General features: G+C 34.7%; 4 protein-coding genes and 1 pseudogene across 4 annotated transcripts; 4 read left to right on the forward strand and 1 right to left on the reverse strand.

Annotated features, from left to right (window-relative positions):
• The first annotated feature begins 5,828 nt into the window (after positions 1-5,828).
• LOC145036500 (ARM repeat superfamily protein) lies at positions 5,829-12,411 on the forward strand. The gene is made up of 20 exons (XM_078984960.1): positions 5,829-6,329; positions 6,483-6,596; positions 6,662-6,727; positions 8,442-8,531; positions 8,609-8,728; positions 8,817-8,845; positions 8,938-9,080; positions 9,154-9,248; positions 9,667-9,753; positions 9,849-9,956; positions 10,040-10,131; positions 10,225-10,306; positions 10,414-10,479; positions 10,553-10,668; positions 10,734-10,854; positions 10,928-11,089; positions 11,183-11,311; positions 11,393-11,461; positions 11,563-11,841; positions 11,934-12,411. Exons 1-20 carry the CDS (start codon positions 6,240-6,242, stop codon positions 12,045-12,047), a joined length of 2,172 nt encoding a protein of 723 aa, XP_078841086.1. The 5' UTR covers positions 5,829-6,239; the 3' UTR covers positions 12,048-12,411.
• An 11,015-nt stretch (positions 12,412-23,426) lies between these two features.
• On the forward strand, positions 23,427-24,510 carry LOC145036501 (putative calcium-binding protein CML25). The gene has a single exon (XM_078984961.1). It carries the CDS (start codon positions 23,711-23,713, stop codon positions 24,320-24,322), a length of 612 nt encoding a protein of 203 aa, XP_078841087.1. The 5' UTR covers positions 23,427-23,710; the 3' UTR covers positions 24,323-24,510.
• Positions 24,511-51,523: 27,013 nt separating this feature from the next.
• LOC145035496 (uncharacterized) lies at positions 51,524-53,157 on the reverse strand. The gene is made up of 2 exons (XM_078984030.1): positions 52,329-53,157; positions 51,524-52,167 (listed from the first exon to the last, which is right to left on the reverse strand). Exons 1-2 carry the CDS (start codon positions 53,155-53,157, stop codon positions 51,524-51,526), a joined length of 1,473 nt encoding a protein of 490 aa, XP_078840156.1.
• Positions 53,158-62,943: 9,786 nt separating this feature from the next.
• On the forward strand, positions 62,944-65,051 carry LOC145036502 (ubiquitin-conjugating enzyme E2 variant 1B-like). The gene is made up of 5 exons (XM_078984962.1): positions 62,944-63,098; positions 63,912-64,051; positions 64,153-64,278; positions 64,389-64,515; positions 64,776-65,051. The coding sequence occupies exons 1-5, from the start codon at positions 63,059-63,061 to the stop codon at positions 64,832-64,834; spliced, it is 492 nt and encodes a 163-aa protein (XP_078841088.1). The 5' UTR covers positions 62,944-63,058; the 3' UTR covers positions 64,835-65,051.
• Positions 65,052-70,594: 5,543 nt separating this feature from the next.
• Positions 70,595-70,713, forward strand: LOC145038062 (5S ribosomal RNA; annotated as a pseudogene).
• Positions 70,714-72,089: the final 1,376 nt, after the last annotated feature.

Here is a 72,089-nt window from a genome sequence, read left to right on the forward strand (position 1 = left end):
AAATACACCTGAAAATCAATTGGCCAACACTTGGTCAAAGTCAAATTCCTTAGTCAAAGTCAACCTTCCTGATTGACTCTACTCGCCGAGTCAACCTGCTGACTCGTCGAGTCCCTATACTCAGAAACTCCCAATCCACTACTCAACTCGCCGAGTCACCCCAAGACTCGCCGAGTCCAACAAATTCTGAGTCACTTCCTGCTCAACTCGCCGAGTCGTCCCTCGACTCACCGATTCACAGCTCAACCAAAAAGGTTAGGACTTCACGACCAGACTCGCCGAGTCCAAGAACAGACTCGCTGAGTCCAAGGAAATCTTCAACAGACTCGCCGAGTTGTTCTTCCAACTCGTCAAGTGCCTGCCTATCTTCATCCAACTCGCCAAGTACACCTATGTGACTCGCTGAGTACCTCTAGTTCTTAATCCATACATTGGCTTTCTAAGCCATGCAGGGACTCCTAACCATAGATCTACTCTCCTACAACCCATCCATCACATAAAGTGGCAAACTTTATGTGAATCCAAATAGATCTAAGCATAAAACACTATTGGGCTAGGGTTTGGGACAAGAAGGCTTCACTAACAACTCAAGGACAGGGCTTTATGCACTTCTGGATCATCTCTATTCCAGATCTGAGGTAGCAACCTCAAATCCCACCTCTAACCCGAAATAACTCTAAATAAGCTCCCAAAAACTCCACAATGATAGATCTAGAAGCTCAAAAGCTCCAGGAACTAATTATTACCTCAAAAGGAAGCTCCAAATGAAGAATGAACCAAATCTCTGCAAAGCCCCTTGCTCCAACCTTCTTAATCTTCAAAGATCTCTCCACCAAGCACTTATCAAGGTTCCAAATACTCCCCAATTCTCTCACAAATGGATTTAGGGTTTCTGGACTTCAAAAGGGGGTAAGGGGACTGAGGGGAGGGCATTAAGTCCTTTAAATAGGGTGCAACCCCGAAGATTAGGGTTTTTCTCTCTTCAACACCAACTCGCCAAGTCCAGCAGCTGACTCGCCGAGTTGGCCACTTTACGCACGACCAGAATCATGAATCTACTCGTCGAGTCCACCCATGGACTCGCCGAGTTGAACATCCTTATTTACACTTTGAACCCGGAACTTGCACTCCTGAACTCGGGTGTTACATGTGGATTGCTTTAGGCCTAAGAAAGGGAATTAGGGTTTCCAGTTGAAAACCCTAGTAGCAACTTGACTATATAAGGACCCCTTTGGCTATTGTTTTTGGCCCTATGCTATATAGAAGAACCTTAGCCGGAAATGATAGCCTCCATCCTCTCTCTCTTGTTCATCTTTTGCTAAGTGGTGTTTGTGACTTCATTAGAGGTGTAGCAATTAAGGCACTAAGCTCTTGAAGGTCAAAATCAAGCTATTAACAAGAAAGGTATTCTTTTAACCCTATTTTATTTGTTAAATTCGAAAATTGTATGCTAGATTAGGTTTCTTGCTTTAGATAATTTATTTGCATGTATAATTTGAGAAAAACCTAGATCCAAAGCTATTAGGGTTGCATGTGCACCATAGGAATGTTGTAATACTCAAAACCCATAAGAGGATCCTATATCCCAACAATTTCCTGAGGATCCTACATTGTCAAAGTTCAGGATCTTGGGTTGCAAGATCGAGGGTGTTGCTCATTGGGGTTTATGGATCTCCACTCTCATTCTTTCCATCTCTTTGAGTATAGTCTTGTTTTCCTCCCGATGTTGGTTTATTTGTTTCTTTACCATCTTCACCATGGAGAAGAGTTCGTTGTTACGGAATAGGAGGATCCTGAAATCTCAGGGATCCCGGATTCACATGGTTGATGATCGAAGATGTGTGCTTTTTAGAGATATCTGAAGTTTTCCTTTAACTGGTAGATCCTTTTGGAGGTGGTGGAAGATTTTTTGAGGAAATAGGATGAATAGAGGAAGAAGATAAAGTTGGTTGTGTAGACATAATTTTCGAGAATTAAGAACACCACGGTCCCACGGATGGCGCCAAATTGTTTTGGTCAAAATCAACTATGTAGATATCAACCAAGGTATATGAGAGGTTGTGGTGTTGTGAATAATGTGAGTACTGAATTGAGATAAAAATAATACGAGTAGTTTACAAGGAAAACCATTGATCCTTGCTAGGATCTTCGACATAAAACCTTGGGAGGTGATAATGATCACCTACCTTGTACGATCTTATTGATTTGAATGTAAACTACAGAGATGATGATAAAATCTAATTACAAGTGTTTGCCCAGCTCTAAGTATGTAAGGTGTCAAAAGATTGTGCCTGTTGTGTGTGTTTTACAAGTGCATATATACTCTAGGTTAAGTAACTAAATGTCTGATATTTCCGGGATCCTGCTGAACTGATATTTACAACGTGCTTTGACTTGGTATTCCTGAGTTTTAAGCATGGTTGAAGTGGTTCTTCGTTGTGAACGAGTCTTATGTTGACCATTTCTACACATGTGAGAAATAAACAAGAAATATAGTCGTTAAACTTGTTAGGAAATAATAATGGTGATGTTCAGGATGCTGATGTATGTTCGGGATCATGAGACTCCTTTAAGATCTGGGATCCTGGATAGGTTTAAGGATCCTTAGAAATCTTTGAGATCGGGGATCCTAGATAGGATTGATGATCTTGGCCTTAACACTAGCTAGGTCAACTGAGTCAACCCAACCGAGTCAACTCGACCGAATCAACTCAGTATACGTATAATGGGTGTGCACGCAGCCTCCCATGTTGACCACCATCAGGGTGGTTGACCTCGTACGCAGGGTGTACTCCGAGTACGTTGGGCGTACTCTCAGAAGTCCAACAATCCATTAAGAGCTTAATGGCTAAATCTCTTACATTGATAATTCAGATCCATGGCTAAAATACTCCTAGGAGTCATAAAGTCTCCAACTTTATGACTTAGCATGCCCAATAAGTGCTTAACTCAAGGTCTTATTCCATTAAGACCTTCTAAATGATGCATGGAGCAAAACTAACCATTTTGAACCCAATTTTATGACTTAAGACCCCTTATAGGGTCTGAAAGGACAACTGAATGGTCAAGAACATTCCATGTTCAAGATTTAACATTTTTGGGACCAAAACTCCATAAAGACATCCAAATCTAGATCTATATTCTAGATGGATAAAGTTTCAAGCTTTATACCTTGGAAAGGTTGAAAATAATGTAGAAACTCTAGATCCAAAATGCTTCACTCTTCCAAGATGAGCTTGTCTTCCTTCCTTCCTTCTTCTAAGCACAAAACACACACACACACACACACTTAGGTTGAAAATAGCTTCTCAAGGGGAACTAGGGTTGCAAAACGTCTAAAGAGGGATGGAGGCTGATGAGGTGAGGGGAAATGAAGCCATAAGGGTGTTTAAATATGAGCTAAACCCCAAAAATCAGGGTTTCCAAATATGGAAAGTATGCTCAGCGTATACACGTATGCATGGCGTACTCCCCTGAGACCAAATTGCAAAAATGCCACTAGGGGATCCTTTTGCACACTTTCTTGAACTAAGGGACCAATATACAACATAATTAAGTTATAGGGTTGAAATTAGAAGTACATTATCATCGGGATGTTACATTAACTCATAAGTCCAAATCCCACAACTATGCCCCTTAAGGGTAAAAAGACCATAATGTCCCTTCCATGGTACCAAACCCTAAATCTTGACCAAAAGTCAAAAATCAGCAAAAGCCAATTACCCATCGCCCAACACGTACGATGGGCATACACTCCTCCTATACGCGGTGTACTCGAAGAACCAGGTGGGTCGGAGGTCAGGTCTGGATATGTTGGGCATAGCCAGAAGTACACGGGGCGTACGTCGTTTGATCCCCAAAACCACTCTGAAATGTCTTAATCGTTAAGACATGCAATCCAAACATAGATCTGACCTCCATAAAACGTCTTAATACACAAAGTCCATAACTTTAAGCTTTTGCATGGCTAAAAAGAGCTTAATACATACTCAACACCACCAATCTCTTACATGGCTGGAAAGGGACCATCAAACAACCATTTTTATAACTCTAAGCACTCTAATACATCGAAAAGGACAACCAAAATACTTTAGAGTAACCCATACTCACAAAGGTCCAAGCTTTGGGACAAAAAGCTCATAGAAACCCATTTAAGAGATCTAGAAAGAAACACATCAAGGTATACACTTTATATCTTCAAAAGATGCACACGATGAAGAAGTTTTAGGATCTACAAGCTTGCATGTAACACCACCTTCTTCCTCAACAATAATGCACAAAATCACTAAAAAGACTCCAAGATCCTCACTCTCAAGGCTAGGGTTCGATATATAGGGTTTAGAGGGAAGGGAGGTTGTCTAAAAATGTCAAATGGAGGCATAAGGTGTTTAAATAGGGTTACAACTTGAATTTAGGGTTTTGCCACCTGTATGCGTATGCCCGACGTAGCTACTCGTACGCCCAGCGTACGTCGCCTCCACCCCGATCCTCGCTAAGGCTTACTCCTGACGTACATGGCTAGTACGCCCTGCGTAAGATGAAAATCCTCACTTCTTATTATAAAATCATTTAGAAAAAAATACATAAATAAATTGGTACCTCGGGATTTGGGATGTTACATGTGGTCTCATTAGGGTTAACAGTTACAATTACCTTAATGGTATAAATTGGCTCTCAACAATTCATTTGCATAATCCCTTACTTGAGCATAATGTTCACTTAGTATTCCTTCTATGAGAGTCATTTCCCTCATCCTAGCTCTATAACACTTTCTCCAAGATACTTCACAATGAAATTTATTTTGTATCAATTCATGCATATACTTACATTTCAATGTGGGAGTCCTAATCAAAGATACTTCACAATGAAATTTATTTTGTATCAATTCATGCATATACTTACATTTCAATGTGGGAGTCCTAATCAAGTCTTTCAAACACTACCTTGCAAGCCATGTTGGGTTCATTACGGAAGCATTCTTAAAGTTCCTTACACACTTATGCACATCAATCATTTTTTAAATACAAAAAGACATCTCTGTACTCATCCAAGAGGCCCAAATTCTAAATAGGAAAGGTGTTTTAGTCATTTTTCCTACCACATTGAACCAACATTCTAACACTATAACATTTATGGAATCTCATATGGTACCCATTGTTGATTTCATAGTTAGTTAAACAAACATTGAGTTGTTAAGGAGACTCATACCTTTCTCCATGCATATGTTTCATCTTGTTCCACTTCACGAAAGGACCTCGGGGGGCAAAATTCAACCACAACACCATCTTCATCTTAGATTGATGGCTCATTTCCATTTCCATGGTGTATCTTCAACATCAGATCCACATTCATCCTCATCCTCGTCCTCCAAATCAGGGATGTAAGCATCGTAATCTCCACAGAGGGTGTTCAGAAACACACATCGTTGCATCTAGAAGGTGGTCTGTTTTGAATTTATCTTCCTCTTCAACATCTATATACGTGATCTAATTCCTCATTTTGGTCTTCGTTAATAACATAATAGCCTCCTTCTTGTTGCTTGGTTGATTTCTCTTAGTAAAAACCCTCGATTTAGCTCTCGATGATTGAAACGACTAAAATGTAAAAACTTTAATTTGATGAGTGTTTATGTGGGAAAATGCCAGATTAGATGGGGTAATTGGTTACCTAAGTGGTAATCTGATTTTTACGTTAATAGAACCAATTTTTAAAGACTTCGTTACAAATTTCCCTAAATAATAATATTAAACTATAAAATGAAATAGTACTATTATTAAACTATGAAATTGATGTAGATTTGGGTAGTTTACATAATTATCCTTGGGCTCAAAAGCTGGCAAACTTCTGTGATCAACTCCCAACTTATCACGCGTTGCTCTTCTTATTCATTACAAACCCCAAAACGCCAAAAACACGCCCTTGAGAACTAAGAAACCATCCCTCCGACAGATCTCCGGCGTCTCTTTCCGTTTCCATTCAATCCAATTCACACACTCAAAACTCCGATTTAGATCTACAACACACTCGAACTCATCGAATTTCTCCTTTAAATTCCAAAAATCCGCTCATCGTTTTCTTTATTCTGTAACTTTTAATTTCTCTGTTGTTATTGTTAGTTGTAATCCATGAAGGAGATGTTCCGATTCCAGCAAGAGAAGGTCAGAAAACGACTTTGATTGTTATCCGCCTTGCTCCGACTAGATAAGGATTTAATTATTTTATTATAATTATCGTTTGTTATGGCGGATGCTTTATCTGCCATTCCGGCCGCCGTGCTTCGGAACCTCTCTGATAAGTTATATGAGAAGCGGAAAAATGCGGCGCTTGAGGTTAGTGTGCTTTTTGGTTATTTTAATCAATATTGGAATGTGCTGTATATGTTGTTTTAGTCAATTTTGAACTACTGTGCTGTTTTTGTTCTATTGTTTAAAATCTATTGTTAAGTTTTAGATTTGGTGATGATTTTGTTGTTGTTTCTTTAGGTTGAAGGAATTGTAAAGCAATTGACAGCTGCTGGAGATCATGATAAGATTACTGCTGTGATTAATTTGCTGACACATGAGTATACTTACTCACCTCAAGCAAATCACCGCAAGGTATAGCCAGAATGATTCTGAGATTTTACTTGGCATTGTTGATAATTTGTTATTCATATTTGCAGGGAGGGTTGATTGGCTTGGCTGCAGCTACTGTTGGTTTGAGTGCTGAAGCTGCACAACATCTCGAGGTTTGGATTAATTTCTTTGGCTACTTTTTTTTGTTATGACATAGAACACCTGTATCGGTTGAACCTCTATGATAGACTTGTTAGATTTCTGCAGTCGGTATAAAAATTATGCTATGTGATATAGGTCCTTAGTTTGGTGCAATCGTTATTCATAAATGAGATAAGTTAGGGTGCTGATCAGTTAACTTTCCTTTTCCTCATTTTTATCTCTGTGTGTATCTGTTAATTTGTTATTTTACTCTGTAGTACCATAACAACAAGAAGTCATTAATCTCAAATTAGTTGGGGATGCTCAATAGAAATTATAGAGGTGAACCCTATATGTTTCTATGACATATATAACATCATTTATGCACTCCTGTTTAAGGAATAGCCCTCTAGCATATTCAATGACCTCAAATCTGTATACTGATCACCCATGTCAATCTTGGTTACTAACTGTTGCATTCCAAAGTCTATATTGATGATCACTTGTTTAGGATTATTGATGCATCATGCATTCACAGTTTTTTTAAGATGTGATATAATTTAAATGTCTAAACCATTACAAGAACTCTCCAAATTAATTGAAAGCCTGTTTAGGAGTCATGTTCTTTGACATTTTATGATCTGTAGCTTAATCATCATATCTCAGTTGGGAGCTTTAAGTGATGTTCTCTTACATTTTAGTTTTGTTTGCAAGGTTTATGTTTTTGTTGTTGTTCTTGCAAGTCTGTTCTCTCCTCATACGTAGAGGACTTGCTTGTTTTGATGATAAACTTCATAGATATGATCATGGATGATCTACTTTGAAATTAGGGTTTATTGTTTTAATGAGTGGTTTTTAACACCTTCATAATCATGAACATACAAGAAATTGGTTTAGACTTCAGAACTTTGTTCTATGCACTCACTACTATATATAGTATTCCCATAAAACGTAACAACCTGCTGACATCATAGCCCTACACCTGTCTTTTTTTGTTCTTACGTGATTAAACCTTCCAAGGCCTAGACCCATTGGACTCTATGAACTGATCTCTATCAACTTTGTTGATGGAAAGTCTGAAATCAATTGGTAGATGGTAGGCTACTTGAAAATGTGGTTATTGAACTGTTTCTAGCACTTCTTTTACATATGGAGGCACAAGCTTTTGCTGCAATTTGAGTCATCTTAGAAGTTTTCCTTTAGCCTCACCACTAGATAAAACTTCAGTTTTATTAATGTATTTATATAAAATTATGAGTAGAATTTGTTGATCCCTTTACCATTAAATTGATACACAAGGACTAGTCAATATGTTGAAGAAAGCATAATCAGTAGTTTTATACTTCTACTAGCCTACTGGGCATTAATTCCCTATGTAGGTTCTCATTATATATTTATACACAAGGACTAGTCAATATGCAGTTACTTTTTCTTGATCATGTTTTTCTGAACTTTGCCTAACTATGCCTTTAAATAATAATTTATTGATGACACTTTCTGTAATCACATTTTCTTTTTCTTTATTTTTAGCTATCATGCTATTTGAGAAAATTATTAGTAGGTCAGGAAACTTTTTCGTGAGGGGTTGAATTTAATGTCTCTTTATATTGTCAATTCTTTTGGTATTAGTTTTTATATCTTTAAACTATCTTATTAATAGTTACAAAAAAGTAAGTGGTTGATGTGAAGTTTGACTTACTTTTTAAATTTGATAAGACTTTCTCTTTTTCTGATATGACCTGCCAGCAAATTCTACCACCAGTCATAAACTCTTTCTCTGATCAAGATAGCAGAGTTCGCTACTATGCTTGTGAAGCTTTATACAACATTGCAAAGGTGAGAATGAATCCAAACTTCATCAAACAAGCTTTTTTAATATAAACCATTTTCAACTTACCTTTTGAGTTTTACAGGTTGTGAGAGGAGAATTCATTTTCCACTTCAACAAGATATTCGATGCATTATGTAAGCTTTCAGCAGATTCAGATCCCAATGTACAAAGCGCTGCCCATCTTTTAGATAGACTCGTAAAGGCAAGTGGTCTCATTATATATTTTAGCTCTTACCCATTTTCTATATAATGCTATTTACTGAATTGCCCTTTACTTGTTGGAAAAACAGGACATTGTGACAGAGAGTGATCAATTCAGGTGACTATCTTTGGTTCTACTTTATATTTGTATATAAGGGTAACTAGTCATTTTTCATATTAACTTTTCCTTTTTTTTTTTTTTTTAATCAGCATTGAGGAATTTATACCGTTGTTGAGAGAGCGCATGAATGTGTTGAATCCTTATGTCCGCCAGTTTTTGGTGGGTTGGATCACTGTTTTGGACAGTGTTCCAGACATCGATATGTTGGGATTTCTTCCTGATTTTCTTGATGGTAAAATATATTTTATTTTAAATTTTATAAACTTTTTCTTTATGAAATTAACTTACATGATGATATATCCCAGGTTTATTTAATATGTTAAGTGATTCTAGTCATGAAATCCGCCAGCAAGCTGACTCAGCACTTTCAGAGTTTCTTCAAGAGATTAAGAACTCCCCGGTAACACTTCTACAAGAAATCTGTCATCAGATCTCTCAGTTATATTATTTTCTGACTAATTTACAGTTTGGTCCCTTAAAGGAATTAGCTTGCAATCTTGGTCTATATTTTGATGTTCTCTAACAGTCCTCCTGGTCCCTTAATTGTTAAATCTAACTACTCATCTGTTTTTTTTCAAATGACCATTTTGCCCTTGGACCAAAACTGAAAAAATACTATACCACAGGGACCAAAGTAGTCTTTTTTAAAATAAATTAACAACTGTGTAGTTAGATTTAACCATTCAGGGACCAAAATTGTTATGAATCATTAATATAAGGACCAAAGTTGCAAACTGATTCTTCAGGGACCAAAAATATAGTTTTTTTTTTCATAGTTTATTTGTTAATTTCTGACTCTAGCAGTCCTAATCTTGAAGTCTGTAGATTATGGTCGCATGGCTGAAATACTTGTACAAAGAGCAGCTTCTCCTGATGAATTCACTCGGTGGACTGCAATAACATGGGTAATAATGTCATTTATGAAAATTTTGAACTATTTGGGCAACCTATTTTGTTTAGGCATCACTTGGACAATTATTATCATTTTTTTTTTCTGCAGATAAACGAGTTTGTAAAACTTGGTGGAGACCAGCTTGTACCTTATTATGCTGATATATTGGGAGCTATCTTACCATGCATAGCTGACAAAGAAGAGAAAATACGAGTTGTAAGTTTTTATTTTTTTTATTCATTAATTATATTTTATTTTTCTGTATGTTTTTTTTTTTTTGATATGATAGTTGTTATCAGGTAGCCCGTGAAACAAATGAAGAGCTTCGTGTAATCAAGGCTGCTCCTGCTGAAGGATTTGATGTTGGAGCAATCCTTGATATTGCTAGGAGGTTTGTTTTAAATTTTAACCCTAAAGTTACAATAATTTTATAATTTGTAAAGTATCATAGTAAAATTACCTTTTTATCCTCTCAATCTATCAGGCAGTTATCTAATGAGCATGAGGCTACTCGAATTGAATCACTACATTGGATTTCAACCCTTTTGAATAGGCATCGTCAGGAGGTAACATTGGATTCTCATTACATGAACCTTTTTTTATATTATTTAATTTTATATTCTTTTAGAGATCTTTAAATTTACAAAAATTTCATGTGTTATAACATTAACAGGTCCTCTCTTTTCTGAATGATATTTTTGACACACTTCTCAAGTCATTATCAGACCCCTCTGATCAGGTAATCCACATGATGATGATGATACCTTTATTTATTGAAAGGGTATTTTAGACATTTGGCACAAACTTTGTAGGTAGTGCTCCTGGTGCTGGAGGTACACGCAGCCATTGCAAAAGACCAACATAACTTTCGCCAGCTTGTCATTTTCTTAGTTCAAAAATTTCGGACAGATCATGCCCTCCTCGAAAGGTGATAAATTATTTCTCTTCAATTCTTTTTTTTAAAATATATATTGACTATTTTGCCCTTTTCAGACGTGGTGCTTTGATTATTCGTCGACTTTGTGTGCTTTTAGATGCTGAAAGAGTTTACCGTGAACTCTCCAAGATTCTAGAAGGGGAAGCTGATCTGGATTTTGCATCTACTATGGTTCAGGTTGTTTTAGTAACTCAATAAAAAAATCATGAATATTTTTAAAATATTAAATATTTTTCATTTTGTATTTCAGGCTTTAAATTTGATTCTGCTCACCTCATCTGAGTTATCTGATCTAAGAGATCTTTTAAAGCAATCACTTGTTAACGCTGCTGGAAAAGACTTCTTTCTTTCATTATACGCCTCATGGAGTCATTCATCAATGGCCATAATAAGTCTCTGCTTATTAGCACAGGTAAGGTTATTATATTACCCTATATGAATATATTACATTATTCTTGAAAATTAAATTAATATTATTTACATTTTCATTTTTTTTTTGTTGTAGGCTTACCAACACGCAAGTTCTGTGATTCAATCTTTAACAGAGGAGGATATTAATGTCAGATTCTTGGTTCAGCTCGACAAATTAATACACCTTCTAGAGACTCCTATTTTTGCTTATCTTAGGCTGCAGGTGTGTGTTGATTGCTATTTAATTTAAAAAGTTGAATTTCTATTAAAAGAAAGTTAACTTTTTTATATTATTTATATGCAGCTTCTTGAACCTGGAAGATACATATGGTTGTTAAAATCGCTCTATGGTCTTCTCATGTTACTTCCTCAGGTGAATCTTGTTAATGAAATCTACTCTTCTAGTCCTCTTTCCTAAGTAGATAGATAAAAATGAATTGAAGAAATGTTTATTTTGATTTACTACGAATGCAGCAAAGTGCAGCGTTTAAGATCTTAAGGACTCGTTTGAAGACAGTTCCTTCATATTCCTTCAACAAAGATTCACGAAACCCTTCCACACTCTCACAAGATTTCAATAACATGAACATGAATGAGGAGGAAGATTCTTCTTCTCATAACATGAACATGAGCAATAATGGAATAAACTTTGCATCTTGGCTACAACGATTCCAACAGAAACAACACCAACATCGCTTGCATTCAAAAACACAAGCACGCGCCTTTTCACGCAACATTTCCATTTCCTCAAAGGTATCTTAATAAATTGAACACCTCATAAATCACTAATTATCATTTTTTTTGGAAATGATCGAATTTAATTACAAATGAAAAATGAGTTACAGGAGGTGAAGGAGGCTGAGAAAGCTGAAGAAGTGAGGGGGCCCACACCAGAGTTGAACAGGCCACCTGTTTCAAGATCATCGCGAAAAAGTGGTCCAGGGCAACTACATTTATGATCTATCATTGTCTTGTCTTGTGGGTATAAAGTGTAAATTGTATATCGTTAGTAGTTTCTGTCTCTGGTGAAGAAGTTGTTATTATGAAGATGATGGGTTGTAGGTTTTTTTTTTTTTTTTTTTTTTTCTTTCACCCTTTTTTCTTCCAGAAGAATGAATGCTCTGGGATGATGGAGGAGGTATTTGTTATTACTCCAGTGGATGTTTGCTCTTGTGGCTGTGTTATTTTTATTGGAGACCACAAGGGCCAAAGCCAGAAAAGATAGATATCCCGACTTATTTTAAACCTTAAACTTTATTCACTGATTGTCAATGTCAATGTCAATGTCAACTATAATAATAAATCTACTTGTTTTGTATTCTATGTTTCTTTCTTATCTTAAAGTTTATTTTATGTTTGTTACAATTCAAATTTATGGTATTATAGGTTTTGTTGCTAACTGTTTTATTGGCTATGTTTGATTGTCATTAACCAATTAATCAACTTATTTAATAACAAAATTAAGTTATATATAAACCAATATGTTTACTAAATTATCTACCATTTTGTCTAGAACCTAGGAATGATATTCTACCATTTTGGTCGATAGCAACTCGTGTGGAAGATTAGTTTCTCAACATCCGAGTTGCCATCGAACCAAGAAGTTGATACCGTTTTTTAGATACAAGGGATCTTATATATCACAAGTCTTCTATCAACAAAACTTGTAACTAGAACCAATGTTACTAAATCATTACAACTCAGACTAAATATTCTCTAGAATGTTTGTTTTGACATGAAACTGATCATTACTTTAATTATTTTGATGCCATTTTAAGGCTTCACGCGACTTCTTTATAGTTTGATAACAATTTGGTGGCAGCTCATATGGCTGTAAGCACAATCAGTCTGAAGTTATCAATGTTTACATGCTGCTTAAGGTTACTTCTCGTTGACCCTCTTAATCTAAGTTGTTTCTTAGCATTTATGCAATCTTCCAACTACACGCAGAGTTAATTGTTAATATGCAGTTACACCAACCCTTGAGTGAATGTTAGGACTATATGTTTTGGGTCATGAGGCGGAGACCTACACATGGTCTTTTTCTTGATCATATGATAACTCTTGGTTGGATTGCAACTCAGACGGGAGCAACCTGCATTTTGATCATTACACAATTTATATCAAAAATACATGTGAAATATAGTCTTCTACACCATCTATAGAAGTTTAGGTATTTTTAAATATGAAACTATGGAAACAACGCTAACAAATATACCCAAATACAATTCTACTAGAATATACAAATAAAACATGTCCTTACTTGGTCTAAGAAAAACAAACTTTATATGCATAATACTTTATCTATGTATGCCCCTTTACTTACATAAATTTGTCAAATTATTGGGATACACACTCATCCACTACAAATGGAAGGGGAGGGGGTACATATAGAATTAGCCTATGTAACCGTTATTATCTATTCAATCAGTTTCCCATTAAAATTAGCATAAGAAGTCAAACAATAAAATAACTATAAAACAAAAAAGATATGGAATATTGAGAAAATCCAAAATCACCTACAAGATTTGCATATTGTTGAATCATTTTCTTGGTCATTGTATTAAGGAGTTGTTTGACAAAACTAACTTGTAGTTGTAAAACTGGAAATTGATAGTTGATAGTTAGAAACTATAACTTTTATTTGTGTAGAAGTTTTCGGCAAATTAACTGAAAAATTATAATGGTCATTCTATTAAGGATGTGTTTAACAAAACTAACTGGTAGTTGTAAAGCTGAAAACTGGTAGTTTGTAATTCGAATTTGTAGTTTTTATTTGTGTAAAAGTATTCGGCAAATTAACAGAAAATTATAAAAGTTTAAAACTGGTAGTTGTAAAGCTGAAAACTGGTAGTTTGTAATTCGAATTTGTATTTTTTATTTGTGTAAAAGTATTCGGCAAATTAACAGAAAATTATAAAAGTTTAAAACTGTATAAAAACCAAAAGTTAAAAGTCGTGAAAATCTAAAAGGTCCTGAATCTACTTGAAGTAGCTTTTGGATTGTGAGTTTTTTGGTTAAAATAAAAATTTTAAACTTGAACTTACGATCAAAATTTCTTTTTTTAATTCGAGTTTTTTCTTAAAGCTAAAAAATGTCAAGATTTAAAAAGTTTGTAGTCAAGCATTAAGGGGTGTTTGAAATTGGCTATTTGAAGTGTTTATTGATTTCTTCTGGTTTGATACCAACAATAAGTAGTTTTTAACATTTAGATACAAAGTTTTCATAAACATTTATCGACTTAAATAAGAAGTTTTTGATAAGTTGTTAATTATTACACATAAAATAAAAGCTCAAACACTAAAAATAATTTATCAACTTATTCTGTTTCGACATCAGATAAGCTAATTCAAATTTTTTTTTTATTTAAAAAAACTCTTTTATAACACTGAATAAACTAATAAGCAATTTTACAAATAAACATATAACTGGTTGAGATTTTCTAATATGTATCCTAAAAGCACACATAAGAAACATAAATTATGAAAAATATTATCATAATCAAATATGAAATGCATTAATTATATTAAATATTTCTCATTGAAAAATATAAAATACGTTTATTATGGAGAATATTATGTATAATTAATATATTTCACATTTAATTATGATAATATTTTCCATAATTAATATTATTTATATAGAAAATCTCTAACTTAGTTTTAAATAAAAAAAATCTCAAACACCATTTGAATCATTAAATGGTTTGCAAGGCCAAGCAATCAAACAAATAGATAGCATGTGTGGATTTATAAATATCTTTTATATTTGACATTTAGTTTGTATTTGGAGTTGCCAAGACTTTTAAAAATATTGAATTAATTGGATATGTTGTTGCTCTTATGTATAAAAACACTACTAGATTCAATTGATAAAACCCCACCTCAAATTTAAAAGGTTATTATTCTTAAATTGTCAAATAATCGATTTTAGGCCTCAGTGAGTGATATTATTCTTAATTGGATAAGGTTGTTGCTCTTATTATCCTTAAAATCGATTCAAGTGATCACCAGTCTAGTTGGTTGTGATGCATCCTGGGTTATAGGCCTCAGTGGGTGAGGTCAAGAGTTCTACTATTAGCTGAGCACATTTGGGGGATTTTCCCTGAATTGGCGGGTTTGATTCTTCGTTCCCTTTGGTGGTGAGTGGTGCCCCTCTTGGTGGCCCGCCAGACATTCCTGATCCATCGGGTCGGATTACCTTCTATTTGCCGGTTCAAAAAAAATCTATTTTATGTTTTGAAAGGGTAACCAACTTATGTATTCCATATGGTTACCTACTATTCTAGGTTGAATACGTCACCAGGTTACCTGCTATCTTAGGTTGAATACGTCACCCATCTTTCAAATTTTACACTTTTGACCAAAGTTTTAAAATTTATTACAAATTCGGCCCAAATTCAAAATTTAGTTAGGAATATGCCCTAAATTTATTTTTCTACAACTTTTCTAAGACCTAAATAGTTTAGAAGATTTTTTCTCAACCTTTTTTTTTCCATTTTTTTTAAATTATAATATTTTCTTAATTTTTTTTCCAACTTTTGTATTAACACATATACATTAGCAAACATTTTTTTTCCCTACTTTTGTATTGTCTAATATACATTAGCAAACCAATTTTTTTTCAAAATAATCGTTTAAAATTGTTGTGTTTTATTATTTCATTGCATTTTAAATAATATTTGTTATTTCATCAAATCCAAATGTTGTACAATCAAAGATGAAAATTTGCTAATGTATATGAGACAATATGATTTAAAACCCAAAAAATAATAAAACAAAATTTTTGTAAAAATATTATTTTTTTAAAAAGTTGGTTTGATAATACATATTAGACAATGAAAAAGTAGGGGAAAATTTGGTTTGCTAATGTATACGACGCAATACAAAAGTTGAGAAAAAAAAAAGTTAAGCACAAGTTTTTAAAAATTTTCAGAAAAAATAGAAAAAGAGTTAAGAATTTTTTTTCTAAAATATTATAAAAAAATCTTTAAAATCTTGTGGAAAATAAATTTAAAAGAAAAAAAATAAAATTTAGTAAAATTCATAACAAAATTTTAAATTTTAATTGAATTTGTAATAAAATTTAAAATTTAGGTTAAAAATATAAAATTTAAAAGAATAGATTCAACCTAAGATAGGAGGAAACCTTATCAGAAATATGAATTTGTTACCTTTTTAAAACATAAAATCAATGAGTCGGCAATTTTGACATAATAAAAAGTTAGTTAACAAAAAACAGTGATAATCCCTAATCAAATTAAGAATTATTTTTGCAAATCTAAAAATATAAAATAATGTCACTTGGATTATCTTATATAATGTACTATGCTTAGTAAGTTCTTAATAAAGTTTTACTTATATAACCGGTTTATAATTTTAATTGTAAGTTAATAATATAAAGTATCATTGCAAATTTATTGAAAAATATATTTATTCATGGTTAATTATATAAAAGAACGTTTTATATATATATATATATATATATATATATATATATATATATATATATATATATATATATATATATATATATATATAATTTTGTTTATTTTGAAAAAGCTCTTAAGTTTTGCTATTTTTTTCTACTTGGCTCTTTTAGGAAGTTTAGACACAATCTTCCGGTTTAAAAAATCTTCAACTTTTTTCCTCTCCCCTTTCCCCTCGCAGCACATTTTGCAAACTTTTTTATTATTATTATTATTTTAACTTATAATTCATCTTTTTTTTTTCTTGTTGTTGGAGTTTTTGATAGCTTTTAACAGCAAAATCTAAAGGAGACATTTATAATTTTTTTCAAAACAAAGAGAAAAAATGTCGTCTTCAATTCTTGTTGTTTCAAAATTTATTTTTAGGATGCTAAAAAATTATAGCATATGAAATTTAACAATTAACTACCTCAAGAGGAAGATTTCATTTTCTTTATATTTCATGGAATGAAGTTGATCCATGGTTATGAGGATTTCTATGTTGAAAGAGAACCTAACTTGTAGACCCTGCAACACTCGTGTATGTTAATCATACATAACACTGGATCATATAGACAATCAAATACTTAATTCTACCCTAAGCCCTTCATCAAACAAGAATAGGAAATAAGGCTAAATCAAACATTCTCAGGCTATAACATTTTAGTTATGTACAACTATGATACATACACTAAGCAACTACAGTTATGATGTCAACTCCATATAAGAAATAACCCTAGGCTATCTAGCATCATATAATCAGGAAATTCTATCATGCAATTCCTGAAGATCCCTAGCTTATCAGTAGCATGTTATTCTAACATATCAAAATATCAAATAACATTGTGGTAATTTGGGATCTACTTATTGGCTCCGGCTGATCGTATACATCGCATCCTCTTCGATTATTTTGAAAACAATTTGGAAAAATCATTTTTAAAACCTTTTCCTTAGTTTGAGACTAGATTTACACGAGTGTTCCAATAATTCACTCAAACCAAGGCTCTGATACCAACTTGTAACACTTATAAAAATCACAAGAAATTTAAGCATTTAAAATCAATCCCATTCATAAATTGTTTACAAATCATAGTTTTCAAAACATTTTTCCAAACATCAGAGTCCCCCAAAATCATAAGTCATAAATAAGAGGATGTGTACGGTCATGCCTTCGCCTTCCCGTAGTCATCCGAAGTACCTGAAACATAACCCAAAACTGTAAGCCAATGCTTAGTTAGTTTCCCCCAAAGTACCAACACACAAGCGTATAACATATGCAATAACAACATGTACTGGGTTCACAACTAAAAGACTAGATTACCCCTGAGGTACACATAAGCTTGCCCTCGGGGTCCACAACTTATGTACGGCTTGCTCCCTGATCCAAATTAGTCATCGAACTGAAATACCCTTAAGCCCCTAGTACGAGTCTGGCATACCACCTGGTCCTCAGATCGTATCTAGAATGCTCTTGAGCCCTCAGTATGAGTCTGACATGCCCTAACCGACCCTCAGTGCATATCTGGAATGCTCCAGGGTTTGTTAGCCACCGCACGAAGCAGTACGACCTCAACCCAACACAATATGTTGACATATAATAGATAACAACATATACATATAATCATACAGATAGAATCACAGGTAGTCTTACAGATCTACCAAACTAGCATATCGATAACTAGCATAATCATGCATATCTACTCCACACTCGGCATATCATATAATAGTAGGACATCAAACCAATAGACCGGCCTTGGTGCATTCGACTTATCAGTACAATGAGAAAAACTCACCTCACAAACTGGACAAAATTGATGAGGTATCGACTCCGAATCTCAGCTCTAACCGACACCTATCCATCCAAGTAACCAATCACAATTAAAATCCCAAAATACCCTTAGGTCAAACTTAGTCAAAGTCAAAGTCAAACTGGTCAACTCAACTGTCAACCCAGCCAAGTCAGCTCAATTGAGTCAACTTAGAGTGAGTATGCAGGGCGTACTCCCTACATACTATGGGCATACTTGCATGTTGACCACCATCGGGGTGGTTGACCTCATATGCTGGGCGTACTTTAAATACGTGGGGCGTACTCCCAGAAGTCCCAAAAACCTTCTAAATGATGTATGGAGCAAAACCAACCATTTGTAACCCATATTTATGACTTAAGACCCTTCCAAGGGTCTGAAAGGATAGCTTAATGGGTTAAGAACATGCTATGTTCATGAATCATTATTTTAGGACCAAAAAGGTGAATTAAAGAGCAAAAACCTAGATCTACAAGATAGAGTGGGAAATATGCAAGCTTTATACCTTCAAGTTGTTGCAAACCAAGAAGAAATACCAGATCCAAAGTGCACAACTCCAAGATCTTCTCACCACCTTCTTCTTTCTTCAACATCACTCCAAAACTCACTTTAAAGCTCAAAGTCTCTCTCATGCTCTAGGGTTGCTTGATGGATCACGAAAGGATTCTAGGTAAGAAGAGGATATGAGTCCATAAGGTTGCTTAAATATGAGCCAAAGCCCTAAAATTAGGGTTTGCATGCATACCATGTACGCCTTGCGTACGAAGTGTACGCCCAATGTACTCATCCAATTCTAACTTTTATCAAAATGCCACTATGGGCCCTTTGCACTCTTTCTTAACTTAGGGAACAAAATGCAATATAATAAAATTATAGAGTCCAAAATTAGAAGTACCGCATCATCGGGATGTTACAAAGGCTCAAAAACCTAACATCGCGTCTCACGTCGTAAGAGTCACTCTTTCCGATTCCAAAGACTCTCACCTGACTTAGACAACTCAGCAAGGGATAGGTTTTGCCTGCTCGTGTCATGAGACCTCATGTCCCACGCCGTGAGAACGATCTGAAGCCTAAACCTACGATTCATGTTCTTAATTCGTTCAACCTTTAATTTTAACTCTTACAGAAGCTTAAGGGGACCCTAATGGTCCATAAAAATGCTTGTTTTGTGTACATGCATACACCATGCATGTCCCTACACCATTTTAGGTCAAAAGTAGAAATATGGCCTCAAGTTCTCATATAAGCTTCTAATACCATACCAACATCTAGATCTGGATGATATAAGACTTAAAAAGCCAGTTGAATCCATAAAGTTGCTAACTTTATGGATCTTCTTCACTCTAACAAGCTATAACGTAAGGAAATGGGACCAAAAACCTAGATCCAACCATTAAATGAAATAAAGTCTTAGTCTTGATACTTTCAATGGTTCAAACAAGAGAAGAGCTTATTACAATGATGCTTCCTTGAAACTCCCTTTACAATGGTGCTTCTTCTCTTTCTTTTTATCCTTCAAATAAGCAAGACACTAAGGATCTCATAGAGGGTTGAATTTAGGGTTCCAGAAGGCTTAGAGGGTGAAAGAGGCTGAGGATGTACAACACTAGCCTCTCATTTCTTTAAATACATGAAATATTAGGGCTTTGAGTCATTAGGTCGTCCTCACGTCGTGAGACTTATGCCTCACATCATGAGACTAAAAAAAAGGTTGTCAACTGGTCTACTAATACTCACGACGTGACCATCACATCTCACGTTGTGACCCCCCTCGAAAAGCTATAAATTCAAGGAATTATGTATCTCAAGGATCTGGATGTTACATGATCCATAATAATGTCATTATATTCCTTTGAAACTCTGTTTTTTTCATCAATAATTTAAAGAACCACTATGGCTTTGATACCGGTTGTTGAGAATTTTTTTTAAGACAAATAATTGTGTAATTATATATGTTAACTCAAAGGGATCATTAATAGGTCTTCAATAAATTAGATGTAGAATTAACAAGTTAAATTACGTAAATCATAAGAATAATAATTAAATAATAAATATAACCAAGGATAAAAACTTAGTTGAATCTCAACCAAGCTTGTATGCAAAACTTAGTTGAATCTTAGCCAAACTTGTATGCAAGACTTAAAGTTGATAAACGATGAACAAAATAATTTTGATGAATAATATGAAGTTGAACATTTCTATAAATTTTAAGGTACACATTCAACATACTCATAATCTCTTTATTTATAGACCCATAAAATACTTTCAACAGATAGGATGCATTACAGACAAAATCTAAACAAAAGATATCATTTAATAAAATACTAACACAAGTACCATGTTGCGGTGTAAAGCACACCAGACTCAACCAATCACCAACTTCGGTTACAAGGTAACTTCGGTCCACATCCAAAAACATCTTTGCATTCCTTCAACACCTCACCATAAACACTTAGCTGCTGATGGACACTTTCATGCACCAACAATATTCAACAAATTCCTTAGGCATTGTATAATTTTTCAATGTATAAGGAACCTAATGACATTATTATTGATCAAATCAATTCTAAGATTGAAAATGCTTATACCAGAAAAACATGAAAGCTTAAATTATATTCTAAAGATAGTTTGAAATTTAAAAGTTGTCCTTCAGTTTTATTCTTAAAATAATCTAAGATATCAAAGCCCTTTAGATCATGAACTTTAAATGCTATTATATATATATATATATATATATATATATATATATATATATATATATATATATATATATATATATATATATATATATATCAACAAAATTTCAGCACAACATGTTTTCTCTTTGTGTTGAAAAAAATATATTTTTTTATATTTTAATGTTAAAAACTATTAAGAACACAGTGATAGAAACAATAAGAAAAATAGAGAAATTATAAGCCAAAATATAAATACCTAATATAAAAAAAATGAGTTTCTTTGAAAAAAAGTCAAGAGTTATAGAAAATAGTCGATGATTTTTCCAATTTTTTTATAAAACCACAAAAATACTGGTAAACTTGCTAAGAAATGTAACAAACTTTACAATGCTTTACATATAATGACTCTAATTTTTCTAGATTTAAAGAAAACATAAAAGAAAAAAAAAGAATAAACAAAATTAAGAAGTTTCAAAGATTTTGTTATAGCATGTACATTTATTTATAGCTTTTAAGAAGGATAAAACGGTCATTACTGTTATTCAATCCAAAAAAAGAAACAATGTTTGTTCATATAACATTTTCAAGACATGCAATACTTATCTATTAAGTAGTAAGTATGCATTGAGTTTACAATCCTTTCAGCTTATTATATATTTTATTTAAAAATACAAAATTATAATAAAGATAAGGGTCATTTTTTTTTCTTGTTCGTCCTGGGTTTTTAAGAATATTTTATTTTTCAGGACCGACCCTACCTATATATTTCTCAAATCTTGAGAAAATATTTCCATCAACATGGTTCTTGAACCAATCTAATGATCTATACATGAGAAATACATGAAAGATAATTATAACAACCAACTTAACAAAAACGATTCAAGGGTATAATAGTAAATATACAACATAATTATCACCTAAAAATAAATGAAGATCAAAAGAACTACATATATAACATGGTATTAATCTTTATTTTCTATTCCTCAACTGTCCACGAGCCACACTTCCATGAATGCCCAAATGTCAAGAAAAATCATTGCAAACAATACAAAAAAGTCATGTAAATGTAAAAAAATTATAAAAATAATAAAAGAAAATAGTTTTACCAACAAAAGTGAAACAGAAAAATACTTTTACTCTGGTACCGTCTATCAAGGCTTTGATTCAATTAGTGTACCAGTAAAACTGGAATGTGAAAAAAGCCTACAAAGTACAAACCTTAAGTATACAAATTTTCATAACAAATACTACAAATACAGAGAGAATAAACTATCATTACACTTGAAACAAAATCAGTATAATATCTACAATGTCCACTACAAAATGTGACATAAAAATTCATTAAAATTGTGTTTTTTAAGGACTGAGAGTGCATACAAATAGAAGAAAAATGGATGGAGAACATGAGGTATTTGAGTGGTTTTCCCACTCCCTGTTTCTCCAAAGATTATGTTAGTTGAGTGAGTCTCCACCAGATAACCGCATATGAAAAAAATAAAGAGCGTGTATCTCAACCAACGTCATTTTCTCCATATCTTCAAATTTGGTGCATCGGAATTTACTGTGAACAATTTGGATTTCACCTATGAATGAAGAAAAAGGTTGAATAACATTTTCAGGAGTAGATGTTGAAAATACATGGAATAACTCCCCTCTTTCTGTTCCACTTCAAGACATCGACGATGCCTCCTACTGGTCGTCGATCATATTCAACCTAGATTCGTCGCCATCCACTACCCTATACGACAACGGAGATGGTTGAAAAAATGTGAACTTTGTCGGTAGCTCGAAATCAAAGTCTGACCCACCCATCACGATTCCAAACTCCGGTCCAATTAGAAATTAAGCGAAAGACGAATCAAGAACAGTGGCTAAGATGATGATGGTTTTGAGATGAACAATGGATAGAGGATGACGGTGGAGGAGTTTTCTGGAGAAAGCTGAAAGAAGTGGAATGATCGAAAAACAAAGCAATGAAGAAAAAAATGTTCCTTCATCTGAGATAGACAGAGGAGAATGGAGAAGAATAGGGAAAATGAGTGTAATCGAACCAGACTGGATTAGTCGGTGGAGCGGTGGGGGATACACCCAAGAAGGATTAATTGGAGGATGATGGCAATGGGGGACATGTAGTAAAAGCAGACTATAAAGGAAACCCTACAAAGAAAAAAAAATCAGCCAAACACTAAAGAGTTCAAAATTAGTATATTATATAATGTATTAAATATAAGATTTTATACACTTAATCTTTTATTTTATCTACGATTTATAAATCAAACTTGAATTTGAATTTAAAGACTTAATTTAAATTTTAAAAAAATCAAAGTATCTATATTGTTTGTTAGGTGTTGTTTGGCATTATTAAGTTTGTTTAAATGAAGCGGATAGAAAACAGGAAGGGGCACCATTCACTCATCGTGCATTCACGCACGCCTCTATTCTACAGGAACTATGATACCTAAAAAGGGGGCGACAAAAAAGGGTTTGATACGTTGATCTTCATCTCTCAAATTCTCCCATCCATAACTAATCCCTTTTTTCCGATTTTCAATCCATCAATTTCATCCCAGTCGCTTTCAATCCTTTCCAAATTTCGGCGATCTTTTGATTTTGTTCTGCCATTTGTTGTCGTGTTGAAAAATCAAAGGAATTTTAACCCTATCGTATTCATGGGTTTGAAGAATTTGTTTCATCGGAAGAAGAAAAACGGCAAAGACGACAGCAGTCACAACGGCACAAATCCAGTGTCGAATAAGTCGCCGCCGGTGGCATCGCGTACGAGCTCCTTCAACTCTCGCGAGCGGATCGAGGAGGAGTTGGAACAAGTATTCAAAAAGTTCGACGTCAATGGCGACGGGAAGATCTCGTGGTCTGAACTGGGATCGATAATGGGAAGCCTCGGCCACCAGCCTAACGAGGAGGAATTAAAGAACATGATCAAGGAGGTGGATGCAGATGGCGACGGATTCATAAATTTGCAGGAGTTCGTCGAGTTGAACACGAAGGATATCGATTCGGCGGAGGTGTTGGAGAATCTGAAGGACGCGTTTTCTGTTTTCGATATCGATAAAAACGGGTCGATCTCGGCGGAGGAGTTGCATAACGTTTTAGAGAGTTTGGGGGAGGAATGCTCGATCGCGGAATGCCGGAAAATGATCGCCGGTGTGGATGTTAACGGCGACGGCATGATTAGCTTTGATGAGTTCAAGGTGATGATGATGACCGGAACGCGCTTTGATTCGATCGGGTCTCAGAGACATGTGGAGGTCAAGGACAATTAATTTTCTTAATTTTAGTAGTTAATATTTTGAAAATATTAAAAAAAATCAGAAAACTCTTTTCTTTTTAGTTTTTAATTCCCATTTCTTGTTTTGAGTATTCATGAGAAGAATCATGATTGATGATCCCCATCAGTTTTTTAGATTATTTTTCAAGATTCATCTTATTTATATTATGGCGATTTAAATGATTATTATGAGTTGTTGCATCTAGTTTATTCTGTTACATCTACTTTATTCATTTTATGTGAAGCTCCAACTATTTGGGAGGCCTATTAATTAATCATATTATTTGATAATTAATTATAAAATGTCTTTAGATTTTACAGTAAAACTAATAGTAGTTTAAAGTTGTAGTTTTTATTTATGTAGAAATATATACTAGTTTTGAGTTTTTTAAAGGTGTAAAATTAGATTATACAACAAGCTACTTTAATTAGCTTTTGAATTATGAATTTTTGTTCAAAATAGAAGTTAAAAAAACTCAATAATTTTTTTTTTCGTGAACTTTTCTTTAAAAACTAAAAACTTTCAAAATTGAAACTAAAAACTTTCAAAAATTATGTGCGAAATGTCATTATTAATTAATCATATTATTTGATGATCGATTCAAATATTTTTCTTATTCCAACAAACCAAATTATATAATATTTTTCTTATTCTTACAAACCAAATTATATAATGATAGGTATTAATAAAAATCTTAATGCATGTTAAGGATTTAAGCTTAAATGGTGATGAACATGTTAAATAACAATTATTATGTAAAAACTTTCACCAAATTTAATCAAAATTTATGAACTGTGAATTTGGTATAGGGTTAAAACAAATGTCTTACTCATTGTATAATGATAATTAATTTAAAGGGCAGTTCGTTATAATGTACATAAGTTAAAGCAAATATCTTTAAATAAGTTGAATATGAATGGACTAATACTTTCGGTTGTTATTATGTGTATTCTTAATAAAGTTTTAAGATGATCCTAGACCTCGATTGTATAAATGATGATGACTAACATGGTTAATTAATGTCATTAAATACGAATGAAATGATATTTGACATGAAAATGTAACAAAATCTCATTGGAAATATGTTATTAGTTATAAACCAATGTTGTTATAAATGGGCAAAATGTTGTTAAACTAGTTCAAGAATGAAGTAACCAAAAGTATTGAATTGTGTTTAGAAGTATATTGAAATACCATAACATATGATATACAACCAAACTACAAATACAATTTTGTATTATAAGTACATTACCTAAATAGGTAATGCCGACAAAAGATGGTAAAGTTAGGTTTGTATCTAAATAAGAACAAAAGTGTACAAACAACCAAGTATTAAATTGCTATGGAAAATACTTGCAATTTATTTTATTGTTAGTAAATAAGGTTTGAAATGGAATTATTTGGCATATCAACAAATGGTTAAGGTTAGAAAAATCGATATGAGTTCACAACAAATGGAGGTTCGCCTGCAGTGACTCCAGGGCATGAGGCAAAGCCTCATGTTTGCAGCGGGGGATTAGTCGGTGCGCGAAAGCTGGCCCGGAAACCCTCGTTAGGGAAGTTCCCTTTCCAAAAAAAAAAAAAGTTGATGCATGCTATAACTCTACATGCTTGATTATGTTTATGACATTGTGTGATCATATTTGGTATGCAATCTTGTGTATAGTTCGTTCATTATTATATGTATTTTAGAATTAGACCATCCACATGGTATGGTGATTATATAATCACTCATTGATCATATTGATATATCATGTAGTCTTTTTGATCTGTCATATGTTGATCGCTTGATCGAAGAAAAAAAAAATAGTCTCTAGCATGAATGTTGACTATTATGATATGTATGGTGATAAGTTGTGACATGCTAGCACCCTTTGCTACAATGTGGTATGATATAAATATGGTTGGGGCACATTTGGGATACCAAGGAAGTGGACAAGCATGGTTAGTTGCAATTTTATAACGATTCTAGTTCATCGACTTGTGTATGCTTTGGAGGCGTTGGATTAACGACAACCATGGATTGTTTTCATTCATCTCCCATTAATATGATGGTTATTTGGGGTATCTCCCCCTAATGTACTCGTAAGTGCGATTGAATGCCATTGATTATTGACATGTGCTGCGGTCCTCGGATATTCTCCCATATTTACTGATGATGATGATGTTATTATATTTGCATGGTGACATCGTATATGTCATATTTATGTTTGATTTTAGTTTCATATAAATCATAAAATAGACACTTTCTCGCCTAAGCATTTTCATTCGGTGCAGGGGCGAACACATAGATTTATACTAACCGAAGCTTAAATCGTAATAATAGATACTAAAATAATATAACTAATGCATAAAATCAATTAATAGAAGTTGAGAATTACATTGTTCTTGAATCTTATGTTAAATATCTATGCTTTGTTGCCTTTGTTTACCTAATTTAGTTCTTAGTGTAACATAATTCTTAATTGAGGGGTTTTGGAGCGTAAATTTAAAATATGTTTGACACGTTACAACTAAAGTCTAATTGCATAAATATCAAAATGAATCAAATTTTATTATTTAAATAATTGCATATATTCATTTCAAGCGAATGACATAATATCAATAACTCACTTCAAACACAATTATCATAATTTACCGAGTCTAAATCTAATTTTGTTATCTTGTTAGCATTTGTTAGGTTACTTTGAAACTCCTTCCATCTAGGAACCATTTGGCATTTGCTCAGTTTCTAATGTGAAAGTCCAAACACAATAAGTCACAAAAAAATTACAAACTATCAAATTGACAAATAATTGATTTAGTAAAACACCATGACATAAAAATTAGAAAAATAAAGTAACAGATTAGATAAGTCACAAGTGAGAACCAGTATCCAAAACAAAAAAGAAAAAACATAGACGTTTGGATAATCAAAATTAAACTTTATATAATAAAAAATTTAGAGGTAAAACAGAAAAAAAAAATCATAAATATGAGATGTTCTTACATAATTGAGATGAAGACGTAAAGAATTTGAGTGTGATTCAACTTAGGAACCAATCGAATAGAAGACGCTTTCTAAAACCATCCAGAGTGACATTCTAGGAAATCCATACAAACATATCACCAAGATTTTGTGAGCTAGATGCCAAGACCTTATATTTCCTACCCTATAAGACTTCATGAACAATTTAGAAGAATTATATTATGTAAGATTTATGGTAACATATATACATATGTTTTGTAAAGGGGTCCTAAGCTATTTACTAAATAATTTTCTACTTATTCTATCATATTCAAATGACATAGATTGCTTATTTAAAATATTTTATACTTGATAAATTCCACACTGAATATGTGGAAAACAAAATATGGTATCCATGGTGCAAAAATTTAGGAACGGGGATAAAACATTACGCCATAAATATATTCTTTTTATAAATAAAGATCATGCTCAAAATATCATATTGCATCAAAAAACTCATAGGTACGTCAAATAAGCTATCATGCATCTAATCTATCATAATAAATGAAGGTTTTTTTGCCACATGTCCTCTTTTCATTCATTTGGATACATGGTATTTTCTAGATTTTTTAAATTTTCTATTTCCACTTGTCATTTTATTGTATTTTTCATTTTATTAAATTAAAATTTCACATTTAATGTGTAAGGTAATATATGTAAAGTATTTATTAAAAAGAATTTATATATGTAATGTATTCAATACATTAAAGTCTCATTAATTTTAATAATTCAAAATTTTCTTATTTTTCTTATAAATTCAAACTTTTCAAATTGTTAAAATTTTATATTTATTTTTTTAATTAAACCTACATGAATTTTACACCTAATCATGTAATATCGATGCATCAATGTAATCGACGCATATCAAGTATACTATTAAACATTTTCATTTTCAAGCATAACAATACATCTTTAAACATTTTCTTTTTTTTCAAAAGGATGAATGCATCTTTAAACATTTTCCTTTTCAAGAAGATCATTAGATCTTTGCAATAAACATGCAATATACAACATACGTTAATTTGAAAATGATTCAAGTTTTGTCGTACCTAATTTTCATAAATATCAGTTAGTGCTAACTTATTGTAACAACCCTCTTTATATCCTTCATGAAAACATTTGTTTTTAAATCCTAAAGTTTATAGTTTAAGTTAGCGGAAATAACGGTCCTAAGGTTTCCAAAACAAGTTTAAAAGTTTAAAATAGTGAGAATGTAACAATAAAATATTATAACAATAGTTTAATAAACTATACATGACGTGGCCTTATTAAGAAGTCTACAAAGGATAATGATAAGGATATAGAGCCCCCAACCAAAGCCTGTAGGTTATGATTGCAATTTGGACATCCCACAAATATGTGTCCAATGTTACAAGACGAATCGAAACAAGCTTTAGCAATATGAGGATTTTCGGGGAAAAACCAAAGGAAGTATAATCAGCTACGAAACAATCAAATTTAGGGACAACCTCCCACTACCAATTACCAATAAAAAAAAAACTTTTCAAGTCTACACACAAAATCCTCAATATCAAAAACATTTCCATCCACAACAAAATCACTTCCAACTCAACAAGAATCTGCTTCACAACAAACAAGTAACTTGATAATGTCTCTACAAGACATTGTGAAATTTCCTAGAGGTTATGCTTGTAATTTTGAATTTTGCATAGTTTATTTTAGTCGAATATTAAACTGTATTCACCTTAAATTTGTAGTAATTTGATTTACCACTAACTGAAACAAAAAACATAAATTCATCTATTCGCTTAAGTTAAAACGATCTATGTTTTGAACTTCAAAACAAGTTTGATTGATTGTGATTAAAATTTACACCGAAATCAAAATATCGATTAGGGATAATGATACTTATGTTAATCGAATAAAACTGATACCTAAATTGTTGTTTTTGATTTTTTTTTTAATTTATTCCTCGATTGTTCTTATCGATTGATACTATATTGTTCTCGATTGTTTATTGGTTAGAGATAATGATACTTAAGTTGATCGATAACATTGGTCACTAACTTTTCATTTTTTATTTTTGGATTTTAACACCATATTTTTCTTTTACAATTAAGTCACTATATTTTCAATTCTTTTTGCAATTCTGACCAATTGATCGGTTTGCTTCAGCTCATCCGGTTGCTACCGTTGATGTGACATGATGTCATGTCAGAACCGAAAAAAAGTGGTGCAAAAGTCACAATGTTTTCATTTTGTTTTGCGGTTTTGATATTAAGTTTTCAAACTTTTGCAATTTTGATACTAAGTTTTTTATTATTTCCAATTTGAAACATAAATGAAATAAACATATGCAATTTTCAACCCCATCAATGAAAATCTCCGTTTGTATATAGTTTTTGTTTATCCTATATTTGTAAATTTGTAAATAAGATTTGAACTATAAAACCTTAATTTGTAACAATATATACCCTTTGGGTTTCACTTATTCTTTGATGCAGTACTTTTACTGACTTTTTTGTCCCTCATCCCTCGTTTCTCTGACCTTGCATCTTGTACGTAAATAACTTGTTTTCATAACTTAAAACCATGCCTGCCTTTTGGTCGTAAAAACATTCATAGTGTATGTTTCTTGAATCAAAATTAAATCAAATATGCCTTTAAATTGATCTTAAAATAGAAAGAGAGAACCATGGATCGAATTAAAAGAAAGAAAGAGACTGTTAAAGACCAACTTACGCTTTACTGGCAACATAGATTGCATAAAGAGGACACTAGCAACACTCGAACTAATATTAACAATGACACATCTTTTCTTGTCAACCATTCCTTTAATCACAACTCTTGTTACCAAAGTCGTACCTATCACATTCACTTTCATCACATTCATCCAAACTTCTTCTTCAACCTTATGAAAGGCAAAGGTTTTGTCGATGTCATCGGTTTCTCTAGTGATGATAGCCCATGAATTTTATTTTTTGAGGTTCTTGGGTGCTCGGAAGAAAGTGATGAAAACCCATTTGAGGAAAGTGGTAATGAGTTTGAAAAGTGAAAGAAAACTATAACACTCGAAAAATCTAAGAAATTTAAAATTTTCAAAATCAACCATGAATCATCATTGTTTACAAAGATATTCATTGTTTCAAAAGTAACATCATATCAGAGTGTCCCAAGTAAACCACTCCCATGAAAATAGAAAAATGTGCACGATCAGACTTTCACTTTCCCATGATCCTCTGAAGTACCAGCAAGCTCCTAATATCTGAGGGAGATTTCGGAACCTCCCACTGCATAACTGCCTCGATTTTGGCTGGATCGACCAAAATCCCCTCCTGGTTAACGAGATGTCCGAGGAACTGGACCTCTCGTAACCAAAACTCACACTTCGAGAACTTGGCGTACAGTCGTTCCCGCCTTAGGACTCCTAGCAGCTCTCGCAAATGCTCATCATGTTGCTCTCGGGTCTAGGATTACACCAAGATATCATCAATAAATACTATGACCGAGCGGTCAAGCATCGGTCTGCAGACCCGATTCATCAGATCCGTAAATACTGCCGGTGCGTTAGTGAGCCCAAACGGCATCACCACGAACTTGTAATGTCCATAACGAGTTTGAAATGCGGTCTTCTCCACGTCTTCCTCTCTGACCCTAACCTGATGATACCCAGATCTCAAATCTATCTTCGAAAACCAAGATGCGCCCTGCAACTGATCGAAGAGATCGTCTATCCTCGGGAGTGGGTAACGGTTCTTCACCGTTAGCTTGTTCAACTCCCGGTAATCAATGCACATACGGTGCGAACCGTCCTTCTTCCGGACAAAAAGAATCGGCGCTCCCTATGGAGAACTGCTAAGTCGAATGAACTGCTTGCCCAACAGTTCCTGTAGCTACGATGATAGCTCCTGCATCTCTGGTGGCGCCAATTGGTATGACGCCTTAGCGATAGGGGCTGCACCTGGCACCAGGTCGATCTTGAACTCGACCTGCCTCTCTGGAGGTATCCTTGGCAACTCTTCCGGAAACACATCTGCAAACTCCCTGACCACTGGTACATCGGAAACTGAGGTCTGGTCCCTGATTCGCGTATCTACCACATACGCTAGATAACCCATACACCCATGCTGAATGTGCTGCCGAGCCTTGGCAGCTAAACAAAACCCTGATCCTACTCTGGTGCCCTCACCATATATAACCAGCTCCCCCCCCCCCACTTGGGGTTCGAACCACCACTCGTTGGCCCTCGCAATCAATCATAGCACTGAACCGACTGAGCCAATCCATACCCATAATCACGCACATCTCCCCCATGGGGATCGAAATCAAATCTATCGGAAAAGACACCCCGAAAATTACCAAGTCACATCCTCGATAAACTGAAGAAGCAGAAACCCCGTGTTCGTTGGCAATAGACAATCGCAACGGACACTCTAACTTGCTTACTGGCGCACGAAACTCCCTACTAAAAGACCGAGACACGAAGGACCGACTAGCCCCCGATTCAAATAAGAGCAAAGCAGGCAAAGAGTTCACCAAAAACGTACCTAGTCATAGTTACAACAGATAAGCATACATCATATAAATAAAACGAGATGAGGAAAGAAACATAGCAGCAACCACATCTGGTGCTGCTTTGGCCTCCTCTGCCGTGAGCTGGAAAGCACGACCCTGAGCCTTCGGAGGCTCTACCCTAACTGGTCTCCCATCCGTGATCCTCAAAGTATCCAGTTCTACCGCCTGCACCAGCTTGGCGGCAAGTAGTGGACAGTTGGCACTCATGTGACCAACCTGATCGCAGTGATAACATCACCTCATACTCTGAGCTGGGGTAGCCTGGCGACAATCTTTCGCATAATGCCCCTCCTTGCCACACTTGTGGCACACACTACCAGCCCGACATACACCAGAATGACCCTTGCCACACTTCCCACAAGTGCGGCCTTGCTGACCTCCAGTCCTAGCATCAGTGGTCTTAGGCTGCTTCGGTGCCAGCGGTGACAGTGTCAGGGCCGGACATTGCTCCCTTAGTTGTAGCGCAATCTCTAACTCCCGCCATCTGGTGGCCTCCTGCAACTCCATAAGAGTCACATCGCTGGGTAGATACAAATTGTCGGATATCAGTCTTGAGCATACTCAGATAACGGGTCATCTGAGACTGCTCGAAAGCAAACTCTGGGAAGAACATTTCCCGCTCGGTGAACATACATGTGATCTCTGTCACCGATTCTCCATCATGTCTCAAGCTCAGAAACTCTTGTGCCAAACATTCTAGCTCAACCCTTGGAATGTAACGGGCGCGAAATATATCCCTGAACTGCTCCCAAGTAACAGCAGCTCTCTAATCATCAGTGTAAGACCCAGTCGTAAGTCTCCACCAGTCCTTGGCCCCGAACCTAAGTAGGTTTAGAGCACACCTGACCTTCTGGTCCGTATGACACGAGCAGGTGAAGAAATACCCCTCCACATCTGAAATCCATCTTATGCCTTGATGGGATCCTGCATCCCATCAAAAGTAGGGGGCTTCATGTTATCGAAGTCCCTGTACTGGAAACCCCTACCAACTCATCCCCCTGTCGTAGATACAACTGATGCAGCTGCTGCGGCGGCTGTCTCTGCAAGGCTACGTAGTGCTCATCAAAATGCTCCACCATGGCGGTCTTAATCGACCCGAACGTTTCCGGCAACTCAGCCCAAAACAACGCAACAACCTCATCGTGTAGGATCGCTTGGATCCTATTATCCATCTCATCTGGCCTCATCTGGCCGATCATCTCGGATGCTGTCAGCTCCCCTGTCTGCCCTCTCCTGATCCTGATCCTAATCCCGAACCGGATCCGGTCACAAAGCGCCTGGTCATCACCATTCTGAAACACAACACAAGGCATCAGATAACTCATACGAATAATCGAGGACCAACCCCCGACAAAACCCTAGGGGTTGTGACTTCCTTGTTATGCATATGGGTCCTATGCTTTCAGTAGTACGGGCCCATACTACCTTGCACACCTACCCATATTTGTCCTAAGTATCATCACTAGGCCCCAACAATACACATAATCATATCGAGCACTCAAGCCTCGCTCGTAAAGGAAGGCTAAATTCCTCGAAGTCGGCGAACTCCTCCCAAACAACCTATCCACCCACAAAACTTCCACCAACCCTGCAGCACTAGTGTACGCTAGCCATACATAATGATGGACCCTATATACTTTCGAATATTCAATCCTACCCTAAGCTCCCAATCAAACAAGAACAGAACATAAGGCTAAATCAAACATTCTCAGGCTATAAGATCTTAATTATGTACAACCGTGATGCCTACACTAGATGACTACAGTAATGGTGTCAATTTCATATAAGGAAAACCCTAGGCTAGCAGGCGTCATGTATCAGGAAATTCTATCATGCAATTCCTGAAGATTCCTAGCCTAGTACTAGCATGTTGTTCTAACATATCACATAATCAATAACTGTATGGTATTTTGGGGTTTACTTACTGGCTCCGGCTGATCGTACACCCTGCATCCTCCTTTATTTATTTTGAAAACCAATTTCTTATAACATTTTGAAACCTTTCCTTGATTTGAGACTGGATTCACACAAATGTTCCTCCAATTCACTCAAACCAAAGCTCTGATACCAACTTGTAACACCCAAAATTTCAAACCAATTTAAACTTTATAAAACATGTCAAGTTCATCAAAACATTACAACTTTGTTTTCAAAATATTAATTATCAGAGTTTTTCCCAGAAACATAAACATAATAGGAGGAGCTGTACGATCACGCCTTTGCCTTGCCGCGATCCCCTGATGTACCTGAAACAATAAACTGAAACTGTAAGCCTGGAAGCTTAGTGAGTTACCCCAGAATACCGATACACATACAGTCCACATATCAATATCAACATTAACATATCATATCAATCAAAATAGAACAGCATGCACTGGGTCCACAACTTTACAAGCTGGACTACCCCTGGGCCCTCAGTACGAGTATGAAATGCCTACTGGGCCCTCAGCTCGTATCTGGTATGCCATCGAGCCCTCAGTACGAGTCTGGAATGCCTACCGGGCCCTCATCTCGTATCTGGAATGCTCCCGAGTCCTCAGTGTGAGTCTGGAATGCCTACCGGGCCCTCAGCTCATATCTGGAATACTCTCGGGTTTGTTGGCTACCGCACGGAGCAGTACAACCACAACCCACCCCACATAACATGTCGACATGTAACAGATAAATGCACATACAGGTAGTCAATCAGTATCACAGGTAGTCCAACAGATCTACCCGACTAGCATATCAACTGGCATACATTACTGACTCAACTCAACATATCAATAACTACTAGGATATCAAATCCAATGGGTCGGCCTTGGTGCCTTAGACCCCTTAGTATAGTGAGAATAACTCACCTCACAACTGATGTCAGAAAACTAGAAAGCTTCAACTCCCGGATCACCAACACGAACTTCACTACCTATAATTACCATACAACCCTTTTTCATAAGTTCCCAAATTATCAAAATACCCTCAGAAGTTATCTGGTCAACTCTTGGTCAAAGTCAACACCCACAGTCAAAGTCAACAGTCCATGTTGACTCGACTCGTCGAGTGCAGTTCACCGACTCGTCGAGTCCCTTCTGGACTCGAGAAGTCGTGAAATCCTTGATTGGCTCGTCGAGTCCTCCTTTAACTCGCCAAGCTCATACGTGCACAAGAATCGGGGGAACTTTAGTCGACTCACCGAGTTTTCTAACGACTCGTCGAGTTCAAGGCAAACTTCAATGGACTCGTCGAGTTGTTCATCAACTCGTCGAGTACACGACCAAATTCATCGAGCTCGCCGAGTTGTTCATCCAACTCGCCGAGTCCTCACCGACCTCCATCCATGCAGACGCTTTTTAAGCCATGGCAAGGCTCTAGATTACAGATCCAAGCCTATAAGGCATGTTTATCACGTAAAGTTGCAAACTTTACGCACATGCAAGGTTCTAAAGGCTCTAAATGACCAATCTATGCTTCCAATGGAGTTTTACACCTTGGGAGAGTCTCCTTCTTGCACAAGATGGAAACTTTATGTACTAAGAAGCCCAAAGGAGCTCAGTTCTGAAGTTACAACCTCAGATCTGAGGTTGCAAGGAAGAGTAGCTTCCAAACACACTATGAAAACCCTAGAAGTTGCCTACTAGAACGAATGAGGTTAGGGTAATGATTATACCTTCCAGAAGATGCTAACCACAGTAGATCTTAGTTCCTTTAAGGTCCTTGTTCCTGATTGCTTGGTCTCCAAGCTCTTTTCTCTTCAAGAATTCCTTTTTCAAGCTTAAAATGCAGAAGATGAGCTCACACACACGAATTGGACTTTGAGAGGGACAAGAGGCAATGAAGGGGAGGCTAGGGGGTGGCCAATGATCCTTTAAATATGGTGAAATGCCCCGAAATTTAGGGTTTCACCTGCCAGCTCCTACTCGTCGAGTTCGTTTGTGGACTCGGCGAGTAGATCACTAAGTTTGCGATCCCACCTCGCTGCTACTCGACGAGTAAGGCAGCCTTAACTCGTCGAGTAGGACTTAAAACTAAAGAAATTCTTTATTTAAATCCATACCTGAGAATCAGGGGGTTACAAGTTAACTATTAATATGATTGATAATGTTTGGTTCGTTGTTAATGTGTTAAGTTTTTTTTAATGTGTTAAAGTTCCAATTGAAGGTTAGTATCCAATTCTAGGCCTTTGAAAACGAATCAACCAATAAATCCACGAGGGAGACCAAGAAAGAAAGCTTATGAAACTGTTCATGTTCCATCAACATTCATAATGCAATAGTTGGTTATTCAGATGTGATGTATTGTGACATCCCCAAAATCACGGCCAGAAAAGACCGATTTTTGTTTATGCTTTATGAAAATCAGAGTACTTCATTTTATAAAAAGGTTGCGGAATTTGTTCCCAGAAAAACACGATAAATACGTTATTAAAACATTTTCGAAGAAACGTATTTTTATTCATCTTAAAACGTTTGGGATGTCATCGTTAATACAGAAACATAAGCATAAACAGAACTTACAATTATTTACACTAGTGATCTACATCTCTTTAAATCTCTCAGTGTAATGTCACTTCATTTCATCACCTGTGGTATACATAAACTGAGTGGGTCAGGTTGGGAAACCTGGTGAGTACATAGGGTTTTCAACCCACAATAATATAATTATTATGTTTAATCAAACAATCAACCCAATTACCCATCCCCATTATCTTCTTTACTCTTTAAGGATTTAACCTAAGAGTCATCTATCCTTCATTCGTTTATTCCGAAGTCCCTTACTTCCAGGGTTCTAGGATTGGCACTAAATCCATAGCTGCCAATGTTCGTTCATAAAGCACTAATTCCATAGCTGCTATAGTCTATTCATCGGGTACTAAATCCATAGCTACCAGTCTTTATCTAATAGGTACTAAGTCCATAGCTACCAATGTTCAATAGGTACTAAATCCTTAGCTACCAGCGTCTAACTAATAGGTACTAAGTCCATAGCTACCAATTCCCAACAGGTACTAAATCCATAGCTACCAACGTCTAACAGGTACTAAGTCCATAGCTACCGGTGTTTTTCCGGTAGGAACTAAGTCTATAGATGCCAATGTATACTCACGTCATCTTCTATCTCTCATCATTTATCTACCCATCATCATACCCAACTGTAACACCCCCCTCTGGCACGTATCACAATATTATCCGCTTTGGGTCACTCGGCACGAGGACTTCCCAGGGGGTCACCCATCCCGGTACTACTCCCGCCCGAGCACGCTTAACTGCAGAGTTCTTATGGGATCTGCTGCCCTCTACCAATTCCCAACAGGTACTAAATCCATAGCTACCAACGTCTAACAGGTACTAAGTCCATAGCTACCGGTGTTTTTCCGGTAGGAACTAAGTCTATAGATGCCAATGTATACTCACGTCATCTTCTATCTCTCATCATTTATCTACCCATCATCATACCCAACTGTAACACCCCCTTCTGGCACGTATCACAATATTATCCGTTTTGGGTCACTCGGCACGAGGACTTCCCAGGGGGTCACCCATCCCGGTACTACTCCCGCCCGAGCACGCTTAACTGCAGAGTTCTTATGGGATCTGCTGCCCTCACGACTTTAAAACGCGTTGTGATAGGGAAGGGAAGGTATCCACACCCCTTATAAGTAGATGTTTCGTTCTCCTTCCAAGCCGATGTAAGATCAGATGAAACCCACCTTCACCCCCCATTATAGGGTTCGACGTCCCTGTCGAACACATCGACCCGTGCCCTAGCTCTGATACCATTTGTAACACCCCCCTCTGACACGTATCACAATATTATCCGCTTTGGGCCACTCGGCACGAGGACTTCCCAGGGGGTCACCCATCCCGGTACTACTCCCGCCCGAGCACGCTTAACTGCAGAGTTCTTATGGGATCTGCTGCCCTCACGGCTTTAAAACGCGTTGTGATAGGGAAGGTATCCACACCCCTTATAAGTAGATGTTTCGTTCTCCTTCCAAGCCGATGTAGGATCAGGTGAAACCCACCTTGTGGGGCCAGACATAAAATAATTTCCCACATCGGCTCGGACAACGCTTCGTTTACTTTAAAATAATTTCCTTTGATGAAACCTAATATTATCACCACTAGATTTTAGTCTAATATTACCGTCACTAATTATTAGTATTATTATTATTATTATTATATAAGCGTTTAAACAATACTTTCCAACTACTATGTACAGACAGGGGCCAGACATAAAACACCGGAGGGCAGGACCATTTTGGCGTATAGCACTTCTGAAATCCAACAACCCTATGCGGCCCTTTAAACCAGATTCCCCGTACCGCGAGTAGTTAAAAGATATTATAACGACACTTATATAAGTCATAATAATAGCTCAAATATTTATTATAAATTTATAATAACAATACTAATTTTAAATATAAACTATATTTAAAATAGGGTAAGCATAACTTACTTTCAAGGGGATTTTAGCTAGGAGTCGGGCTCTGCAGGGGCAGAACTTCGTCGCTGAATCTTTCTAAGAAACATTCGTGTAGCGCTTCAGCGCTCACCTTACTATACTAAAACTACAGAAAGAGAAGTCGAATCACGAGGGACCGAAATGCTCAGGGGATAAGGAGAGAAAGACTCTTGAATCAAGAGAATGGTGCAAGAAATATGAGAGCCCAAAGCTCTTATTTATACTAATTGAATTTTCAAAAACTACCCTCCATAATTACTTAATGACCTTTTAGTTATATAAACAACTAAACACCCCTCTATAATACTATTTTAAATGGATTTAATGATATTTATACTAAACTAATGTCGAAAGAACTCAACATTAGTCTTATAATGACCGCATCGTCGATACCTTTCTAATGATATATACATATGTGTGTATATATATATATATATATATATATATATATATATATATATGTACGTATACATGATTTATACTTTATTTTAATACGTAAATATGCTATTATAATTTGTAACTCGTTCCTACGAACTCCGTTTTTGACGTTATTTATATCCACGCATAGGTGGAGACATACTCTACAACTTTCGTTTAGACTCCGTCGGCTAATTTTGACTTTATTTTTAAAGTTATATTTTTAACAGGCCGGGATTGGATTGGTTCGTCAAAATCTCATAACTTCTTTATCCGACGTCCATTTTCGTCTGTATTTTTATCATTACGCTACTAATAACGAGATCTTCGATTCTTGTTTAGGTTGTGTCGGCTAAAAATCAATCGATCTAAAATTCGAATTTCGGGTTGTACACCGCTAATCCGAAACTTCGAAAAATCATAACCTCTTCATACGAAGTCAGATTTGGGCGTTCTTTTTATCGATGTTCTTAGTTTAACATATTCTACGACTTTTGTTTAGAGCTCTAAGGCTAAATATCTCTCTATCATAAATTTACTATTTCACGCTTCCCGGCGCCGTGCCGGTTCTGACGCGAAACTTCGACAGGTCATAACTTCTTCGTTATAACTCGGATTTCGGCGTTCTTTATATGTACGGAAACCTTGTGACATATTCTACAACTTGGTTAAGATTATTTATTCTAAATAATCTTTTTGTAGAAATTCGTTTTCGATCCCTATTACCTCTAAATTGACTAGCCCGGATCTGCGAGCGTTACAATTATCTCCCCCTTAGGATGATTACGTCCCGTAATCATCAACGAAACAGGGCTCGTATAATGATTCCATACGTCATCTCTTCATCCTAGGTAATAATTATAACTTCTATATTCCTTCAAGTCTATCTCTTAGACTCATTGACTGTAAGCAGTACTCGATCGTGCACCTGCTCTCTACCTCACGCTAGACTTCAAATTAAGACCTATCATCATGTGATGCACGTTTAGACTTAGGTCTCTTAGAGTTAAATTCTAAAATAGACTATGCCTTCCTTCATGTTCTAATGTGATATAATCACACTTTAACATGTAGCGTTTCTGGCTACCAACTTCTTTAACAACGAACGCGATACTTCTATTGATCGCTTTGATTTCAATTGTTTGGTTTAAGTCGGACGCTACATCAAACTTGGTTCCCTGAACCACGCAACATACTCAATTCGGTACGACCACTAGGGTCGGAAATTAACAATCTTTTTAGTCATTATCGAAACGATGGTAATGACATACTTGAAAAAAAAACAGAATCAATTACTAGCTTCTTGGTAACCTTGTGACTTTCCCTGATCCAAGTGTGAGTCTTGTGCTTCCGGTAGTATAGGCCTCTACTACCATTCACACCTACTCATTCTCGTCCCAAGTATTGTCTCGCAGTTTCCCAAGTCACCATGCAGCAATTCATACAATCATTTAACACATCAGATAACAAAACGAAGGTTTTATATCATTTCTTGAAACGATTACATAGGTGTTCAAGTTCACCCTAGACTATGCCTCTACTAGGCTACATCATACGAAACTATGACTACTGTATAATCCGATCCTCGGGTAAGAAGTCCTCATTCTTGATTCCTCGCATGGTTCTCTGCTTCGTCGAGGATTATGTGAAATGCCCTTGGCCTTGGTGGCGTTTCTGGTCTTGCTGCTTTATTTTTCCTTGGGCAGTCTCTGGACATGTGCCCCTTGCCTCCACATCCATAGCATACTTTGTCATTATGCGTGCAGTCTTTGGAATAGTGACCAGTCCTTCCACACTTGTAACAAGTCACTTCTTCGTTGCACTTTCCACCATGCTTCTTCTTGCATCTATCACACCATCTTGCTTCACCTCCATTTGCTCCTCCAAGCTTTGAGAATTTGCTTTCCTTGTTCGGCCTTGAAGATCCTTCAAACTTCTGCTTCTCTCCTACCTTATCTTTTTCTAGACCCTTTTCTCTTATCTGGGCCTCTACGTTCTTAGCTGCCCTAACAGCTGCTTTCAAGGTAGTTGTCATTTTGACCATTGGGCCAAAGTCAGTGGGCAGCCTGTTAGCAAACCTATCAATCTTGGAGAGTTCAGTATGCACCAAGTAGGGGAATAGCTTCATCCTCTCGGTGAATGCGGTGGCATACTCATCAACACTCATCTTTCCTTTCTTCAGGTTGTGAAACTCGTTGTTTAGGTCTATCAGATCTATCTCCAAGTAGTATTGCATTTTCAATTGTTCCAAAAACTCTTCCCACGACATCCTTAAGGCTTCTCCTCGTGGCATCGTATCTGCCAATAGCTTCCACCAACTCAAGACTCCAGTTTTCAGTTGTCTTACTGCGAAGACAGTCTTCTGTTTCTCGTTACAGCTGCAGCTCTCAAACACCATCTCCATCTCAGAGATCCAATCCATAATCTCAACCGGCTTCGGGCTTCCTGAGAGACTTGGTGGTTTCGAACCAAGAAATTCTTGTACATCCGCCCATCCTTGTTGTTTCTCCCTTCTGGACCATCCTTTTGCTCACCTTGAGTCCCTACTTGACTCACTTGCCGGTTGTAGTTCCCTTCCTCAGATTGCTTGGGAACTGGCTCCGTCGGTTCAACATGTACGGTAGGTTCGTCCCTGTTCAACATTTGTCTCATTTCTTCCCTTTGTTCAGCTAACATAGCCCGAATCATGGCTTGAACTCCAGCCATGGTGACTGGCTCAGGCGCAACTTCTTCAACAACAGGTATTTGCTGAACCACTGGGGGTTGGTTTCGGTTCCCATTCACATTTACGTTTCCGCTACGGGTTCTTGCCATCTTGATCTCTACACCGAATAAGGTGAATCTAGATCTTAATTTAGGATTGACGTCTTAAATCATCCTTATCACCCCGAAACGTTTATATGCTAGTTCTAATATCGTAGTTAAACTCTTAGAATCCTAAACACATAAGGTTTCCAGATCCGGTCGGCAACAGACCATAGATCCGAACAAATCATATCATGCGCAAAGCATTTAGCACATAAAAGCAATTTAGGCATTATTCCTAAAATAAGCTAGTGCTCACACCTCACAATCATCGCTTAGCATTCTAAGTTTAAGTCTAGAAATAAATCCATATTCCTAGTTCTCTTAAACTAATGCTCTGATACCAACTGTGACATCCCCAAAATCACGGCCAGAAAAGACCGATTTTTGTTTATGCTTTATGAAAATCAGAGTACTTCATTTTATAAAAAGGTTGCGGAATTTGTTCGCAGAAAAACACGATAAATATGTTATTAAAACATTTTCGAATAAACGTATTTTTATTCATCTTAAAACGTTTGGGATGTCATCGTTAATACAGAAACATAAGCATAAACAGAACTTACAATTATTTACATTAGTGATCTACATCTCTTTAAATCTCTCAGTGTAATGTCACTTCATTTCGTCACCTGTGGTATACATAAACTGAGTGGGTCAGGTTGGGAAACCTGGTGAGTACATAGGGTTTTCAACCCACAATAATATAATTATTATGTTTAATCAAACAATCAACCCAATTACCCATCCCCATTATCTTCTTTACGCTTTAAGGATTTAACCTAAGAGTCATCTATCCTTCATTCGTTTATTCCGATGTCCCTTACTTCCAGGGTTCTAGGATTGGCACTAAATCCATAGCTGCCAATGTTCGTTCATAAAGCACTAATTCCATAGCTGCTATAGTCTATTCATCGGGTACTAAATCCATAGCTACCAGCGTCTAACTAATAGGTACTAAGTCCATAGCTACCAATTCCCAACAGGTACTAAATCCATAGCTACCAACGTCTAACAGGTACCCATCATCATACCCAACATATTCGTATATATAAAATACGTATACAGTTTAAATCCTTTAAAACATGTATAAAACGTTCATCCAGCATAGACAGCAAGTATTCAGATAATATGCACACATAGCACGTAGTTTATATAAAATACTTCATATCTATGTGTAAGATGAAAGAGACTATGCACTCACCTGAGAAGGTGGTGACTCGGTACTCGGACAACGCTTCGTTTACTTTAAAATAATTTCCTTTGATGAAACCTAATATTATCACCACTAGATTTTAGTCTAATATTACCGTCACTAATTATTAGTCTTATTATTATTATTATATAAGCGTTTAAAAAATACTTTCCAACTACTATGTACAGACAGGGGCCAAACATAAAACACCGGAGGGTAGGACCATTTTGGCGTATAGCACTTCTGAAATCCAACAACCCTATGCGGCCCTTTAAACCAGATTCCCCGTACCGCGAGTAGTTAAAAGATATTATAACGACACTTATATAAGTCATAATAATAGCTCAAAAATTTATTATAAATTTATAATAACAATACTAATTTTAAATATAAACTATATTTAAAATAGGGTAAGCATAACTTACTTTCAAGGGGATTTTAGCTAGAAGTCGGGCTCTGCAGGGGCAGAACTTCGTCGCTGAATCTTTCTAAGAAACATTCGTGCAGCGCTTCAACGCTCACCTTACTATACTAAAACTACAGAAAGAGAAGTCGAATCACGAGGGACCGAAATGCTCAGGGGATAAGGAGAGAAAGACTCTTGAATCAAGAGAATGGTGCAAGAAATATGAGAGCCCAAGGCTCTTATTTATACTAATTGAATTTTCAAAAACTACCCTCCATAATTACTTAATGACCTTTTAGTTATATAAACAACTAAACACCCCTCTATAATACTATTTTAAATGGATTTAATGATATTTGTACTAAAATAATGTCGAAAGAACTCAACATTAGTCTTATAATGACCGCATCGTCGATACCTTTCTAATGATATATACATATATATATATATATATATATATATATATATATATATATATGTACGTATACATGATTTATACTTTATTTTAATACGTAAATATGCTATTATAATTTGTAACTCGTTCCTACGAACTCCGTTTTTGACGTTCTTTATATCCACGCGTAGGTGGAGACGTACTCTACAACTTTCGTTTAGACTCCGTCGGCTAATTTTGACTTTATTTTTAAAGTTATATTTTTAACATGCCGGGACAGGATTGGTCCGTTAAAATCTCATAACTTCTTTATCCGATGTCCATTTTCGTCTGTATTTTTATCGTTACGCTACTAATAATGAGATCTTCGATTCTTGTTTAGGTTGTGTCAGCTAAAAATCAATCGATCTAAAATTCAAATTTCGGGTTGTACACCGCTAATCCGAAACTTCGAAAAATCATAACCTCTTTATACGAAGTCAGATTTGGGCGTTCTTTTTATCGATGTTCTTAGTTTAACATATTCTACGACTTTTGTTTAGAGCACTAAGGCTAAATCTCTCTCTCTATCATAAATTTACTATTTTACGCTTCCCGGCACCGTGCCGGTTCCGACGCGAAACTTCGACGGGTCATAACTTCTTCGTTATAACTCGGATTTCGGCGTTCTTTATATGTACGGAAACCTTGTGACATATTCTACAACTTGGTTAAGATTATTTATTTTTAAATAATCTTTTTGTAGAAAATCGTTTTCGACCCTATTGCCTCTAAATTGACTAACCCGTATCTGCGAGCGTTACATGTATTAAGGATCAAATGTTTTTTTTAATCATAGTTTCATGTTATAATGTTATATTTATTAAGTTTTAGTATTTTTTTAATTGATATAAATTTATATTTATTAATGTTATATATAATATTATATTATTAAGATTAATGTTATAGTTATTAATTTTTTAATAATTAATGGTCCCCGATTAATCTCCAGTTAGCCGATCAATCTCTTGACACCGGTCCACCCCCAAGCTACCGTCGAACGATTTTGGCAACCGTTATATATATATATATATATATATATATATATATATATATATATATATATATAAAAGTTAGATCCAACGAGGACTTAAAAATAATTGAGGAGAAATCATTGCTGCATGATTGAAAAAATAAAAGGTGAATATTTGATTTTATTTCTCGTCAATATATCTCCCAAGATGATATGGCGTATTGGTAATTATGTGCGATATTTTGATATTTTTCGGCAAAAGTTAATTGTTTGGAGGTTAAAGGGATAAATAAGAAAAAAAAACATCCAAGCGCGCATTTCGTCCCCCTTCTCTTTTTTCTCTTTGTCACATGTCAAGTCCATATTTTTTTTTCTTCAAACTTTGTTTTTTGTCATAATTTTTTTTTACTTTAAAAAAAATCTGAAAAAATCATAGTTTTTAAAATTTATTTCTCTACAAAATAAGCACTATCATGAAAGCTAATATATATATATATATATATATATATATATATATATATATACTAGCAGTGTACCCGCGTAAAGCGGCGGAGCGTGTAAATTCTTTCGGTGATATGTTTCCTCTACAAAAATGTTATGTTACAAAAGAAGGTACATGTCGAAGACAAAATAATCAAACTATGGTGTTATTTGGGAAATGAAGTCATTTTTTGTTCCTGAACGGTGGTTTTATAGCAGAGGAGGGAGCAAATAGGTATATGAGATTGAATGGATATTTGAATCAACATGCTAAATTTAAGGATATTTAAAAGGGTTCAAAATTTGAATGAATCCGAGATTTGAGGGAACCATATCAAATTGTTGAGAAATATAAGGAGATTTGATGATAAATATTTGAATTCAAAATATGGTTAAAATTTAATATTATTTTATTAATGATTACTTGTACTATCAGCTTCATCATTTGGACGTCTTAAAAAAAATATTATTATTATAATCAATCTATTTTTAGAAATAGTTAGATTTCTTTTATAAGATAGTAAAGATATATATATATATATATATATATATATATATATATATATATATATATATATATATATATATATATATATATATAAAATCCTAGAGAAAAAATCTCAAAAAATTATAAAAATGTAAGGGATACTTCAAGTCAATATACTAGTGATTTTTTAAAAAGAATTTTTCAAAAATAAGTTTATGAAGTATTTATTTTTAATTTTATAAATATTAATTTTTAAAAAAATATTGAAACATAATAGGATGCATAATGTAATGATTCAAAAAAAACTTTTTATTTAACTATGTAACAACGTAAATTTTTGAAATAATTTTTTTATTTTATTTTCCAAACAACATAAAACTCATACAATATTTTCAAATCTCATGTTCGTCAAATATCATCATAATAAAAACATATCCCAAGATCAAAATACAATTCTCTGTCATTGTGTATCGATCATGCCGACGCCTTCCCACGATAACCACTGGTACTTGAAACACATATCACACAACACGGTAAGCATAAATGTTGGGACCTTCCGGTCCATGTGTCTCAGGGGACTTCCATCCCAACCCTAGTAAACCTTCCGACCCTACCCGTATGACTTTCCGGTCCTCATCATCTTGACCTTCCGATCCATACACTGTTGACCTTCCGGTCCATATCATGGTATTCATAACATAACATAACACAATACATATCATATAACAACATATATCACATACTCCGCATAGCAGATAAGACCTTCCAGTCACACATAGTTGCCACTCTAGGTAAAGTATAGTGAGGAGACTCAACTCGTATGAAGTCGGATAAACTCTCATGCTCGAATATCCCGACCTAGCCTCCTCCTATCAACAGGATAACATTTCTAATCAAAATCCTCTTATGTTCTCATCTATAATAATAGGTAGAAGACCATTCTATCCCCCCCCCCCCTCCTTGACCTCTTTTGAATCAGCTTGACCAAAACCCCAAGATCAATGGAAGTCAACTCTAGTCAATGGTCAAACTTTAACCAGACTCGTTGAGTGCACATGGATGACTCGGCGAGTCCAAGCGTGTCCTCTGGATCCTTCTAAAGCCTCACTCGACTCGTCGAGTGAACCTTCCACTCGACGGGTACCACTGGTCATGAATCGCGGGGCAACCCTAACTCGACTCGTCGAGTCCCTTTATGGACTCGGCGAGTTCCTTCCATGGCAACACTCAATTGACATTATGGGGTTAGATCTGTTTCTTTCATGTATAGATCTAACTTCCCAAGGCTCAATAACTACGTAAATGTTCAATCTTTACACCCATGCAACACATATAAGACTCTTTTTGGTGAAATAGCTTCTAAAATGGCAACCTAGGTTCATATCTCTAATGGAACAGCATAAAGCAGGGAGGTTAGGGATCTCTAGACCTCTCAAGGTCCAGATCCAGAGTTTAACACTCAAAGGGACATCATAAGCATCATATCCAAGCCAATACAAGGTAGAGAAAACCCTAGATTCAAAGGTTTTACACCAAAACAGAATAAGAATCGATTTAATACCTCAAAGAAGGAGTTCCTTGCTTAAAACCACAGAATAGCAACCCCCTTGACCTTCTCTTGCTGGAAACTCCCTCTTCTTTGCAAAAACCACATAAAAAAGGATCAAAATAGCTCTTCTTCTCACACCACACACTCAAGCTCACTAAGGTTTCTCTCTATGGACTGGTAGCCGCAAATGAGGGCCATAAGGTCCCTTAAATAGGGCACATGCCCGAGGATTTAGGGTTTCCACCCACAGCGCGGACTTGTCGAGTCCGTTCATTAATCCAGTCAGCAAATCGCGATCCTACTCGACGAGTCTAGGCGTCAACTCGTCGGGTCCCTCCTCATAACTCAAAATAAATAATTTAAATTTGGTACCAGGATATCCGGATGTTACAAACTAGTTTATGATCCTTAATTTTTTATGATCTAAAAATATTTAGACTAAAATATTTTATAATCATTTGTTATATCTTTTATGATTTAAAATATATAATGATCCGTAATTTTTTTTTTGAAAAAAAAACTATATTTAATTCAATATATTATATATCTAAAATCATATGATTAAAAAATAATTTGATTCAAAATACTGTGATTCAAAATAATTTGATTTAAAATATTATGATCCAAAAATAATATGATTAAAAAAAAGTATTAACGGAAAATATTATGATCATTAATATTATTTTTATTTAAAATTTTATAATTGTTAAACATTAAAAAATCAAATTGATATTTAGTTTAAATAATAAAAAATAGCAAAAAAAAAAAAAAACCAAAAATTAAAACACAAATAAAGAAAAACATTAGTATCTTCAAGCATGTAATAATAATAATAATAATAATAATAATAATAATAATAATAATAATAATAATAATAATAATAATAATAATAATAAAACGAAATTTCAGTATAGATCCACATTGTGAATCTACTCAGATTGATATTGTGAATCTCCCATATTCATATTGTGAATAATAGTAAGTTAAATTCATATTGTGAATATTAAAATTATAATATCTACAGGTCAGAATCACACCGTGAACCTAAACTGATCAAGTTTTCATTTTTATTTTTTTTTAATAATCGATGTTGATGTTAATTAATAGATGAAAAAAATTGAAATTTTTGGTATAATTGTTTTTTTTTTTTTTGATAAAGCTAAACTTAAATATTGAAAAAAACAACAAAGCGAAGTGGATTTTTTTCGAATTTTTTATTTTTTTAATATATTAATATAGATGTCTATGAAAAGAGAACAAAAAATCATGAACAATGGTATATTTGATTTTTTCTAATAAAAAACATGACTTAAAAAAATTAAAACGAAAAAAAATGGTGAGTTTTTTTGGTAAAAAGGTGGGGTTTATGGTATAATCCGGTGTATATGCGTCCAGTGTACAAGCCGTTGATTGTTTTAAATTTTGACGTCACAATTGATTCCTTGGTTTCTTGTTCTCTATTGAACTCACCATATATATATATATATATATATATATATATATATATATATATATATATATATATATATATATATATATATATATATATACCTCAAATGTTGAATTTGAGAAGTACGGTCTTTTATGCAATTTGTACAATAAATTTATGCGATAACTTATTATAGAAAATCAAGGAAGTAGATCGGTCAAAATCAGACTTATTATTCCTTATTTTAAGCAAATAAAATCGGTCTACAAATGAAGTCTATATAGCATATCTTATCTCTTCCCCACCACTAACACACTCTAAACTATCCGCTTATCAACGAATTCTGGAACTCCATTCATCCTCCTCCATGACCACCTTCACCACTGTCTGACTTCATCTCATGAGGGTTCACCATCCCAACACCTTAAAATCCAGTCAAATCAACAACATCACCTTCACCTTAATCTCTCATCTCTTGTCCCACTTGGCTACTTCCTCAATCGTAAACATCTTTGCCACCAAATGTCAGCTTCACCATCTTCTCTATCGTCCACCCCCTTCACTAGATCTGTCAACACAAATAACCTTGAAACCATATATTCTCCACCTTTATTTGTCTCTTTAACATCCACCAACACCACCTCAAAGTTATGAAGGCGGATTCGTCGAGTCCATGTACGATCTCACCATTAAAGCCATCATATCCCTCAATGTCTATAATTTTTTTCTTATTTCTTTTTTGCTTTAGTGAAAAACAGAATGGAGCCTCTTCATAGATAAAACGTTAAAAAATTCAACCCCAACCATTATCTAGGATAAAAATCATATATTGTTTATTTGTAGCTTCAAAAGCTCTGAAATTAAGTTGAATTGAATCGAGATTCTAAGATTTCCCAATTCTTCATACAAAATTTCAATCAATAGATCTTGACTCTTAAACATGTTGGTTTTTCTTGGATAATGTTTGTTAATTTTTGTTTCATCCTGTTGGTGTGTGTATGTCTTGGCTTTGTAAGTTTTAATAGTCTAATTTGATCACTAAACTGATGGATGAGCTCATTAGATATGGAATTCGTGTGGCATGTTTACTATCTCTACATCAGTTTTATGTTTTTTCATGTTTCTTTTGTAAGTATGATATATCAACTGACAGTCGATAAACAACTCAAGACTGAAGCTGACTTAAAAGTCAAGACTTTGTACAATTACAACTTACACGTTTTCCACCTTATCTTTTCCATTTTTCTTATCAAATACTCATCCTTTTCATCTTTCTTAACATGAGTTATGATCAATTTTGGCCAAAATAGATCCAAACATAGAAACAAATGATAATAAGGTGTGTATTAAATGTCCCTACTATAAAACTACGCTCGATTTGTTGTGTTTCTTTCATTTTTGTGAATTTTCATTTGTCATTAGATGCCTAATTTTGTTTGAATTCGATATTTTTATGTTGCCAGTTTATTTTGCAATTAAGACTACAAATAACACTTTTTATGGTATTTTAGATTTGTTTATGGTGATATTTCAAATCTATGTTGTAGATCTGGATGAGAAATGACTTTTGAGATGAAAGATAGTTTTTGGATATGGATGGAATTAGATTAAAAAAAGGTTTTTTTTTAGATTTACATCTAACTTTTAATATTTCTTGGAACTATGTTTATATGTTTTTTGTATGTTTTGTAGGGATTTGTGATCTCAAATTTTATCTAGAAAAATTAACAGATTTGCATCATGCTAATTACAATTGGTCTATTCAACAAAGCATTTCAAGTGACATATGGTTTGGTTCAATTAATTTTAGGTTTTTGTTTATTTGATTATCATTTCAAAGTTGTTACAGATCATTATTGACGCTAGCTACCAGTGTTATCGATGGCAATAGCGAGGTCATAGCGACAACTTACCTATAAGCTATGTAGCGATAGCGATGAAATAGCGATGACTATTTCATTTTTAGAGAATACCTTTTAAAAAATTTATACTACTTTTACCTTTACTTAATTAGTAGTTATAACTAATAAATAAGCTAAAAACCCCAAGACTATAACTCAAATAAGTTCTAAAACATGCATTCCACCAAAAAAAAGAAAAATAAGTGTTAATCTTAGACTCTAAAGTACGATTCACAAATCATCCAACTCCTCGTATACGGGCTCATCATCAACTTCTTCTTCCACAACTTCTTTATAAGGTCCAACATCATTTTCCTCTTCATCTTCGTCTATCAACTGTTGTCCTCTAGATCGCGAGCTAGACTCAACACCCTCTTTCCTCCTACTCGTTCTTCTTGAAGCATAAGGCTCCTCATCCACCCCCATAGCCTCCGCAACTACACCCCACGTCAAGTTATCACCCTCAAACACAAAAGCATCTTCTTCCCCCTCCAACGAATCATTCGGATCTTGAACGGTCGAGTCGTCTAAGATGATCGGGTCAATCGTATCACGCATATCATACCTCCTTCTTAAAGCCCGATTATATTTTATGTAAACTAAATCATTTAGTTTTTGCCATTCAAGTTGGTTTCTTTTTTTGGAATGAAGCTACAAAAATAAAAAATAAACATTAGTAAGTATTATTAAAAGAAATATATTTATATATTTCTATTTATTTTAAAAATAATGAGCTACTTACTTGTTCAAATACGCTCCAGTTACGTTCACACCTCGATGAGCTACACGTAAGACTTAACACCTTAATGGCAAACTTTTTAAGTGTCGGTGCCGACGATCCATATTGCATCCACCACTCCGCTGGTGAAAGCATTGGTCTCATTTTTTTAGCCATCAGAATCCCAAAAAGTCCTTGGGCACCTCTATATGTAGGGAGCTCGGTGTTAATCTTCAACTCCTCCTCTTCCGACAATGACAACTTATGTATGCATACCATCAACCCCTTAATCACCTCACTGTCATCTTCCACGTTCGGGTTATTGTAATATAATCCCAGATTCAAATAGTGGCTGGCCGCATGCAAATCTTGGTGTAGTTGACAATTCCACCTTTTGTCAATTATTTCAAAATTTTGTTTATACTTGTCTTTTTTTGTTGTTGAAAGACGATGCAATCCTTTCTTTTGCTCTATCCATGGCTTCATAAATGTATCCCATTGGAGGCTTTTTTTCACTATCTACCAATCGAAGCACCGTTAATAAAGGCTCACCAACTTTGACCGCAATATCTATATTGGTCCAAAAATTAGGAGAAAATATAGTGTTTGCCGTTTGAGCTCCTCCCCCTCCCGCTTCTCCTGGGAACTTGCTTTTGTTCCATGCTTCAGATGTGAACATCTTCTTCAAAATTTTCTTGTGATTTCTAAAGCAATTCAAAGTTATGAAGGCGGTTGCAAACCGGGTCTTTGCGGGCCTAACCATATCTCTTTGGCCCGTGAATTCTCTCATCATATTCAAAAGTAAGGTGCGGTTGTAGATGTAACTATTGGCTGCAATTGCTTTATCAAGTGTCTTTTTAAGATGGGGCATTTTAAAGATGTCCTCAAGCATCAAATCGATGCAATGCGCCGCACACGGAGTCCAATATATATGTGGATATTTTTCTTCCACAAGTCGACCGGCTAAAACATTGTTGCTAGCACTATCCGTTACAATCTGAACCACATCTTCCGGGCCCGTTTTTTTTATGAAGTGATCAAATAATTTGAATAAGTATTCACCTGTTAATTAGAAACATGAAAAAACAGCATTAAAAACAATAAAAGCAACATATAAAACAGAAAAAAAAAAAAAACAGGAAATAACAGGAATAAAAAAGGAAAAAAATAGCATATAAAACAGAAAAAAAACAGCATAAAAAAGGAACAAAAAAATAGCATACCTGTATGAGAACAAGCAGAAGCATCTAACGATTCTATAAACATACTTCCTCGTGGAGTATTTACTAGGAAGTTAATAAGTGATCTTCCTTTTCGGTCCCTCCAACCATCCGCCATCAAAGAACATTTGTATGACTTCTTCTCCGCCTCATTTAATGTCAATAGTTTTTTTGTGTGCTCCATCTCTAGCTTCAACATAGGAACACATACTTCATGATAGCTAGGGGGTTTCATACCACAACCATGTACAACAACCGCTTCAAGTGCGGGCCCAAAACTATCACACTTCACTGCATTGAATGGAATACCAGCATCATACATCCAACGACATATCTTTTGAACCGCATCAAGTCTTAACTTTTTGTGGACTTCTTTATGTTCAGAGGTTCCAACCAAGTACCCCTTTCTCTTCCCTGTTTTCTCAGATGGCGGGTACATCACATCCAAAGGCCCTTTCGTGGGGTTCTTTGTGATTACAGCTGAGCCACTGGACGACATGGGCCTCTTGCTTTTTGATTGGAAAAAGTCACTATTAGTCGTATCTTCTTCATCTTCATTGTCTAAATCAACAATGGCATCGTCAAAGTGAGGTATTTTGTTCAACTCTTCTTTATGTTGTTTCCTTTTCTGAAATTCATCTTTAAAACGTTTCTGCACTTCGACTGGAACTTTGGTACATTTTTTTACTGAGGGGGAATCAGCAACAAGGTGATGCTTGTGTCTTATAATCCCACCCTTGGAAAGGAAATTACAAAAATCACATACCACCCAAGCATTAACCTTTCCTTCAACTGGTTTCCCATAACCCCATCCCGGATCATTACTAGCCATATCTATTTCACAAACAAATCATAGATAAGCATGAAGTATATGAATTAAGTTACACCATTACACATTTGAGTGATATTAATGACTTACTGAATAAATGCATAACAGATTAACAGCCATAACTGATTAAATACATACATATATATATATATATATATATATATATATATATATATAAACAGATGTTACAGATTAACAGCCATAACTGAATAAATGCATAACAGATTTACAGCCATAACTGATTAAATACATATATATATATATATATATATATATATATATATATATAAAACATATGTTACAGATTAACAGCCATAACTAAATAAATGCCTAACTGTTACACATTTGAGGTATACATTTACAACAAACAAAGAAAGAAAACAGAGCATAAAAATAATCTGTTAAAAAACACAAAAAAATCACCTGTGAAGCTGAGATGGAGAGAAGAGTTGGTGCAGGACTGCAAGTCAGTTGTCGGAAGTGAGGAGTACTTTGATTGCAGGAGAAATCGCAGGAAGAAAGGAAGGAGCTGGCGACGGAAGCGAGAGAGAAGCGAGTGAGAGGCTGAGAGCGTACGAGCCTTCTTTGACTTAGTCAACTAAAAAAACCCTGAAACGGGTCTATAAATACCATATAAAAAAAAGAGAATTGAGAAATGTCGCTACGTCGCTATGCAATCGCTATTTAACCCATAACGACACTTGGTCGCCTCGCCTCGCTAAACGCAATAGCGGTCGCTATGATCGCTATTGATAACACTGCTAGCTACCCAAAAGGTAATAATAGGTTGACTGATTATCATTTCAAAGTTGTCAAATTCATGATAGGTCTGTTTGATTACTTTTTTAATAACAAGATTACATATATGATTAAATTTTAAGATTTCATAATTGTAATTGATCTTAGGAAAAGCTTAATGTTGCAAATAATGATTAGTAAGAAATCTAGAAGTCTGTATTTGAAAAAACAAGTGAATTAATCTCCCAAACATCACATGATGCCTTTTAACAATGGTAAGTGGGATATGTATTCATACATAATAGTGGCATGCCTTCATTTTTCTATTATAGTAGTGAACTTTTCTTGGATATTGTGATTTAATCTACAATTTGAGTTTATTTTATTCCATTTTAGGTATTTAGATTGGATTAATTGATCCACCATAATAGATGGATCCCAAATTACTATGATCTAATATATTGGAAAATGTGGAAAGTACACACTTTTGGTTGCATGGATGATCGACAAGTTTTGACCGAATTCCAAGAGTGCAAGAAGGCATACCCAGATGGATATATAAGGTGTTTAGCCTTTGATAATGATGTGAGGAATGCTTAGTGCATTTATGATGTTATTTAGTTGATTGAGATGGCTAATAAGGTGAATATTATATTATCCTTTTGAATATTATGTAATTTTCCAAGGGATAAAAGTGTAGTTTGATTTTAAAATTTCAGCTGAAAGATAATGAAAATGTTGAACAGTCCACCTAAGCATCTTATGTTAAATAATAGATTTTTCTTGAATGAGTTAATTTTCATATCTTATTGGGACTCTGACTGTGTGGATGACATGATCAATTGAGTTGGCTTACTTGCATAAGGTAAGTACGGAATATGTGTGGCTTACTTACACGAGGTTAATTTTCTTTGTACAACTATTGGAAGATATTTCCAATTATATCTCTATGCTTATTGTTTCTTTCGTATTACCATGAAAATCCAAATGAGACACAAGACAAAGTTGCATTGATTTTTTTTTTATGGATAGGCAAAGAAGACATGAGAGTTTTATTATGACAAAACTGCACAAATGGTCCCTGTGGTTTGCTCAAAATTGTCACTTTGGTCCAAAAAAGTTTTGACTAGCACCACAGGTCCAAAGTTTTCATTTTGTTGCGAGTTTGGTCCAGCTTTCTATAAACCTTTTCATAATGACTATTTTGCCCTTATATTTTTCTTTTTCAGTTTTTTTATTATTTAAATATTTATTTTGATTAAAAGAAAAAATAAAAAAGAAAATTGTCATTTTCTATTTTATTTTTATAATTTTTTATAACCAAATAAAAAAATAAAAATGAAATCTCTCTCTCTCTCTTTCTCTCTCTCTCTCTCTCTCTCTTCCAACACCACACACTACCCTTCTACCTCCCTCACTGGATCGAAAACCACTCCGCCAACATACCTCAAACCTTCTTCACTCCCTTCCATCCTTTTTCTCGTTCATTTTCTTCAAAGATACACAAAGGAAAAACATGGCGGCCACCACTCGTCACCCCACTGCCACCTTCTGCCATCGTGTACCACCATTTCACAACCCATTATCCCTCCGTCTACCGGTGACACGACAACCCCCAAGCAACCCTCCAACCTGCTGCCTTACCTCTTCCCTCTTCCCCTCCGACAATCACTGCCGACATAAGCAAAAAGGAAGCAGTCGATAGACTGTCGGGCAGCCTCCTGCCACCGTAGAGCTGCTCTTGGTCACCACCATCGACCACCTCTGTTATGCTTCTGCTGCTACTACGTAAGAATAACAATGAGAGGTTGAAGCCGCCGGCAATATTAGGTTTAGGAGGAGAGGTACGTTACTCATGTCATTTGAATTTCGAGTTGCAGGTATGCTATCACTGTTGCTCCAATTGAGGATATTCGAGCCCTAATCACACCTAAATCAAAATTGTCGGGGTAAGCTTCAATATCTGGTAAAATCAAACCGCAAAGAGAGGGTAATTCGAACCCTAGATGGATGAAGTAGGAAATGACGAGGGAGCTGTTTGCGAATCGAAACAGGAGGCAAAGCGGAAAGATGCTTGAGTACCTTTCTTCTCCGGTGAATAAAGAAACATGGTTGCTTGTGATCGGGACTGTTTCAGCGGAGATCGACCATGATCAGAGGGTGTTTGGGTTCGCCAGTCGACACACGAGGGAGAGGCTGGATAGCTTGATCGGAGGCAGCAGCCTCCGGTCTCTGTTTTGGGTTTCTCGACGCGTGAAAGAAAACGAGAGAGAGAGAGAGAGAAAGATAGAGAAAGATATTCTTTTTTATTTTTCTTTTAATAAGAAAAAACATTTAAATAAATAAAAAATAGAAAAAGAAAATAACAAGGGTAAATCCGTCATTTTAAATATTTTTAAATCAAATTGGACCAAACTCGCAACAAAATGGAAACTTTGGACCTGTGGTGCTAGTCAAAACTTTTTTGGATCAAAGTGACAATTTTGAGCAAACCATAGGGACCATTTGTGCAGTTTTGTCTTTTATTATTGGTGGCATCAAGTCAGCCAACGACATTACAATCATAAGCCACAAAACAATGTATTTGAAACTTTTTTTATTACTTTATATGGGTAGATCGATAATGGAATCTTTTGAATTGTATATTGGATTTCATGTTAATGAAATACATTTGGATGCAATGTGACATTTTTTTTCTAAATATGGAGGTCAATATGGTCATTGTCTTATTGTGTAAGATGATGACAAAACTTCTCCGACTCATGCCAAGGCCTTACTAAGAATTGGATTTGGATAAAGGATCACATGTTTAATCTATAAGTTATTTGTTTCTTGTATAAATTTATTAGCACAAATTTGATTTGAAAGGGTATTATGATAAGATGATAGTATTTATTGGAAGAAAAAATAAATGTAATAAAAATAGTAAAATGAAATAAATGGTTTTCTTTTTAACCCAAATTTACAGACATACAATTTATTCATTAAAAATCAACAAACGTATTTATATTCGTAAAAAATCTCAACTTTTCATTTTTAATTCTTATTAATTTTGTTTCTGCTAAAATGATTCCTATTGATAATTGTTTAGATGTAGTAACTATTTGTGCAAAAAAAAAAACTAATTGCCTCTACAACTAATTTTTGAAAAAAATTATTCGCACCCGTCGCTTAGCGCGGGTAAACGGCTAGTGTGTGTGTGTATATATATATATATATATATATATATATATATATATATATATATATATATATATATATATATATATATATAGGTTCTTGTGAGACGGCCTAATTTTGTGAGACCTTGAGACGCATTTTTTAATTTTTTTTGTTAATTCAAGTTCCGAAAATAATATTTAAAAAAAGTATTTTTGGATTTTTCCATTTATTTTGCATTTTAAAATTATTTTTTTAGAATATGTCAGTGTAATATTCTATAAGAATATTTCACGTATTTTTCAAAAAAAATGGATTTTTTTTAAAATTTTTTTTAGTTAATTCAAGTTCCGAAAATAATATTTAAAAAAAGAATTTTTAGATTTTTCCATTTATTCTGCATTTTAAAATTATTTTTTAGAATATGTCAGTGTAATATTCTATTTAGAATATTTCACTTATTTAAAAAAAACGGATTTTAAAATTTTTTTTTTAGTTAATTCAAGTTCCGAAAATAATATTTAAAAAAAGAATTTTTGGATTTTCCATTTATTTTGCATTTTAAAATTATTTTTAGATTTGGTCTCACGGTCTTACAAAATTTGAATGATCTCAAATGAACCTGAACGTGTGTATATATATATATATATATATATATATATATATATATATATATATATATATATATATATATATATCTTTACTATATTATTAAGCATATTGAACATTTCTTGAAAAATTTAAAAGGTACAATCTTTACAACAACCAATACCATAATCTAATGCAAATACCACTAATCTTTATTTTAAGTAAATCAAACTATTAATTCTTACCAAATACACAGGAATTGAATGGAGGAGATGATTATGGAAATCCATTCTGAAAAATAAATATTATGCTTCGCATACAGCTCAACTAGACATAAATAAACAATGAATTAGTCCTTACTAAAATCGGATCTTGCCTAAATTTTGTCTTGTGCGCCTTTCGCTTCTCTACTTTAGAAACCCTAATCTCAAACATCATCAAGCAGTACTTCGCTCTGTTTCTTCCTCTCTGCATCGATGTATCTCTTTCTTTCAACATTAAATCAGATTTGATTCAAACACCACTCACAACCTCCAGACTACTAATCACCTCTTTCGAACACCTTTTACCACCAGCACACCATCAAATAAAGACTGCAGTTTCACCACTTTCGCCTTTCATTTCTCTCTAAAATACCCCAAACCAACGTTGGCTTCATCACTAGCTACTTGAAATAGGTGCCGCCTTCTATGTCTCTTTTATTTGTTATCGTTGCTCCTCTCAAATGATGGCCAAAAGCATTCTATAAAAAAGCCCTAACACAAACATTCTTCCACTGTCTCCGATTCACTTCTAAAGAATTCCAGTCATAAGTAATTTTTTTATGAAGACCTCTACAAGATCCTATTTTCTTTTAACCAATTCAAGGTAACTTCTTGAGACTTGATGCTTCTCACTTTCTCACATCCAATCTTTCTTCCCGACCAAAATACTCAATCTCATGATTTGAGATGTCTCTGTTCTAAAACCTAATGTTGAATTATTGTAGGTATGTGTCTTTTGTTTCCATTTGTATCCAGACCACCATAAGCAACCCTCCTCATGGCTGTCATATCTCCCCACCAACCTACGCTCCCACTTTCAAAATCCATCGACGATCTTGAGAGTTGCAGCCGTTTTCCATTTGGTGGTGTTTGGTGTCATGTGTGCGTGTGTAATGTTTTCTGCTATTTGATGTTGCCTCCCTCTCAAAATCTGAATAGCCATCTTCACCAATTGTAAACAAGGTTTATCTATACACAATCTTTCTGTATCTATGTATATGGATCCAAATTTGAACAACACATGTTTTTCTATGGTGTTGGTATATATTTGATTTTTTTTTCATTTTTGTGGTGTTGTTATAATTTTGAATATGAATATGCAGAAAAATGAAATCAACTGGAAATATAGAGGAAGAAGTTGGTGTTTTTTTTTCTATGGTAAGTTTCTTATAAATGTGTTGAAATGGTTTTGGAGGTGTTTTAACTTTGATAACATTTGTTTTCATTTTATGAAAGATTATTTTTGCTAGAAAACTACACGCTTCCTACTTTGAACATGCTTTTGCTTCCAACACTGAACATTTTCCATATGATAAGATGCCAACATTTTCTGCCAACCAACGCCTAGCACATTATAATCCCCCCAAATGCTAATTCATTTTACTAATTTCATCACTTCCTAACTCATTGATTGGCTTGAAGGTTCATATTGGTATAACTTCGTGGGTGAGAAGGGGATAATCAACTTGAATGGCCACTGCATCCTCAAGTCTTCTTTCTATATCTCTATATATAGAGAAAAAGAACTTTGTGATTTATTTATGTGTAATAACCTTGCTTATAACCAATATAGTTTTTATGTGTTTTTATATTAAAAAAAATCATTTTTTGATCTACCCTTTTGGCAGGAGGCAACCTGTGGATTACCTTAAATTTCATACGTGATAGGTATGTTAAATTTTAGTTATTAAATTTATACATGTTCCATGCTATTAATCATTTTGTTTCACGTAGGGTAATATAAAAAGATTTATTTCTAGAAACGTAGTTTGTCAATAATTTCATTTTGAAGTTTGGAATCAAAAATAGAAAAGTTCAAAATCAATTTAATTGTATCTTAGTTTTCTGAAAATAAATCTTTTAATATCATCCTGAGTATATGTGATATTTTCCAGGTCCAGAATATTACATCTTTCCATTTTGGTCCTAATTTGACCATTTTGTAATGTTTTGGTCCTGTAATGAATAAAAGGACTATGTGACTATGTGTATAAGATTATGTTTGTGTGTGATTGTATGTTCATATGTGTCTATGTATGTGATTGTTTATGTATGTGTATTTGGATTTCCTAAGCAAAAGAAGTTGTTGCTGTCAAAAGTGTTCAATATATTGTTGAAGCCAAACCCCAGGTATATATTTTTTTTCGATTTCATGGTCATGTTTTCTATTGAAGTCATTTGAATTGTATTTTTACACATTGTATAGTCACATAGTTCGTGGATCGCTCTGGTACATGAACGAGGACCTGGAACGTTATTCGCTAGGTTGGATGTATCGGTAGGTAGGTTTATTTCGGTACGTCCCAGTTTTTGGGAAGGCAACGATTGGATCGTAGATCATGGCATGTTCGGCGAATCATGTGACCATGGCTTTGGCAAGGCGGTTTTTAACGATTTTATCTTTAAAAATGATTCCTTTAGCTTACTTTTATGTTTTCTGGTGTTGCCCTTGCTGTGTAATACAGGGGAGGTTTGCATTAACTGAAAAATATATCAAAACTATTTGCATTGTTAGAAATAAGTTGTGATCCACTTTAGATGCCCTTTTAAAGGTATCTATAATAAAAGTTGTAATTGACATATCCATATTTTAACCTTCAATTTATATACATCCTACTGGTTTGGTAAAAGATTGTGTAAGAAGATGGAGTTCTTTATATCCCTATAGTTTATTACGGGTGACATCTTGATTGTGTTTTTAATTAACATGTTCATCTTTAAATGTATTTAAACTTTAGTTAAAGTTATAAAAAAAAAAATTATGTTTCTACTCTTTGTTACTTCTATGTAGTGGTGGCTTAATGGATATAATAAAATACTTCTATATTTTCCTGTCAAATAAATTGCATATGGAATCATCCTCATCAAACCTTTATTGTAAACCAAGATGATCTTTTGCGTACTGGTACAATGAAGAACATAAATTATAAAGTTCACTACTACAAAAAATTAAAAACAAAAAGTACACTGCTATAATTGGTAACACGTTGTTGAAAAAGAAAAAAAAAAGATTGAAAGTAATTTAGTCGGGTGTATAGAGAGATTAGAAGACTACATAAAAGACTTCCAACCATAATATTAAATAAATGCAAATGGTGATGTTTGGCAAATAAATACAAAGTAAAAAAAAATAACTTTGATTTTTAAGTCTTCAAATAAGATTGTGAGGAGAGATTAGATTCGGTTTTCATTTTTTTTTGTCTCTATACATTTACATCTTGATGCATAGGTCAATATTTACATCTTGATTCATATCTTAATGTTTATAAAATAAAACAACATTATTATAGTTTCAACCCAAAACAACAACAAACGTTTTAATTTTAACAAAATTGTTGCACCGTCTTCTGCATTTTCGTACACATGCCTTTGTTGAAAAACAAACCCGTTGAAAAGAGCCGACAATAACCACTAGAATCACTATCGAGCATCATCACCGCCATATTAAATAAACGCAAAGGATGATGTTTGGCAAATAGATACAGAGTAAAAAAAAAAAGCCGTTGATTTTAAGTCTTCAAACAAGAATGTTAGGAGAGATTAGATTGGATTTTCATTATTTTTTTCATTTTTTTGTCTTTATACATTTACATCTTGATGCATAGGTCAATATTTACATCTTGATGCATATGTCAATATTTATAAAATAAAACAACATTCTTATAGTTTCAACTCAAAACAACAACAAACATTTAAATTTAACTAAATTGTTGCACTATCTTCTGCACTTCGTACACCTGCTTTCGCTGAAAAACAAATCCGCTGAAAAGAGTCGACAAAAAACCACTAGAACACCATCGAGCATCATCACCACCACATTAAATAAATGCAAAGAGTGATGTTTGAAAAATAAATACAAAGTAAAAAAAATGATTTTAAGTCTTCAAATAAGAGTGTGAGGAGAGATTAGATTCGCTTTTCATTTTTTTTTTCATTTTTTGTCTCTATACATTTACGTCTTGATGCATACGTCAATATTTATAAAATAAAACAACATTCTTATAGTTTCAACTCAAAACAACATTAAACCTTTAATTTTAACTAAATTGTTGCACCATCTTCTGCACTTCCGTACACCTACATTTGCTGAAAAACAAACCCGCTGAAAAGAGCCGACAATAACCACTAGAATCACTATCGAGCATCATCACCGCCACATTCGCACCCGGCGCTTGGCGCGGGTAAATGGCTAGTGTGTATATATATATATATATATATATATATATATATATATATATATATATATATATATATATATATATATATATATATTAACGAACTCATTCCATAAATCTTTTATAGGTTTTATACATAGTGGGAAACATGTTTATTAGGACATCCTTAAGATGTGACCCATTGACATTCTGAGGACAAGTTGTATAACATCATTATCCATTTGTTGTTCTCCATCAAGTTTATCCTTTCTAATTCTAGATGATATGGTTGGACTGGGCCGATTCTTGTATTTTATTGTCATAAATGATGCACTATGTAGTAGTATGATACTATTAGGCCTAAAATTATTACGATAATATACATACACATACAATCACACCATAATACTTTTCTCATTCAAAAACTTTAATACTTTTCATCTTTTTTATATAAAAACAAGAATTACTTTTATGAAAAGTTTCATTTGCAAGTTTCGATCTAGTTACTAAATAACTTTTCCTTTAAGATATTTATGAGATTTATTGTGGGTCTATAAATTGTTCTTAACTTTTATTTGATGAAAAGTTTTTAGGCATCTAATGTAGATATTTAAGCATCAAAATCAAATCACTTAATAAAGCAAAGGGTAAGGGCCATATTGGCATATTTGCCACATTTTCTTAACAAGTCACACCTATTGAATGTCCTTTACAATTTCACCTACAAACTTCAAGGACCATATTTGTTAACCTTAAATACCTTAGGGACTACAAATTAAGAATGCCTATTACCAATCCATTTCCTACTTCTTCCAGACCATGGACGCATCAAAGTATGCATAAAAACTTGTACACTTGCTCGCTAAGAAACCACAAAGCTTCTCAATGGACAAATGAAAACCGTTGCAAAGACATTTTTCAGAGAGTTTCTATGACCAGTCCTTGATAGACTTGCTGTGTTAATAAGCTCGGAGACAGAAACCCTAGGAGCGTGGCCATAGAATGCAGCAAGAGATGGCGTCGGAGGTATCAACGGTCATCGGTATGTTTCTAATGACTTGTAATCTTCCGCTATGATTCTGCAAATTCGTAATTTGTTGTTTACTTGATCTCACGCGGAGGTATTTACTTTAAAGTTGTTTAATCCCTTGGTTTTGAAGATTTTAGGTTCTTAAATTTGTTCGGATTTGTTGAATTAGTGAATGACAGGGCTATCACTTAAGTATTTAGCTGCAGATTCATATAATTTTTGCGATTAATCGGTGGATTCAAGCTATATATATCTTATAATTATCTATATGCTTGTTCTAGTGTATAAACGTTGTTGCTAGACTAATTCTCCATCTTCCAGTTTGGAGTTCTCTTAATGAAACCAGTAATTGAAATTTCAACGAACATACTTGTGTTTTTGCTGCAAAATAACCACTGTTGCAGGGGAAGATGCTAAAAACACTATAGTTTCCACGAATGACCAATTTTGTACTGATTGTGAAGAAGGTAATTGGGTAAATGCTCAAACATATTCAGGCTCTTACCCATTCTTATGGCACAGGGGTACTGTTATTGTGTTATTGTCTGCAATTAGGCAAAAACTCAAAAACAATAGTTCCAAAATCCAATAGAGGTTTAGGTAGAGGAATGTTTGCTCATTCATCAATCATCATAAACAAAACATGATTATCATACTGCAACAGATTATTTTTTTTCTTTTCTTTTACAGAATGGATTCTAATTAAGTGATCATGAAATTGGAGCATATACATGTTGTTGATACATGTTCTAATTGAGTAGTTATTTCTTATATAAACTGTCATGTGTTTCTTTAACTATTCATAATGATTTGTGTTGAATTCAGTTCCTAGGAGCTTTAGATTACTAGAAGAGCTTGAAAGAGGAGAGAAGGGAATTGGTGATGGAACTGTCAGCTATGGAATGGATGATGCCGATGATGTCTACATGCAATCATGGACTGGAACCATCATTGGTCCTTCTCATGTAATCTTTCTCAATTCCCTTTTATTTTTCTGTTATATAAATTTAACTTGATATTATCACCATATAAATCTTATCTAAATCTCATTGATTACATATCTCAGACTGTTCATGAAGGGCGCATCTATCAACTTAAACTATTTTGTTGCCATGAGTATCCAGAAAAACCACCAAGTGTCAAATTTCAATCGCGAATAAACATGAGCTGTGTCAATCAGGAGACTGGTGTGGTGTGTACTATTTATTTTTAGTTTTATATATGACAATTGACTCGATATGTTTTTTTTTTTATTATTATTTTTAAATTAAATAATATGAGAATGGTGTAAAATTTTGTCAGGTGGAACCTTCTCTTTTTCCAATGCTTTCTGATTGGCAAAGAGATTACACAATGGAGGATATTTTGACTCAACTCAAGAAAGAAATGACCTCCCCACAGAACAGAAAACTCACTCAGCCTCCTGAAGGTGTGTGTATTCTGAAACTTGTTATTTCAATTGCGAGGGTAAAATGGTCATTTAGTCTCGTTCTGAATGAATAAACCTTGTGTGTTATGTATAGAGTACTTTATCTTGACAAACATCATTATCCATTATAAACAAATGGAATGCTTCAGCTGAAATTTATAAAAATAACAAAAAACTGCATCATTTAAAATAATTATTGTAAATTTACAAGGAATACATTTAATAAGGTGATGATACTTATAAAAATGGTGTTGTTGCAGGAAATGATGAGGGGAGGGTGGACCCAAAGGGACTAGTGCTAAGGTGTTGTATTCTGTAAGTAAGTAGTAAAGGCATCTGATGCTATTTAATATATGATATGAGATGATATTATATATGATATGGTGTATATAGTTGTTGTTAAATTTTACCTAAATTAACCCAATGTTGGTTTAAATGTAATCATCAACATGTTTAATGTCATGTCCCCATGTCAAAACTCAAAACAATGCCTTTGAGTTTGACTGGATTAATTTAATGTCTTGTTTTGGTAATAATCCTTTTTATCTTTTGTTACTCCTCTTTTTTGTTGTTAATGATTTGAACTGCACAGCTAGTAATTCGAATTCATATTGTTTAGTGCAGTTTTCCTGAAATTAAAATATTTTTGGTTTACATATTCTTAATTTCTTATGCTATTAATGTGATGAAAGAACTGGGGGATATTTGATCATGTTGAGAGTTTTTACTTGGCTCAAAAGGCTAAGGTCAATTGTTCAGATGTGAATTCTAAGTATTTTCACGGAGTCGTTCGATCAAAAGAGAAGACAAATTGCTATTGGAGGTATAATGGTTGATGGTGGGTGGGTTATAGATCCTAGTAGAATGAAGAAATAATTCCATATTTATAATGAGTATAGGTATATAATATTAGGACCATTTAGCCAACTCTTGAATACAAAATGTTCAAGAGAATTACCATAAAAAAACGTTCTTTTCATGATTCACCTTTTTACATGAGAGGAGATTAAGAAAGTTGTGTGGGTTTATAGAACTGATAAATCCCTAGGTTCGGATGGGTGGGTATAAAAAACTTACAAGAAAGATGATGCATTTTAAGGTGGATTTTGAGGAGTCATATGATTAAGCATCGTAAGACTATTTGGATGAGGTGCTTGACGAAATGGGTTTCAGGGTGAAGTGACATGGATGAATTAAGACATATTTGAACTCTTTGATGACTTCTATTTTGATTTATAGCTCGCTTATGGACAAGTTCAAAATATAACATAGTATAAAGTAAGGGTGACAATTGTGTCATGTATAAGTTGACGACTCATAGAAATTTAACCCGGACACAACCTATATAAATATTTGTGTCATCCTTTGACCCTAACTTGAATTAGCCATATACATGTCAACCTGTATAACCCTAATTTTTGCACAGAACCCTAATTTTGGGATTTCGACCCTATTTAAAGTATGCTAACATCCAGGGTGCGCTCTTATCCTAACCTCCATCCTCTTAGCGAAACCATAGCCTCCTATTTTCTTCTCCTTGTGTTCTTGAGTTTTTTTGGTGCATTTTGGTAATCCTTGGTGAGGAAGCAAAGAGTTGGTGTCAAGAAGCTAGATCTAAAAGCATTTAAGCCCTTGAAGCACATTATAGACATTTGTAAGTATTTAAGAGATTTTTGCATTTTGATTAGCAGAAACAAGATTTCAAGCTTGTTTTGGGTCCTTTCATGATGATTAAGCGGAGTTTGGAAAAATTCATGTCCAAAGGTAGTGTTTTGGAGTCTTCTAGACCCATTATAGTGCTAAGAAATGATCTTTGTCTTCCCTTTTGTGCTATGCAAGGATTTGGTTCCATTTTGGTCCCATTTTGATAGATTTAGAGTTAATGGTGTTTGAGACATGCAAATGGATAAAGATGGAAACTTTATCCATTATGACCATATTTCTTTATTTCTGTAATGTTAGAACCCTTGTCTTAAGGGTTAAGTACTTAATGTAAAGTTTGGAACCTGACTGAAAAATCGTGGCGTGACTAAAGATAGGCCGTGACACATAAGTTGAATGGGCTTCGTGACTACTTTGTCACCTAGTGATTGCGACACGACTAGGGGTTGGGTCACGGTGCGTTGACCGTTGACTTTTTTTGACACATTTGATTTTTGGTTAAACATTAATGGTTTTGAGTTGTATATTGAGGTTGGACCTCTTTTTGGTTTTGGTAGTTCATGTTAGCTAACTCGAGGAGTTGTGATTGGGAGGCTATGGTTGTTAGCATTATGCGAGTTTTTTGACGATACTATGTGTGACATTAGATGTCTTGGATTGATAGGTTGTCTTCGTGACATCTATATGAAAAATTATGGTTGGTCCATAACAATTGTATGAAAGACTATGGTTGATCATAACAATAGTATATATATATATATATATATATATATATATATATATATATATATATATATATATATATATATATATATATATATAGGATCATAACAGTTGTATGAAAGACTATAGTTGGAAAATAATAGTTGAATGAAAAGTTATAGTTGGACTATAGCAGTTAAGACTATGGTTGGACCATAACATGCAAGACTATAATTGGATTGTAGCAACGTAAGTCAATGTAAGACTATGATTGGATCATAGCACTCACAAGGGTATGCAATATCTTGGGAATCACTAAGCTTTGTGCATCTCATTGAATTTAAATATTTTCAGGTTATTCTGGTAGCAAGGGGAAGATACGACCTGACTGTACCACATCCATGGATATGTTTTTGGTGACTTCCGTGGGCATGATTTTACTCTGATTTTGAACATGATGTGTCATGTTTTGAAACATATAGTTGAATTATTATACGTTAGGAAATAATTTTGAGATAATTAGTTTTATTTTAAAATAAAAAATTTGGTTGAATGATTCAGTTGCATTTTGTTATTAAGAACATATGGTCCAATATTATTCATATTACCGGCAACTAGTATATGTTAGTGAAACATACAATACTTGTCGAGACTCAGAACAAATCTGATGAAGTTTTGATGACCCTTGTTAGGAAGTAATGTGGGTAACTCATGAAACTAGAAGCACACAAAGACATAGTATTACGTGGTTCGGTCAAGGTGACCTACATCCACAGACAAAAGGGGAATATTCTTTATTCACAGAGTTCTTAAACAAAGATTATAAGCACAACTAGCAGAGAACCGCCCTGTTCACTAAGGATACAAAAGACAAGACAAATGACTTAACATGCATACCGATTCATACTTGAGGGATCAGACCTAAAACTGTCAGACCCCCAAACCGAAACGACGGAAACATTCGAGGGCGGAGGACATCATGTACATCACAACCATTGCATAATAGTAATCAAAGCAAACACAACCATTACATTGATAAAGTAAAGTATTTACATCTGTTCGATACATAGTTTGTATGACATCAAAAGTGTATAACAAAAGTATAAAAGACGCGACTCTAAAAGCTCCGTCTTCTCAAAACCTTCGGGTGTACCTGCCTTACCGGTTCCCTGAGAATACAAGTGATTTGAAAGTGTATCAACATTTAAGTTGGTGAGTTCATAAGTATATTTTAGTGATGGAAAACTTGTATTTATACTTTGAAAATGCTAGAATGTTTCTCCAGATAATCCAAATATTTCTTGTGGTGTATATAATGTAGTCTTAGGCCTTAAGACCAAAATATATGTTTTTACTGTACTCTTTAGTAGTGTAGGTAGTCTTATAGTAACTAAAACCTTATAATATATGTTTTCCTAATATGTATTTAATACTAGTTTACTCTATACTAGGAAAATAGTGTATCGTAGTAGTGTTCGTTATGAAAACTTGGATACCACCAGTAGTAGTGTATAGTAGTTTACTGTTTGTAAGAAAACATTTGTATAAATGACTGGATACCATCAGTTGTAGTGTAAAATAGAGTAATGTAGTTTTATTAATTAAAATAAAACTTTTGAAGTAGTGTTAATCGCATAAACAGATGTTTTAGTTTATACTGTTGTGAGTTTCATATAACCATGCTTGATATGACCTAGTGACCTCTACGACGTTCTTCAGGCATCTGAAAGTTATGACATTTGTCACCCCAGGCCTACCGGTCTAACTGTAGCTAGCAGTTCAGGTGTGGGATTGTCAGTCCCGTATAGATCTATACATAAATCTCACGCTCTCCCTCCAGGAGAGTCTGGTTATACTGTATAGGATTTAGCTTCGTACCCTGATGGATACAATTGAAGTAGTGCTTCACAACCCTATATTAACTAGTTTACGTGTAGTGTTGTAGTGTTGTCTTGTACTTAAAATTGTATGTATAATCTTTTGGTAGTGTAACTTGTAATGTAAAATAATTATAGTTAAATAATTATTTAGTAATGTATACTTGTATTAGGAAAATAGTGTAGCGTTCCATAAACTATATCTACCATAGTTTATATGTTTGCTTATTTCGAAATAGCGTTCTTGTACTTGCAAAATGGCGTAATGTATCCCAAACTATACCTATTATAGTTTGAATGTATGTTCTTTTTTCGTGTATTGAACTTAGTAATAGTGATGTAGTGTTCCCAAACTATACCGATTATAGTTTAAATGTATGTCCTGTACTACACTGAAAACTTTTGCAATTTAGTTGTATGAAGGAAAATACCCTTATGCTCGACATGTTACAAAAAGGTTAAACTATATGAATATTTTTATGAAATGTAGTGAATGCTCGGTTGAATCAACTGCAAAGGTTTTGAAACCGTTTGAAAGCATTTGTATAAAAACACAAAAGTCCTTGTGTTTTACTTGTATTCCCCCCCTAAAAACATTGAAAACAGTAAAAATGTAGGGGTATGAACTCACCTCTGTTACGTGTTCGTGATAGGATAGCGAGATTAAAGAGATGATCCTTGGGCTAACGTATGTGATAAGAACGGTATCCTAGAATTATTTAAACACGTAATCGTATTTAATTTAGTGAAATAGTGAATTAAGGTGTTAGATAACACTTGATTTATGTAAGGAATTTTTTGAAGGAATTACTGAAAATGGTTTGAAATGTTTAAGAGAGTTTTCGGTGAAGTCTCCACCAAAATCCTTGATTTCGGTCGTAATTCCTCAACCGAGGACCAGGTTCTCGGTCCTAAGGTGTTTTCGGTCAGGAATGAGTTTTCGGTCCAAGGTGTTTTCGGTTACTTGAAGTTTTGAAGGCTATTCTTGGTGTTCTTGGTGAAAAATATAAAGATATGAAGGTTTACTCTTGAAGGTATGAAGGTTCTTGGATGATACTTGAGGGAAGAATGGGAGTGTTTTCGAGTGAAAGAGTGAGTAAATGACTTATTTTTTGAGTGAAACTATATGTATCGGTTGGGTTCTCGGTCGGAAAGGTGGTTCTCGGCCGAGAACGGGTTTTCAGTTCGAAACTTGATTTCGGTGGGGGAGGTTTTCGGTTCCAAGGGAGAATGCCAATTTTTAAGTGCATTTTAATCCAAATAAAATAAATATTATTTAGATAATTAAATCACATTTAACCCTTATGAATTTAGTGAAATGAGTAAAACCTCGAATTTTATTTATAGCGGTTTAAACTTTTATTGACTAGAAAAATAATGGGTTGTTAGTTAGAGGGAATTTGTCCTGAAATTCTTTCTATAGTGAGTACATCATAGACTATGGAAAAAGATGCGGATACTTTTGTTGCATATGATCTTCTCACTCCCAAGTGAATTTAGGTCCCCACTTGACACTCTAGCGAACCTTCAATATCGATATGCAACTTTGTTTTGTTCGTTTGACTTCCCTGTCCATGATCTCTACTGGTTCTTACACAAAGTTAAGACTCTCGTTTATCTCGATTTCATCGAGTGGAATCACAAGAGTTTCGCCGGATAGACACTTCTTAAGGTTTGACACGTGACTCCTGCAACCAGATCGCCCTATAGTCTAAACATCTACAGAGATACAAGAACAGTCTGGACAACTTAGCGAACTACTCAGCAATGGAATGAGAAGACCAAGAATCTCACCTTTGAGGGCTCCGATCTTATTTTTCAAGAAGATAGACTTCAGCGGATGTGATCATACCAACGCTAATGCACCGGATCCCATCAGAACTCCGCAATTAAACGTGCTTAGGCGAGAGAAGTACTATGGTGGGTAACACCTTGGGAAGTCCTCGTGGTGCAGACCTCGACGGGACTTCCATTAGAAATCATTACCTTCTGCCTCACATAGATGAATTGGTTGATCAACCGCAATGAATGAAGTGCATTTCAGAAATGGACCTAAGATCTGAAAATCACCAGTTACGAGTGTTAGTGAAGGATGTCCCGAGTGCAATCTTCCGAACTCGATGCGGACGCTACGAATCCGTAGTGATTTCCCTCGAATAGGACCAATACGCCCGTAGTATTCATGAACTTACTGAATAGGTAAGAAGGAAATCATGAAGAGCATCTACAACAAACCATGGAAACATTACGATCAGAGAAGCGTTACGCGAAGTTCTCTAAATAATAGTTTTAGAATCGAAGAGTCGAATTCCTAAGACACACTATTAGTGATGTGAGAATTCTTGAGGACCCTTCCAATAATCAAAACCGTTGAGAAATTTTCAGCACCGAAGACGCCGACGAGAATTTTCCAAATTCTAGGTCTCGCCGACCTACTGTCGTAGTTCATCTAGAATCCCTCGTGAATTACGGAACCTCTTACGACTTTGGCCCAGAAAGGAGTGGCCCTTGACTGGGAAGAGAAAGAAGAAAAAGAAACCTTTGGGATTCCAAGTGAGAAGCCAAATCCTTTTGGAAGTCTCACTCTGGGAAGGCTTGATACACTTCTGAAAGCGTGGAGAGCTAGATCCAAGATAGTTAGGACCTCCGAGATTCTTGCCAGAATCGGTCCTGTAACTCACAAACCCAGCCTACACCGCGAACTCCGTAACGTACATTTTACCCTTCACGTCTCAAACTTGAAAACGTACCTTTCCGTCAGGACTCTCGAAATCCCACTCGACGAGATTGAGATCAACGAGATCCTCGCCTTCGTGGAAGAACCGTAGTGACCATCGATCGAAAGGTCAAGCGGACGAAGCAACGCGCCACCCATTAGTGAAGGTTCGTTAGGATACCAACTGAGGACCCGAATCCACTTGTGAGCGCGAGAACCAATCGATTAGGAAGTACCCCCACTTCTTGTCTCGATTATTCATGCCTACTCCGGTACCTAAATCCTAATTTCGGGACGAAATTCCTTCTAACGGGGGGATGATGTGACAACCCGAAATTTTATTCTGTATAAAATTTCAATTCAATAGAAGTCAGAATAGTTTCTGCTAACTTTCAAGCTTTTTGGAATAAGTTTGAGTCCTTTTAAGTTAGTACTTTAGGAGATATCAAGAGAGAGGATGCCTTAGGGTTTATTGTACATCATTAAAGTTCCAAAAAATCCAAGAGTTTGGAGTTTACGGCCCAAATGGAATTTGAACCGTAAACTCCATGGAGTATATATATGTCACTTAGCCATTTTTACTTCATTTCTTCCATTTATACAAGAGAAAACCCGAT

Source organism: Lactuca saligna, chromosome 3, assembly GCF_052625555.1.
Source record: "Lactuca saligna cultivar CGN05327 chromosome 3, ASM5262555v1, whole genome shotgun sequence".
NCBI classification, from domain to species: domain Eukaryota; kingdom Viridiplantae; phylum Streptophyta; class Magnoliopsida; order Asterales; family Asteraceae; genus Lactuca; species Lactuca saligna.

Excerpts from the sequence above, each read along its gene's own strand:
- LOC145036500 (XM_078984960.1), top strand. The coding sequence starts at position 6,240 with ATGGCGGATGCTTTATCTGCCATTCCGGCCGCCGTGCTTCGGAACCTC. Across the intron at positions 8,729-8,816 it reads TTTTAGATAGACTCGTAAAG|GACATTGTGACAGAGAGTGA; the intron begins GCAAGTGGTCTC and ends TTGGAAAAACAG. Across the intron at positions 9,754-9,848 it reads GGTGGACTGCAATAACATGG|ATAAACGAGTTTGTAAAACT; the intron begins GTAATAATGTCA and ends TTTTTTCTGCAG.
- LOC145036501 (XM_078984961.1), top strand. The coding sequence starts at position 23,711 with ATGGGTTTGAAGAATTTGTTTCATCGGAAGAAGAAAAACGGCAAAGAC.
- LOC145035496 (XM_078984030.1), bottom strand. The coding sequence starts at position 53,157 with ATGGCTAGTAATGATCCGGGATGGGGTTATGGGAAACCAGTTGAAGGA. Across the intron at positions 52,168-52,328 it reads TTCTGCTTGTTCTCATACAG|GTGAATACTTATTCAAATTA; the intron begins GTATGCTATTTT and ends TCTAATTAACAG.
- LOC145036502 (XM_078984962.1), top strand. The coding sequence starts at position 63,059 with ATGCAGCAAGAGATGGCGTCGGAGGTATCAACGGTCATCG. Across the intron at positions 64,052-64,152 it reads CCATCATTGGTCCTTCTCAT|ACTGTTCATGAAGGGCGCAT; the intron begins GTAATCTTTCTC and ends TACATATCTCAG. Across the intron at positions 64,516-64,775 it reads ACTCACTCAGCCTCCTGAAG|GAAATGATGAGGGGAGGGTG; the intron begins GTGTGTGTATTC and ends GTGTTGTTGCAG.